At 45.7% G+C, this 72,089-nt stretch overlaps 1 long non-coding RNA gene across 2 annotated transcripts; it reads right to left on the bottom strand.

Moving 5' to 3' along the window:
* Positions 1-30,650: 30,650 nt before the first annotated feature.
* LOC137517844 (uncharacterized) lies at positions 30,651-52,696 on the bottom strand. 2 transcript variants are annotated; one of them, XR_011020689.1, is made up of 3 exons: positions 52,637-52,696; positions 38,528-38,604; positions 30,651-30,719 (listed from the first exon to the last, which is right to left on the bottom strand). It is a non-coding gene; the product is annotated as an uncharacterized lncRNA (long non-coding RNA). The 2 variants fall into 2 exon arrangements; XR_011020690.1 differs by having other exon boundaries at positions 30,655-30,719; positions 38,524-38,604.
* Between the last annotated feature and the right edge of the window lie 19,393 nt (positions 52,697-72,089).

The following is a 72,089-nucleotide window of genomic DNA, read 5'->3' as shown; positions in this document are numbered from 1 at the left end:
TTGTGCTTTGGCTTAGCAAGTGCTCTATTGTGTTCATTTACCTAGCGTTTTTGCTCACCTACACCTGCCATATACACCTGTATTGTTGTTATTTAGATAGACATTGTATTTTAGTTAGTAGCTTGTGTGTTACATTAGAGACAGGCAGCTGCTGCAAGCTTACAGGTTTAGGCCTCAGGGGGGCCTTGCCTCTGTGGGCAGCTGTCCTCTGTTTATTTCTCTCATCATCTATACCAGTATTTCTGCTGTCCTTTACTAATAGTATTGTAGTTATACTGTACTAGGAGTAGGACACTCACTGACTGTCACTGTTTATAGGCTACTAGCTAGCTCCTGCGTGTGTGCACTCACTCACTGTCTGTGTGTACACACACTCTATTTCCTTCTGATTACTGATTGATTATTGTTAGTTGTACTTACTTACTACTTACTCTTACTGTACCCGTAGGGACACTCACTGTCACTGTTCATATAGGCTACTAGCTCCTGCGTGTGCGCACTCACTGTCTGAGTGTACACACACAACACACACTCTATTTCCTTCTGATCGCTGATTGATTATTGTAATTAGTTAGTTCTACTTACTGTTACTACTTACTCTTACTGTACTAGGAGTCTAGGACACTCAGTCACTGTGTTCATAGGCTACTAGCTCCTGCGTGCGTGCACTCACTGTCTGAGTGTACACACACCCACACTCCATTTCCTTCTGATCGCTGATTGATTATTGTTATTAGTTAGTTCTACTTACTGTTACTACTTACTTACTCTTACTGTACTAGGAGTCTAGGACACTCAGTCACTGTGTCCATAGGCTACTAGCTCCTGCGTGCGTGCACTCACTGTCTGAGTGTACACACACCACCCACACTCCATTTCCTTCTGATCGCTGATTGATTATTGTTATTAGTTAGTTCTACTACTTACTGTTACTACTTACTGTACTAGGAGTCTAGGACACTCAGTCACTGTGTCCATAGGCTACTAGCTCCTGCGTGCGTGCACTCACTGTCTGAGTGTACACACACCACCCACACTCCATTTCCTTCTGATCGCTGATTGATTATTGTTATTAGTTAGTTCTACTACTTACTGTTACTACTTACTTACTCTTACTGTACTAGGAGTCTAGGACACCCAGTCACTGTGTCCATAGGCTACTAGCTCCTGCGTGCGTGCACTCACTGTCTGAGTGTACACACACCACCCACACTCCATTTCCTTCTGATCGCTGATTGATTATTGTTATTAGTTAGTTCTACTTACTGTTACTACTTACTCTTACTGTACTAGGAGTCTAGGACACTCAGTCACTGTGTCCATAGGCTACTAGCTCCTGCGTGCGTGCACTCACTGTCTGAGTGTACACACACCACCCACACTCCATTTCCTTCTGATCGCTGATTGATTATTGTTATTAGTTAGTTCTACTACTTACTGTTACTACTTACTGTACTAGGAGTCTAGGACACTCAGTCACTGTGTCCATAGGCTACTAGCTCCTGCGTGCGTGCACTCACTGTCTGAGTGTACACACACCACCCACACTCCATTTCCTTCTGATCGCTGATTGATTATTGTTATTAGTTAGTTCTACTACTTACTGTTACTACTTACTTACTCTTACTGTACTAGGAGTCTAGGACACCCAGTCACTGTGTCCATAGGCTACTAGCTCCTGCGTGCGTGCACTCACTGTCTGAGTGTACACACACCACCCACACTCCATTTCCTTCTGATCGCTGATTGATTATTGTTATTAGTTAGTTCTACTTACTGTTACTACTTACTTACTCTTACTGTACTAGGAGTCTAGGACACTCAGTCACTGTGTCCATAGGCTACTAGCTCCTGCGTGCGTGCACTCACTGTCTGAGTGTACACACACCACCCACACTCCATTTCCTTCTGATCGCTGATTGATTATTGTTATTAGTTAGTTCTACTACTTACTGTTACTACTTACTGTACTAGGAGTCTAGGACACTCAGTCACTGTGTCCATAGGCTACTAGCTCCTGCGTGCGTGCACTCACTGTCTGAGTGTACACACACCACCCACACTCCATTTCCTTCTGATCGCTGATTGATTATTGTTATTAGTTAGTTCTACTACTTACTGTTACTACTTACTTACTCTTACTGTACTAGGAGTCTAGGACACCCAGTCACTGTGTCCATAGGCTACTAGCTCCTGCGTGCGTGCACTCACTGTCTGAGTGTACACACACCACCCACACTCCATTTCCTTCTGATCGCTGATTGATTATTGTTATTAGTTAGTTCTACTTACTGTTACTACTTACTTACTCTTACTGTACTAGGAGTCTAGGACACTCAGTCACTGTGTCCATAGGCTACTAGCTCCTGCGTGCGTGCACTCACTGTCTGAGTGTACACACACACCACCCACACTCCATTTCCTTCTGATCGCTGATTGATTATTGTTATTAGTTAGTTCTACTTACTGTTACTACTTACTTACTCTTACCGTACTAGGAGTCTAGGACACTCAGTCACTGTGTCCATAGGCTACTAGCTCCTGCGTGCGTGCACTCACTGTCTGAGTGTACACACACTAAATTTACTTGTGATTACTACTACTGATTATTGTAACTGCTAGTTGTACTTCCTGACTGTTAATACTTACTTACTGTACTAGGGGACACTCACTCAGTCACCTCACCAACCAACCCACTCCATTAAAGTACCCCACTTTTCACCCGCCCTTTTACAAAACTTTTGTCTATACGCCCAAAACATTGAAGATGTCTGGAAGTGGCAGCCAGCGCGGTTTGGGCAAGGGGAAGGGCAGCAAGGGAATCAGGAAGAGAGGGAGCAGCATTGTGGCAAGCCGCGGCCGCGGGCGCGCCACCATGCACAGTTCCGCAGCAGCAGCAGCAGCGTCAGTGGCTAACATTCCTCCCATAGCCACTGGCCGTGGACGCCTTGGGCGCCGCCCAGGAGGAGCATCTGCAACTCACGCTGCAGAGACACAGCAGCAGCAGCGTGTAGCACCTGCTCCCATTTTCCTCCAGCCGGGTCGGAAACGTCCCATTGAGGAAAAGGATGCAGACACTGTGGTGCAACTCATGACGGAGGATGAGCAGCCCGCCATCAGCTCTGCATCCGAGGCCTCCACCCTCACCACCACCACCACCACCACCCCTGTTCGCAGCAGCCGCCCAGCAGGGTCTGGGGAGGAGGCCAGTTCACCGTCAGTCGCCGACCTCTCATTCAGCACTCTTTTGACCCCAGGCATGATGAGTCAATTGAATGCTGTTGTTGGCGATTTGGAGGAGGAGATGCTGATGGGCACTTTGGGGGAGGAGGGATTGGACAGCAAGACTGTGGCGACAGTCAAGCGTCCCATCCATGCATCAGCAGAGGAGTTTGGGGGGTCATCATCAGAGCAGGACATGTTTCAGGAGGGGCATGATGATGATGACCCGGTGACAGACAGAGACTGGGTGCCAACACATCCAGAGGATGTCGTCCTCAGCAGCTCTGAGGAGGAGGAGGAGGATGCGGTTGTGGGCCTTGCAAGGAGGCGCATCATTGCAAGCATTGGCAGCGTCCCACAGCCTGCTGGTGTCTCAGGCTCAGCAGCAGCAGCAGCAGCATCAGCCAGTACCACCACCAGCCGCACCCAAGACCCCCCCCCCCCCCCAACCACCACAGGGAAACAGGCAGCAGCGCTTCCATGCCGTAGGGGGATGTTTTTGTCACCAATCTGGCGGTTTTTCACCATGCCCACAGTGTACAGCAAGTACGCCACTTGCAACCACTGTCAGCGGAAGTTGAGCAGAGGTGCAGACCCCTTGAAGTTCAGCACCAGCTCGCTGATCAACCACCTTTCTGCGAAACACTTCCACCAGCATGAGGAGTTCCAGAGGCTGAAGGCATCTGGTGCTGGCAGTGGCACCAATCCCATCACTGCACAGCCTTCAGCAGCAGCAGCAGCAACAGCAGCCACCCGCCCTCCTGCTCCTCCAGCAGCACCAGCAGGAGTGCGGAAACGCCCTGCTCCTCCCCCCTCTGCAACTCCTGCCGCCGACACTGAGGCCTGTTCTGGCAGCCAGTCCTCAGTGGCCTCCTCTGCTCCGTCTGCTGATTCCCGTGCCAGCAAAAAGGCACGCCAGAGCCTTTTGAGCGAGTCCTTCCAGGGGGTGGTTAGGGCTCTGCCTCCCAGCAGCCGTCGCGTGCGGCAGCTGAACGGCTTGCTGGCACGGGCCATGTGCTCCCAACTCCTGCCGTACACGCTCGTGCAGGAGGGGAGCGACATGCGGGCGCTGCTTGCTTGTGCAGCCCCAGACTGGCAGCTCCCCAGCAGACACTTCTTCGCCCGCAAGGCCATTCCTGCACTGCACCGCTTTGTGATGGCCAATGTGGAGCGAGGGCTGGAGCACGCGGTTGGTGAAAGGGTCCACGTCACCATGGACTCCTGGAGCAGCCGCTTCGGGACAGGCCGCTACCTGTCCTTCACTGTCCACTGGGTCAGCTTGGTGGAAGGGGGTGAGGATGGGAGAGCAGCAGCGGGCACAGCAGCAGCAGCAACACAGTGGGTGGTGCCACCCCGCAGGGTCAGGGGAACTGCAGCGGGTTCCTCCGATCCTCTGCCATCCTCCGCCACACCTGGCCAAACCCCCCGCCTCAGCAGCAGTGTGAAGGCCCGCCACTGCCAAGCGCTGCTGCACTTGGTCAGCCTTGGCAAGACCAAGCTGACGGCAGCCCACGTGTTGGCCAAACTCCAGGAGCAGGAGCGGATTTGGCTGACCCCCAGAGGCCTCAGAGTCGGAGAGGTGGTGTCCGACAATGGGGCCAATCTGGTTGCTGCCATAGACAGGGGAAACCTGACCCACATCCCCTGTCTTGCCCACGTGCTGAACCTGGTGGTGCAGAAGTTCCTGCGCACCTACCAGGGGATGGACGAGCTGCTGGAAACGGCAAGGAACGTTGTGCGTCACTTCCGGCGCTCGGCTGCAGCCTGTGCGAGCCTGGAAGACGTGCAAAAGGAGCTGGATCTGCCACGCCATCGGCTGATCATTGACGTTCCGACTCGCTGGAACTCCACCCTGGCGATGTTGGAGCGTCTGGTTGAACAGAAGCACGCTGTCAACCACTACCTTGCCCTGGCCACTGTTTCCGCAGCTCAGAGAAGGGACAAGACCAGCAACATCCCGTCCATCGTCCCCGATGATGACTGGAGGCACATGCAGCAGGTGTGCTTAGTGCTGGCTCCCTTCCTGCAGGCCACAAACATGGTGAGCAGGGACCATGCTATGGTCTGCGAGTGGGTGCCCCTGGTTTCTCTGCTGAACAGGGCACTCGATGCTTTGCTGGCACAGGGAGCGGCAGCCTTGGACCAGCAGGAGCGGCAAGCAGCTGCACAGTCCACCTCTGAGGGGGAGGAGGAGGAGGACTTGGTGGAGGTCCCTGACCTGGCTGCTGATGAGGGGGATCAGCGCAGTGCAGCTGAGTTGGTGCGGGGGTGGAGAGAGGATGAGGCAGCAGAGGAGGAGGATGAGGAGGACAGCACTGACGTCGATGTGCCAGCAGACGTGGCCCGCCTCTTCCCAATGGCAGCGCACATGCTGACGTGCCTGCGCAGGGACCCCAGGGTGATCCAGATGAAGCAGAGGGAGGACATCTGGATCAGCATGATGTTGGACCCACGCCTCAAGGGGAAGTTGAGCCAGTTCCTGCCGCCTGCAGGAGGAGACCCAGCGCAACAAATAAGGAGCTTGCAGCAGGCCCTTGTTGAGCGCTTGGAGGAAGCCTTCCCCCAGCCTTCCACCCCCACTGTCCAGCAGCCAGCACAGAGGCAGCAGCAGGTGCCTGCATCCAGCAGCAGCAAGCGCCCCACAGACCTGCTGTCTCTCAGCCACGAGCTCTACAGGACTGTAGAGGCTCCGGCAGCAGTGACTAGAGAGGAGATGCATGCAGCAGCATCCTCCTCCGGTCACAGCCAGCGCCTGACCCGCATGGTGGCTGACTACATGGGGTCCTACAGCGGGCTTGACAGCGATGCCCCTGTTGATCCCATGGAGTATTGGGTCAAGCGCATGGAGATCTGGAGCGAGCTGGCGCAGTACGCCCTGGAAGTGCTGTCCTGCCCCCCTTCCAGCGTGCTGTCCGAGCGCTGCTTCAGTGCAGCTGGTGGCGTGGTCACCGAGAAACGCTCACGTCTGTCTCACAAGTCTGTGGACAGACTGACGTTTCTCAAGATGAACCAGGCGTGGGTGGAAGGCGAGTTCCTGGCCCCTGTTGTCGGCGAGAGGGGGACATGAACTGGCTGCCGGAACTTAGTACCATCGTTAATGTGCCTTACCACCCTTTACCACCTCCTGGCTCCTGCTCACTAAGCCAGCCTGGTTCACTTTGACTATTACGTCGCCTGCAGCCACACATTTCACACCTACAGTGGGCTGCTGCTGTGTACTGCCCTTCTGCTGTCTGTCTGTGTTTCCCACTGCCAGGGTACACAGAATTACCGTCTGCTGCCACTCTGCCACCAGCTATTACGTCACAACAATAGCTGCTCACACTGCTCCTCCATTCCTCCTGCTGCTGCTGTCTGTCTGTGTTTCCCACTGCCAGGGTACACAGAATTACCTTCTGCTGCCACTCTGCCACCAGCTATTACGTCAAAACAATAGCTATATTGGTTGTAAAACCAAAACCAAAAAAAACCAATTAAAAAAAAAAAAGGTTTAATTTTTCTGAGGTGCCCGGGTTGAAAACTGTGTTGTCCCAGTTGTGTATTGGACACAATGTGGGCTGCACGACCGCTGTCTGGGACCTCCTGTTGTGTTTATTTACAGCCCTGGTATCACCGCTAGGTACCAGGGCTATTATGTCACGCTGCCTACCTGCTGCCACACTCACACTGCTCCTCCATTCCTCCTGCTGCTGCTGTCTGTCTGTGTTTCCCACTGCCAGGGTACACAGAATTACCGTCTGCTGCCACTCTGCCACCAGCTATTACGTCACAACAATAGCTGCTCACACTGCTCCTCCATTCCTCCTGCTGCTGCTGTCTGTCTGTGTTTCCCACTGCCAGGGTACACAGAATTACCTTCTGCTGCCACTCTGCCACCAGCTATTACGTCAAAACAATAGCTATATTGGTTGTAAAACCAAAACCAAAAAAAACCAATAAAAAAAAAAAAAGGTTTAATTTTTCTGAGGTGCCCGGGTTGAAAACTGTGTTGTCCCAGTTGTGTATTGGACACAATGTGGGCTGCACGACCGCTGTCTGGGACCTCCTGTTGTGTTTATTTACAGCCCTGGTATCACCGCTAGGTACCAGGGCTATTATGTCACGCTGCCTACCTGCTGCCACACTCACACTGCTCCTCCATTCCTCCTGCTGCTGCTGTCTGTCTGTGTTTCCCACTGCCAGGGTACACAGAATTACCGTCTGCTGCCACTCTGCCACCAGCTATTACGTCACAACAATAGCTGCTCACACTGCTCCTCCATTCCTCCTGCTGCTGCTGTCTGTCTGTGTTTCCCACTGCCAGGGTACACAGAATTACCTTCTGCTGCCACTCTGCCACCAGCTATTACGTCAAAACAATAGCTATATTGGTTGTAAAACCAAAACCAAAAAAAACCAATAAAAAAAAAAAAAGGTTTAATTTTTCTGAGGTGCCCGGGTTGAAAACTGTGTTGTCCCAGTTGTGTATTGGACACAATGTGGGCTGCACGACCGCTGTCTGGGACCTCCTGTTGTGTTTATTTACAGCCCTGGTATCACCGCTAGGTACCAGGGCTATTATGTCACGCTGCCTACCTGCTGCCACACTCACACTGCTCCTCCATTCCTCCTGCTGCTGCTGTCTGTCTGTGTTTCCCACTGCCAGGGTACACAGAATTACCGTCTGCTGCCACTCTGCCACCAGCTATTACGTCACAACAATAGCTGCTCACACTGCTCCTCCATTCCTCCTGCTGCTGCTGTCTGTCTGTGTTTCCCACTGCCAGGGTACACAGAATTACCTTCTGCTGCCACTCTGCCACCAGCTATTACGTCAAAACAATAGCTATATTGGTTGTAAAACCAAAACCAAAAAAAACCAATAAAAAAAAAAAAAGGTTTAATTTTTCTGAGGTGCCCGGGTTGAAAACTGTGTTGTCCCAGTTGTGTATTGGACACAATGTGGGCTGCACGACCGCTGTCTGGGACCTCCTGTTGTGTTTATTTACAGCCCTGGTATCACCGCTAGGTACCAGGGCTATTATGTCACGGCGAGCTGCCTGCCTCATTGACTGCCTGCTGCCACACACTCATCCTCCTCCTCCTGCTGCTGAATTTACCTCCTGCTGTCTTTGTGTTTCCACTGCCAGGGAGCACATACAATGGCGCTTCCAACATGCGTGCGCCCACCAGCTATTTGTTACGCTCAAAAATAGCTGCATTTCTTTAAAAAAAAATTTGAAAAGAGAAATACGTGAAGAAGAAGAAGAAGACGATATTGAAAAAGAAGGAGAAGGAGAAGATGAAGAAGAAGATGAAGAAGAAGATGAAGAAGAAGAAGATGAAGATGAAGAAGATGAAGATGAAGAAGAAGAAGAAGATGAAGAAGAAGAAGATGAAGAAGAAGATGAAGAAGATGAAGATGAAGAAGAAGAAGAAGATGATGAAGAAGATGAAGAAGAAGAAGAAGAAGATGAAGAAGAAGAAGATGAAGAAGAAGAAGATGAAGAAGAAGAAGATGAAGAAGAAGATGAAGAAGATGAAGAAGAAGATGAAGAAGATGAAGATGAAGAAGAAGAAGAAGATGATGAAGAAGATGAAGAAGAAGAAGAAGAAGATGAAGAAGATGAAGAAGAAGAAGAAGAAGATGAAGAAGAAGAAGAAGAAGATGAAGAAGATGAAGAAGATGAAGAAGATGAAGAAGAAGATGAAGATGAAGAAGATGAAGATGAAGAAGATGAAGATGAAGAAGATGAAGAAGATGAAGAAGAAGAAGAAGATGAAGAAGAAGAAGAAGAAGATGAAGAAGAAGATGAAGAAGATGAAGATGAAGAAGAAGAAGAAGATGATGAAGAAGAAGAAGAAGAAGAAGAAGAAGATCTAGAAGAAGATTAAGAAAGATAAAGAAGAAGAAGAACAAGTATATACAGTAACACTACACTACTGAACCAAATTAAGGACACAACTTCTCTTTCCACATTTTTTTTTAAAGGAACATCCCCACATAATCACTTGCTGTTGTTACTTGGAAAAAAAGATGTTTCTTGCATCATTCACCCTCAAAACAAGTGTTGGAAGCTATTTTGGGCCAATTCGAATAGTCAGCTCGAATAGTGAGCTCGAATACCGACTCGAATAGTGAGCTCGAAGTCCGAGGTCGAATCGAATAGTAAAAAATATTCGACTCGAATATTCGACTGACCTCGAATAATTTACTATTCGAATTCGACCAAATTCGAATTTTTAAAAGGGGTATTTGAGCATCACTGGAGACCGATATATGGAGGCTACCATACGTATTTCTTTTTAAACAATACCAGTTCCTTGGCTGTCCTGCTGATCCTCTGGCATCATTATTGTCTGAATTCCACACCTGAAACAAGCATGCAGCTAATCTTGTCAAATTTTTGTCAGAATCATCTGATCTGCATGCATGTTCAGGGTCTACGGCTACAATCATTAGGCCCCGTTCACACATGAGATTGCAAGACGCTAGCGATTAGCGCTAGCGTTTTGTGCCGGTGATTTTTACTCAATAAGTGTACATCTTTCACTAGACATTTTTGCGTTTTTGAGTGATCAGGATTCGCGATTGAAATACATTGCAACTCAATTACTCAAAAACCGCCAAAAAATGCTGCATGTAGGGCGTTAACGTTTTGCGCTAATTGCAAATCCCCGGTGATTGCAGCAGTGAGATCACTGCCATATATATTACATTGCTCTAGTGCTTTAAAAAGCTATAGCGTTCGCCGGAGATTAGCAGTAAACTTCCGCTAATCCAGTGCTGGGCCGAAATTACGCATAAGCGTAATTACGCATCGTAATTCAATGTAAATTTACGCGTAAGCGCTACGCGTAAATTACGGTCTTACGCGTAATTATTTACGCGTAAGCAGTAAAGTGGTATCGTAATTACACTGTCTACCGTAATTGCTAGGCATGCGTAATTTTACGAACACTTACGCGTAATTTTACGCGTAATTACTAACGTAAAAACTCACCTTTTCTAAGAGTAGCCAATCAGTCAACATCCTAAGCAACCAATAGTATCTTCTCCCGCCCTTCAGTATAAGCGTACAATTTGACGCATACGAATGATATGTACGCAATAACTGTCATATTGACGGCTATTGCGTACATATCGTCGGTGTGCGTCAAAAAATACGCATTAATGGGTATTACGGCACTACGCGTAACATCGTAGTGTAAGCGCCTACATTACGGTATCCTTACGCGTAACTGCGTAAGTTTACGCGTAATTACAGTGATGTACCGTAGATAATTTCCTACGCCGTAACCGTAATTGCGTAATGCGTAATAGCGTAAAATTACGCGTAATGATCCGTAAGCGTAGATTTTTCCATTACGACCAGCACTGCGCTAATCGCCCAAATGTGAATAGAAGCAGAGCATCAGCAGGGCAGCCCGGTAATTTGCATTGTTTAAAAAGACTCTGAAGTCTTATTTTTTACCAGTTTTTTAAATTGAATCTTGTTTAGCATTATAGCCTAAGTTGAATCGCCGCAATCCCACCACAAAACGAGTCTTTTTTTCCTAGAGAAAAAGCCCTGCAAAGTTCCTGGCCTCGCAGGGCTTTACTGCCTTGAAGAAGCAGAGCTTTGTGCTGTAGCTCTGCCTCTCCGCAGTCAATCTCTGCCGATTGCCGCCTCCTCCCGCCCCTCTAAGTCTTCTTTCACTGAGAGAGGTGGGGAGGAGGCAGAGTTCGGCAAAGATTGATTGCGGAGAGGCAGAGCTACAGCACAAAGCTCTGCCTCCCCCGGGCAGCACGATTTGCGACCTGCAAAGTCGTGGAACTTTGCAGGTCGTTTTCTCAATGAAAACGCACTCGTTTTGTGGCGGGATTGCGGCGATTCAATTTATGCTATAATGCTAAACAAGATTAAATAAAAAAAAAACTGGTACAAAATGAGACTTCAGAGTCTCTTTAAAGAACAAGCGACACCCATGCTAACCTAGTAATAAAAAACACATACCAGTATATAAGTAGATAAATACTACTCCTACTTACATAACAGATGTATTGTGCTATCCACATAATGATTCCTGTGAATTTTATACAGGAAAAGCAGAAAATCCTATTCTAGGCAGTGGCCATCTTGCCAAGCTGCTGACATCATATCCTCCCTGACTCTTGTTTCCCCCCCTCCCTTCTCTTGCTCATTGTGTATCCATTAGCTGCCCTCCTCCCAGAGTCTTCAGACACTCCCACTAAGGTGTATACTAACAACTGCGCTGTCTTTTTTTATTTACACATCCAATCACTGAGTCACCTCAGCCTTGCTTGTAAACACAAGTGATCAGAGGGTGTTTCTGATAAGCAGCTAGGCAGAGAAATAAATGGAAGAGGAGGAATTTATTATAGATAAAAATAACTCCCAGCATTCAACTCTTTGGCACTGTTTGGCACTAGGGCCAGTGCTCCTAAAGTATGTGATAACTACAAACCATAACAGCAGAAACAGTTTTGCAAGTTTGAATGCAGGATTAGCATCTTTATCACTTAATACACCAGTTGCTGTTGAAATTTGATTTTTATGGTGACTATACCGCTTTAAAGGGCAACTGAAGCTAGAGGGATATGGAGGCTGCCATATTTATTTCCTTTTTATCAATACCGGTTGTCTGGCAGCCCTGCTGATCCTCTGTCTCTAATACTTTTAGCCACAGACCCTGATCAAGCATGCAGCAGATCAGGTGTTTCTGACATTATTGTCAGATCTGACAAGATTAGCTGCATGCTTGTTTCTGGTGTTATTCAGAGACTTCAGCAGTTAAATAGATCAACAGGGCTGCCAGGCAATGTGTATTGTTTAAAAGAAAATAAATATGGCAGCCTCCATATTCTTCTCACTTCAGTTACCCTTTAAGAGAAAATAAAAATGTCAGACTCCATATGTCTCCCACTTGGGCTCCCTTTAACTGATCTGATCAATATATGCCAAAAGTATAATTGACTTTATGCCATACTATGACTAAACATTTTTGTAGCAGTTTATGTAAGTACTTTACCTCTTTTATTACCAACAGGTATATAGACCTCTTCTGTAGATGCAGCAGAAGTCGTGACACTGATCCATTCTCGGAGGAGCCGCAGATCTTCTCTGTGTTTTAGTGAACTGACATCCTCCACACACTGTACAATTCTTCTATAAGTGGAGCATGTTGGCAGGTTCAGCTAATGCACATGAAGATGTGATGAAGCGGTGGCAGCTTGCAGGTATTCTGAGTCATTGTCTCCAGTGAATTCCTCCCAGGGAGAAGGAGGGAAGGAGGATGCTGTTCTGACAGGGAAAAGAATCATGAATACTGTTTTGCTTCAGCAAACAGCAGACAGTCTACAAGGGAAAAGCCGCTCCGAGCACCAGCAGAAAAAGGCAAATTTCTACACGTTTTTATGGCTTAAAGGACAACTGACCCGAACGAATGCAATAAAAATAAACATATTATCACAATACTTACCCTCTAAAAACCGGAAAATTGTATACTTACTAGTGATGCTCGGATGTGTCTCATCCACGAATTCGGAAATCCGCGTGGTTGAAAAAAAAAATCCGCATTCGGCCCCGCCGCATGCGGATTTGCGGTCGCGTCCACGCAACCACGCGGATTTTTTTCCGTGAATGGCGTAATCACGCGTGGATTCACGCCCGGAGGCGGATTTTCTTTTAACGTTAATAACAAAGCCCCTATACATGCTACAGTCCCCCAAATAGCATGGATTATTATTTACATAAAAAATTCCCCAAAATTTTTTTTTTCTAGAGAAAATGGATTTTAAAGTGAAATCAACACTTTAAATGGGGCTATTAATTGGTAATAAGTGGTTTTAAAAAGGGATATACGCGTTAAGCAGTCAAAGAGGTGAAGGCGAGTTCCAATGGCACTTGGCGGCGAAGGTACCGCTGGAGGAGGATGAGTGGCTGATGGCAAAAAGGCTCCAGAGAGGTTTTTGTAATTTTTTTTTTTGTTTTTTTTGCAGCAATTAGCAATGACATCGCAGCAGAGTTGTCAGTGGACACGGGCAGTGTGAACGCAGAGTGCAGTGGTGGTAACGACTGAGTCAGGAGAAGGACTATGCGGGCGGTCAGTTCAGCAGCACAGAAGGACCACGGCAACATACTGGTGGTAGAAGTAGCAGCACAGCGTCATAGTGCTGGCCAAAAAATTAAATGCACCCGGTGACCCGGGCAATGTGAACGCAGAGTGTAGTAGCGACTGAGTCAGGAGGACAAAGCGGGCGGTCAGTTCAGCAGCAGCAGCACAGTAGTAGTAGCACAGCATCATAGTGCTGGCCAAAAAATTAAATGCACCCGGTGACCCGGGCAGTGTGAACGCAGAGTGTAGTAGCGACTGAGTCAGGAGGACAAAGCGGGCGGTCAGTTCAGCAGCAGCAGCACAGCAGTAGTAGCACAGCGTCATAGTGCTGGCCCAAAAATTAAATGCACCCGGCGACCCGAGCAGTGTGAACGCAGAGTGTAGTAGCGACTGAGTCAGGAGGACAAAGCGGGCGGTCAGTTCAGCAGCAGCAGCACAGTAGTAGTAGCACAGCGTCATAGTGCTGGCCAAAAAATTAAATGCACCCGGTGACCCGGGCAGTGTGAACGCAGAGTGTAGTAGCGACTGAGTCAGGAGGACAAAGCGGGCGGTCACTTCAGCAGCTCAGAAGGAGGACCATGGCAACTTACTGGTAGTAGTACCATAACACCAAAAAATTAACCAAGGTAGGCACTAGGCAGGTAGTAAATGTCTTTATAAAGGCAGGCATAGTTAACAACAGCACATGCAGCAGCCACTTCATGTCCCCCTGTGTCCGACAATAGGGGCCAGGAACTCACCTTCCACCCAAGCCTGGTTGATTTTCAGGAAGGTGAGTTTGTCCACAGAGGCGTGGGAGAGCCGAGAGTGCTTCTCTGTGACCACGCCACCGGCCGCACTAAAGCATCTCTCTGAGAGGACACTGGAAGGAGGGCAGGATAGGAGTTCCAGGGCGTACTTGGAAAGCTCGCTCCAGATGTCCAGTCTCTTGACCCAGTACTCCAAGGGGTCCACGGGGCTGTCGGTGTCATTGAGCCCGCTGGATGACCCCATATAGTCAGACACCATGGTGGTCAGTCGTTGCTTGTGCTGGTTGGTGGTGGATGCTGTGGCGGGCACCTCTGTTCTGGGCTGCTGCACTGCATACAGGCTCTTGCATAGGCTCTTCAGGTCTCCGGGGCGCCAGTTGCTGATGCTGCTGCTGTTGGTTGTTGTTGTGCTGCTAGTGGCAATGGCAGGCACCTCTTGCTGGCTTGGCAGAGCAGTTACAGTGGGGGTGGAAGGCTGGGGGAATGCTTCCAGTAGTCTGCGCACAAGGGCCTCCTTCAACTCCCTTGTGCGTTGCTCGGTGGTGGATGGCGTCATTAAGTCTCCCAGCTTCCCCTTCAGACGGGGATCAAGCATCAAGATAATCCAGATGTCCTCCCTTGAACGCAGTGGGCACAGTACAAGGTCACTGAAGGATGCAGTGGGCACAGCAGTGGGCACTGGATATAAACTAGGTCACTGAAGGATGCAGTGGCCACAGTACAAGGTCACTGAAGGATGCACTGGGCACAGCAGTGGGCACTGGATATACAACTAGGTCACTGAAGGATGCAGTGGGCACAGTACAAGGTCACTGAAGGATGCAGTGGGCACAGTACAAGGTCACTGAAGGATGCAGTGGGCACAGCAGTGGGCACTGGATATACAACTAGGTCACTGAAGGATGCAGTGGGCACACAAGGATGTCACACTGTGTAATGAGATGCTCATATGCCAGCGAGCGAGCAGTGGGCACTGGGCACGGCACAAGGTCACTGACAGAATGAATGAACAGCGCTGGCAGAGAGTGGCGGCGCCGGCGGTGTGACTGGCTGCCTGCAAATAGTACAAGTGTATAACTGTCACTGGAATATACAAGTGAACACTGCAGCTGCACTAACCTGCCTGCCTGCACTCTACACACAGATAATCCCCACTCCCACTACACTGCAGCACTGAACCTGCCTGCACAGCACTACACACAGTTAAATAATCACTAGACTCCCACACTCCCACTACACTACACTGACTACAACTAACTACAGCAATCACTCACTGACTAGCTAACTGTGTACAGTATAAGAGCAGTGTTAGCAAAAAAACCGCTTTGTTTTTAACACAATAAATGCACTTGCTCAAACAACAATGGCCTGGAGATAAACCTCTCAGCACCACAGTCTAGCAAGGACAGAGCTTTTCCATCATGGCCGCCGCTTTATATTCAGGAGGGGAGGGCATAGCTCCCCTCCTGTGATTGGTTGCTAGGGCCTGGCTGGGGCACTCTGATTGGCCTGCAATGTGTCACTTCCGCATAGTTTGACGCATTTCCGCAAACCACGACTTCAGCACCGGGTTTCACGAGCGTGAATGCGGATTTCTGTCCGCATTCACGCGAAGCCGAAGTAGATTTTCGTGGTTGAAAATCTATTCACGGATTTTCGTGTCCGAGGCGGAATGCGTCAAAATGGTCGTGAATCCACGCGTAAGCGTGATCACGACCTGGCGGTGAGCACCACTGATACTTACCTTCCGTAATTTTTCTTTTTCTGGAACAGACAATGGCGGCATACTCATGGGTTCATCTCCACCCCTTGAACCCCATTGGACAGATCTCTGTATAAATTAAAAGAACCCGCCCCCCCCTGCCATTCTCGTGAATATCAGTCCTCAAATGGACAAGAGGGAGGGATTCGTATGCCGCCATTGTCTGTTCCAGGAAAGGAAAATTACGGAAGGTAAGTATACAATTTTCCGGTTTCCTGGACAGAAATGGCGGCATACTCATGGGACATAACAAATCAGCCATAGAGGGAGGGAAAGTGCAATCACACAAAATTTATTTACTAGTAGCCGACAATACAGCCTTTCCAATCTAATAATTGACACGTCCACCACCGGAGCTGACTCCATCACCTTTGCGTCTTCTGTACTTAATGGATACAGTTTTGTGAATCTGTTCGTTAAGGATGTTTTCTGATCTACTTTGCTCCACTCCTTTGTAAATATATCCTTTATTACTGCCATCAGGGGAAAATTATTAGGTTGCTTGTTCAAATGAGGGTAATACTTGTCAGGCTGATGTGTTGACTGCTCATCTTCTTCCCACCCTATTGCCGCTTTTATGGCTGCTACGAAGGTGGGCACTAATGCGAATTCGAATCCCAAGGAAGGCCCCGCTTCCTGTGAGGATGCCTCTTCCACATTTAATACTGCTGCAGCCGACGTCTGTGATGTCGTCATTTTGGAAAATGTCTCCTGTACTGCTTGCTGAATAAAGGAGAGGACTTGCTGGTTGTCCATCTCTTTGTCCCTCCCCAATTCAGTAAAGCAGGCCTCGCATACCATCTTATCTGGTAATGCAGGCTGGGCACAAGACCAACATAAAGCTTTTCCTGGCTGCTCATATCTCCTATGCTCTTCATGTGGTCTACTGGGGCCTGGGGAAGGCTGTCTCTCTGACCTAGTGACCTGTACCTTCTATCCGGTGAATAATATCTATCATAGGATCTTTCCCTGGAATAATATCTCCTCCTAGGGGACCTGCTTCTGTAAGATCTATAATAATAGTCCCGTTTTTCAGGAGATCTTCTTTTCCTCTCAGGAGAATGTCTCTTTGATTTTCCCGACTTCTTATGTTTTGATGAATCCCTTCTTGATGATCTTGTATCATGCGAGGAGGAACCATCCTTTGACTTGTCTCTTGACCTTGAGTGAGATCTCACAGTCTTGTTTGAGGCTTTGCGTCCTTTAGACCCAGCCTTCTTAACTTCTATCTCTTGCGGACTGTGGAGACATAAAGAAAAATATTCATGTTCCACCAAAAAATCCGCTCCCATAAAAAAGAGGAGAGATAGAAAGCACTCTTTTTGCCTACTACACCGTGCAAAATAGATAAGAAAGTATCCCTTCAAAACACCACGTGTGCCCTTTAAGATAAAAAAAAAATTGATGTCCTTTGGACATCTTTACCTTTCCCTTTCCTCCACTACTTCTACATCCTGTGCTGGGCCTGACATCCTTTAAGAAAATATATCAAGGAACTGTAATTAATCATCTGCTGCAGCTATGCTGGTAATGCTGGCATTACTGTGACAAATCATCCATAGAAACATTGCGACTCTTCATTCCTTACTGCTTCCACGACTTGCTCGTTCGTCTAGGGGAAGTATCCGCTCCCTCCTGATGCGGGGTGCACCTCCGGAATCGCCACAGGCCAGGATGACCCAAAACGCCAGAGCGGTTCCGATCAGCGTGTAGCTGTCACCGCGCTCTCGGCGCATTTGAAGAGAAGCCGCTTATGCGGAAGTGACGTCAGCGCCGGCTCCTCCGGCTGACCCATCTGCAAAATCTCGCTCCGTCTCGCGAGAGTTCAGTAGTGGAGGAGAAAATGCACGGACATAGAGGCTGGGGATATTTTTTACCTAGAAAAGGTAATTCCCCGCATTTATAGCTGCCATTTAGGTAGCGCAATGCCGCGTTGAGCGGGAGAGGCTGAACCCGCTATGAGATGAGGGAAAAACTCCCCAAAAAAAAGAAAGAGGGGAAAAAAGAGAAAAGGAAAAAAAAACTAATCAAAAAAGAAAAGAAAAAATAGAGACCTTGTCCAATCGAGGACAGAAAAGGAGAGAATGGCAGCGGGGGGCGGGTTCTTTTAATTTATACAGAGATCTGTCCAATGGGTTTCAAGGGGTGGAGATGAACCCATGAGTATGCCGCCATTTCTGTCCAGGAAAGTCTTTTCACCATCTTCTTGCCTTCCTGTGTTGTCCCTTTTGATCGTGGCTCCGCTATGAAAACACGACCCTCCATCGCCAATATGGCGCTGACCTGGGTCAACGCTTCTACTGCCGAATGTGGATGCGCAGGAATCAGATTAAAGATGGGAGGTAACTTAGTGTGGCAGCAAAGGGGTAGTCAGAGGGCGTGAACAAGGCAGTCAAGGGACTGGAAAGGAGGAACTAAGGTTGCAAGCTTGCCTCTTCCTCTTTCAAAGTTTGACTTTCTCTGAAAGTCAAACCTTTCTGTTGGTAATTATGGAGACCATGAGGAGCATGGGAGACGACGGACAGTGCACAGAGGTATCGACTACCCTTACAAACATACCTCTGTGCTTAGTTTATATTATGATGCTCGGGTCAGGTATCCTTCAACATAGGAGTAAAGTCAAAGAAAGAAATCATGAGCCAATTTAAACCACGATCCTGGCACCAACAGCATCCACAGGCACTCTTAGTGTCAGACATTCTCTGTAAAGACACTTTATGAACTTTATGAAGCCAGCTGTGACCCACGAAACGCATAGTTTTTAGTTGCCTACTTATAACAGAAGGTATTTGCGATAATTCAGTTGGAGTGAGCATATATATCGCCCACAATGCACTACTGCTGAATGTGCAAATCATCCTTTGTCCTTGTCCCTGTAAGCTAACCACACCTCCAGAACTGCTGGAATGCAATGATGTGTCAGCTTGTTAATTGTACAGAGCCGCAATAATCCAACAAGCATACAGCATACATTTGGATTGGTTGATCCTCATCAGTGCATGGCATGGATTAATGTGGCTCTATGGAGTAGGACTTCAAATACCCAGAGTTACAGATTTCCCAGCAAGCTTAAAGAGGAACTCCAGTGAAAATAATGTAATAAAAAAGTGCTTAAAGGGAAGGTTCAAGCAAAAAAAAAAAAATGAGTTTCACTTACCTGGGGCTTCTACCAGCCCCATGCAGCCATCCTGTGCCCTCGTAGTCACTCACTGCTGCTCCAGTCCCCCGCTGGCAGCTTTCTGACCTCGGAGGTCAGGGCCGAATTGCGTACATTTTTACACATTCCCGCTAGTGCAGGAACATTAACGCATACATTTTTACGCGTTAGTGGTGCAACGCGTAAATTTTTGTTCCTGCACTAGCTGGAATGCGTAAAAATGTATGCAATGTGGCCCTGACCTCCGAGGTCAGAAAGCTGCCAGCGGGGGACTGGAGCAGCAGTGAGTGACTACAAGGGCACAGGATGGCTACATGGGGCTGGTAGAAGCCCCAGGTAAGTAAAACTCATTTTTTTTTTTTGCTTGGACCTTCCCTTTAATGTTTACAATAATGATGTATAAATAAATGAGTCAGTGTTTGGCCATTGTAAAATCTTTTAAATCCCTAATTTACATTCTGACATTTATTACATGGTGACATTTTTACTGTTGGCAGGTGATGTAGCTGCTGCATGCTTTTTTGGCAGTTGGAAACAGCTGTAAACAGCTATTTCCTACAATGCAACGAGGTTCACAGACAGGAAACTGCCAGCAGTACCACGGTCCTCAGAGTTTCTTGTGGGATGGGTTTCACCACAATATCAGTCATACAGCACCCCCTGATGGTCTGTTTGGGAAAAGAAATAGATTTCTCATGTAAAAGGGGGTATCAGCTACTGATTGGGATAAAGTTCAATTCTTGGTCGGAGTTTCTCTTTAAGGTGATCCAGTGCTCAAATAAAGAACATTTATCTTTTTCAGTGGTTTACTGTCTGAGGTAAGCCTTTATTTAATCTATACACATTGTGTAGCCTATTAAGTAATCCTCTTTGATGTGCCTCTAACATCCTAGTGTATATCCCCACTCCCCAAGCTTGGCTTGTGAGGACTTTAAGATTAGAGTCATTTCTGAACTCCTCTCAATAAGTTGTACAAGGGAGTGATTCATCTACGATAGAGGATCCCAAAGACCTGAGTGAGGACGGGTTTTTCTCACCTGCTCGATACTGTAGTTGCTGGTAGTGCAACCCATAGTGAGTAGTTTTCTACCTTTCTACCTTATACATCTGGCATAACAAACAACTACACAATAAGGGGCTCCTGTGTCTCTCCTGCGTATTTGTCTTCGGGAAGGTTCTGGAACCATAACAGATATCTCCTCCAAAGAAAGAAATCATCCCAGCAATGGCATTGAACAAACTTTATTTAAAGTTATAAAATAACAAGGTCTTGTGGATATTTATTTTTATAGTCCGACGTTCAATGACCTTTTCTTGAGGTCCAGAATTGTGGTCTTTGATGTACCATCCTCTAGAGTTGTTTTACTAAAGTTCTCAACTGGAAAGTGTTGGAGAACATAAGTGATACTGAAAACCTGGACTGAAGTAGGTAAGAATTGTCCTTCATTTTTTTTTTAAAGTCAAATTTTATTGAATTTTTAGTTAATTTGACAACAAAGCCAGAACAATTGGCCTAAAACAAAACAATACAAAAGACACATATCTGCTGCAGCAGAACAAAGTACCCCCCCATTATAGGATTATGACAAGGAGTCTTGACTTGGTTAATTTTAGATCAGAAAAAAGAGTAATGCTGGATACACACCATGCGTTTCCGCGTCAAATGCGTCCGTCGATACGCGTCGATTCGATTATTTCTGAGCATTTCCGAACGCATTTCGATAATTTTTATGTCGATTGCCATGTAAAGTATGGCAAATCCACCTAACGATCCATCGAAGCTTGAATCGGACATGTCGGAAATAATCAAATCGATGCGTATCGACGGACGCATCGAACGCGGAAACGCATGGTGTGTATCCAGCATTAGTCCCTTAGCAGAGGGTAATCTCATTGGCGTCTAACCAACGGAACCAGATTTTCTCAAATTTTTTATTAGCTCCACGTTTTTCATATACCTCTCTGAGGATGAGAAGTTCTTTGTTAACATATGAGTGCCAATCAGATACTGAGGGCGGTTTTGGGTGATTCCAATGGAGAGTGATAATCTTTTTAGCATAGAAGAGGAGGCTACGAAAAAGAATTTGCTTGGGTGCAGCCTTAATTTGGTCGTTTATTACTCCCAATATATAATGTTTCGGATTAGGGGGGATGGAGGCTCTTGGAAATAATTTTTGGATCCACTGCCCCATCTCACACCAAAAGTGTGAAAGACTGGGGCAGGACCAAAGTACATGCATGTAGCCAGCGTTCAGTTGTCCGCATCTGGCACAGGAGGAAGGAGCTTGGGCATTATAATAATGGAGTTTGGCAAGTATTGTCTTTAATTAGTTGGCAACTCATATTGGAACACAATGGGGGGTTAGTGACTCCATTTTTTTTTCTACATTGAGGGAGACTGAAATGACATGTGACAAGATGAGATAAGGTGCATTCATGTATTTAGGTATGCGCTGAATCACACACAGAATTTTGGAGTTCTGGTACAGATTTATTTTTTTTTATTTTTTTTTATGGTATACTTTTTTTAAAACAAGAAATGGAATAGTTATAAATACAGTTGCCCCGGGATGTGATATAAAGCATAACGTTCTATAAATCCTCCTAGCATTAGGAGAAATCTCACACCTATTATGCAGCAACAACAGACAACCTGGATAGGTATTGTAAGAATAAGCGGAGTTCTGCTCCCACCATTGGAATATTCATTAAATTCTCCGAACGTCATCGTGTTCAAACAAGGCTAAAATAAGAACAAATACCTTTTCAGCCCTTTTCGAAGTGTTGCTGCTGCAGGATAATGTGAACCGCTGAGCGGAGATCTGTGCAACTAAGTCAGAACAACTAAGATTTACATGCCTGTTTAGTGAATTAAAAAGAAACTGCTGTGTGTTTTCATTGAATTAAACCCGTGTAAACAAATGCCTAGAATGGTAAAAAAAAAAAAAAATTGTTCTACGGAGTTACTTGGAAGACCTATTGTAACCTGTTATTTTTAGCTTTATTTAGGCTTGTAAGCTGGGAAATGTGACACACGGCTTCTGGAACTGTGAGAATGAAAAGAAATAAAGAAAATAAAACAGACTAAAATTATCAAGGGTACCAATCTCATAAACAATGAAGAAGGAGGTCGCAGCCAGAGACAAGACATGCTTCTGCTTTCTGTGGCCTAATACTGAAGTCAAAGATTTTAGGCTCAATTCATGTTTAAAGCGGAATATAACCCTGCATTTCAACTTTGCTCTAAAACATTATTTACAGCATATTATATGCAACCAGCATTTTTTTTTTACTAGACCAGCATTGGAAGGGTTACACAGAGCTTTAAAGTTCCGTGGAGAAACATGCTGCCGCAGTCGAAGTTTAGATACATTTAAGTAAACACAATGTAACAAGTGAGGAATGTGACTCACACTCTCTGACTGTGCAGGAGCTGGAGGACAGCCAGAGAGTGTGTAACATTCACCACTTGTTACATTGTGTTTACTTAAATGTATCTAAACTTCGGCTGCGGCAGCATGTCTCTCCAGGAACTTTAAAGCTCTGTGTGTAACCCTTCCAACGCTGGTCTAGTAAAAAAAAAATGCTGGTTGCATATAATATGCTGTAAATAATGTTTTAGAGCAAAGTTGAAATGCAGGGTTATATTCCGCTTTAGAAAAACAGGCACTTTTTGACCATGACTGGATAATGGACATGTTGAGGGATCCTATCCTAATGTCATTTTGCAAAGGATCCATTGTGCTTATTGGAACACAAAGTCTTGAACAGCATGATTTTCCAGGCAAGTAGATGAGGTTCCTATACAAGCATATGGAAAGAACGCATGCATGCACATTTCCATGGGTTTGAAACCCAAGTAACCAATCACAGTGGCTGCTGGTTAATTAATCAGCTGCCAGCTAAATGATCGGCATCAGGAAGGAATCAAATCTCAGCTGTTGTGGAACATTCCAGCTTTCACCTAACTCCTCTTTTCCATGTCCACGGACTGTTGAGCTGTGTGTTCAGCAAGCAATTACCAGGCAGCAGTGAGCAGTTATCAGGCAGGAGCGAGCAGTTGTGAGAGTTTGAGAGGGTTTCCACTGCCTATCAACTGCTCATGGAAAAGAGGACTAAGGTGCATACACACATCAGACTATAGTCTTTGGAAAATGAAAGATCACAGACCAATCTTACCACCCTTCATGTAGTATGATAGCCATACCTACACAGTCTATGGTACTTATCCGTTAGCCGGGCGCATCCGGCAGGTGGCGCTAATTACTATTCCCCCTCCAGGCCGACATGGATAGTAGGGAAAGATGTAACTCTGGTGGAGTTTTGTCGCCACCTGCTGGATGCACCCGGCTAACGGATAAGTACCCAGTCTATTCTATGGAGCTGAACTCCCCATCAGAAAAAAAATCGGTACTTATCCGTTAGGCGGGCGCATCCGGCAGGTGGTGCTGTTGTATCGAATTTCAATGCGCTGGGTTGTATCTAATTCCATTCATACTTAGTTAATGTAGCACTGTGTGAATGGAAGCGCTGCAGGTGGCGCTAATTACATTGATACGTTGATAACAATACAGTGTTAATGGCAAGGAATACATTGTATTTGAAGTGGCCGCCACTGGCACTTAATGGCATTCAAATGAAGGCGGCGGCAATGTAACAGATGAAGCCGCCGCCTTCATCTGTTCTTCTTCTCCCCCTTTGCCCTCTCTCAACTATACAACCATGCCAGCTGGGGGGGGGGGGGGGGGGACACGCCTGTCCTCCCCCACAGTCGTTCGTCACAAGGAAACAAGCAGGATTCCCTGCCGCGACGAACGACTCTGGGGGGAGACGCATGTCCCCACAGGCTGCCAGCATTGTAGAAGCGAGAGGAGGGCAAAGGGGGAGAAGAAGAAGAACAGACGAAGGCGGCGGCTTCATCTGTTACATTGCCGCCGCCTTCATTTGAATTCCATGTAAAAGTGCCAGCCACTTCAAATACAATGTATTCCATGCCATTAACACTGTATTGTTATCAACGTATCAATGTAATTAGCGCCACCTGCGGCGCTTCCATTCACACAGTACTACGTTGAAGTATGAATGGAATTAGATACAACCCAGCGCATCGAAATTCGCTACAACAGCGCCACCTGCCGGATGCGCCCGGCTAACGGATAAGTACCAAAAAATCTTTGCAAGATGCTGCACACAAACATGCTGCACACACTCAAAAGATCTGTAGCTGCAAAAGATGTGTTCCTGCCAAAAATCTATTCCTGCAAATTGCAATGATAGTCTATGAGATCTGCAGATCATCATACACACATGATTTAACTGACATTCATCTGCAGATCAGATCCACCAGGATGGATTTTCAGATCTGCAGATGATTGCTTGATCTGCAGATGAATGTCAGTTAAATCATGTGTGTATGATGATCTGCAGATCTCATAGACTATCATTGCAATTTGCAGGAATGGATTTTTGGCAGGAACAGATCTTTTGCAGATACTGATCTTTTGTGTCTGTACAGCATCTGTGTGTGCAGCATCTTGCAAAGATTTTTTTCTGATGTGGAGTTCAGCTCCATAGAAAAGACTGTGTAGAGTATGGCTCTCATACTACATGAAGGGTGGTAAGATTGGTCTGTGATCTTTCATTTTCCAAAGACTATAGTCTGATGTGTGTATGAGCCTTAAGGCCTCTTTTCAACGAGCAGTTGATAGGCAGTGAAATGCCTCTCAAACTCTCACAACTACTTGCTGCTGCCTGGCAACTGCTCACTGCTGCCTCAATGTTCCTAAGGCCTCTTTTCCATGGACAGTTGAACTGTGTGCTCAGCAAGCAGTTACCAGGCAGGCTGCCTGGTAACTGCTTGCTGAGCACACAGTTCAACTGTCTGTGGAAAAGAGGCCTTAGGAACATTGCAATGATTAAGCACCCCATACCGCCAGCATATCTTCCAACAGTAGATCATCATGCCTCCATCACATCAAGGCTGGACTACTGCAATGTTCTCTTCACAGGCCTTCCAAACAAAGACCTGCACTGCCTGCAATTAGTACAGAATGCTGCTGCAAGGCTGTTAACAAGCCAACCCTGCCATTGCCACATAACATGAGCCCTTCGCTTACTCCACTGGCTGCCAATAAAATTAAGAATTCTGTTGAAGATTGGCTCCTTGACAATCAAATCCTTGCACAATCTGGGCAATGGATACCTGATGGATTTGTTGCATCTGCATCACTCCCCCCCCCCCCCCATAATCTTAGATCAAAAGGATCTAATGACTTGGTCACCCCCAGAGCCCCCTTCAAAACCTTTTAAAACAGAGCCTTCTGTCATGCTACCCCTACGCCTGGGAACTCCCTGCCACACCCAATCAGGACATCTCCATCCCTGGAAACATTTAAGTCCAAACTGAAAAGCCATTTGTTTAGGGCTCATTCACACTGTAGGCGTTTTCGGGTTGTTTTTTTTACACGCGAGTGATTTTTAAAATCGCCCACCAAACGCTTGTGCAATGAATGTGCATGAGAAGGTTCATATTAGGGCGGGTCGTGCACTGTTCGTTCAGTAAAGCGGTGCGTGGACCATTTTTGAGGCAATTCCGCCTCACTGGAAAGTAGTCATTGCGTTTGTGTTTTTTAAGAATAAATACATTGTATTTATTATTTTCCGGGTCATAGAGTTCACTTCCTGACTTGTGTCACGGAGTGAATTACAAAACCGCTCGGAAAAAATGATTCGAGAACCACTAAGCACCAAAGTCCCGGGAATTGGAAAAAAAAGACGCCTCAAAAACAGCCCAACGCGGACGGACACGTGAACTAAACGCAATGTGAACAAGGCCTTAGTCTGGCATTTATGAACACCTGACTATTTCCTCTGTAACACAGTCCAGCCTGCAACCCTGTACTGCTCTGAGATGTATTAGTGCGCTTTGATTCCTATGGGAGAAAAGCGCTGTACAGATGTTATTGTTTATTATTTTTATTACTGGGTTTTATTAGCTAAGTTCCAAATCCAGTAAAATGTAGATACAACTTTGCCTTTTGAGTGGAGCTGTAGATGGGATGCGCTGCATGAATGTGCAGGCCTTGTATGTTGTAGCTGGAAGCGTGACCCCGGTGACTGGGCCGGTGACATCTTGTATCTAATACACAATACCATGGAAGGTGTGGGAGGAAAATCCCTGCAAGCGTGGTCGTGATATTAAAGACATCATTGCTGTGACAAGAAGGTTTCCCATACAAGGCAGCGAGTGACACATATTTCCTGCGAGGAGTGACACGATGTCTGGCTCAGCCACAGGTGGCTCATTAAAGATATATAAAGGTACGCTAGAAAAGAAACTGCAGGAAGCGGTGCCCGAGGTGTTAATCAAACCAAAGGCATCCTTTCCTAAAGAGACGCGATTTCCGGAGCGGCGACGTCTGCCTGACTTCACCGAATCCTGCAGAAATACGTCGGCTCATCAGGTTTGTCTTTTTACAGATAACATTCTAAAGCATTTCAAATATATTGCTTTTTAGAGGTAAACGACTGAAATTCATCCTCTCAGGCGACCTTCACAGTGAGACGTTACATTGGACAATATGATCGCATTGCTAACACTATGCAATTACGTATATCATAATGGTACATCTGCGCATTTAGGGCTCATTTCCACAGACAGTTGATCTGTGTGCTCAGCAAGTGGTTACCAGGCAGCAGTGAGCAGTTACCAGGTGGCAGCGAGTAGTTACCAGGCATCAGAAAGCAGTTGCCAGGCGGCAGCAAGCAGTTACCAGGCATCAGCAAGCAGTTGCCAGGCAGCAGCAAGCAGTTACCAGGCAGCAGCAAGCAGTTACCAGGCATCAGCAAGCAGTTGCTAGGCAGCAGCAAGTAGTTGTGAGAGTTTGAAAGGCTTTTCACTGCCTATCAACTGGCCTAAGGGCCCTTTCACACGAGCAGTTGATAGGCAGTGAAAAGACTGTTGAACTCTCAAAAATGCTTGCTGCTGCCTGGCAACTGCTTGCTGCTGCTTGATAACTCACTGAGCACACAGTTCAGCTGCCCATGGAAATGGCCCCTTAGGGCCCCTTTCTATGAGCATCTGATAGGCAGTGAAAAGACTCTCGAACTGCCACAACTGCTGGCTGCTTGTAAGGAAGATAAAACAGAGAAACCGAGAGCCCAATATAGTGTAGTATGTATTGGATCAGGGAGAATTAGTGTGGAGTAAGTATTATACTTACAAACATGGGTTACCGTTTAGGCAACCACTATATAGGCAGGTGGGGAGATTAGACCTGTCCCTACTCAGGATTAAGATGTCGCTCTCTGAAGAAGGAAAGGAGGGTTTGTCACCCTTCCAACCACCAAGGGTGGATATCTTGACAAGTAGATGTACAGAGGCGCCAAAAAGATAAAATATGCTAAAATGTTTAAAATATTCGGGTGGTGGCGGTGGACCGGCCACTCAGAAATAGACTCGATGCTGTCGCTTAAGATAAAGACAATTTATTCACATACTCCATGAACATGCTTGCTGCTGCCTGGTAACTGCTCGCTACTGCCTGGTAACGGCTCGCTGCTGCCTGGCAACTGCTTGCTGAGCGCTCAGTTCAGCCATCTGTGTTAGGCCTCTTTTTCACGGACTGTTGAGCTGTGTGCTCATCAAGCAGTTACCAGGCAGCAGTGAGCAGTTACCAGGCAGCAACAATCAGTTACCAGGCAGCAGTTAGCAGTTGTGAGAGTTTGAGAGGCATTTCACTGCCTATCAACAGTCCGTGGAAAGGAGGCCTTAAAGGGCCCTTAATGTAGGCACTATGATGGGGGTACAGTGCAAGCTGATGCTGTCCCACGATTATTACAGAGTGCACAATTTATTTGTTATTTATTGTATTTATAAAGCGCCAACATATTACGCAGCGCTGAGTGGAGTGTAATCTCACCTATCCAGCAGACAAGGCTCCTCTGTCCTCAGGCCTCGTTGTGCACTCTGCATGATTGGGAAAGGGGGACAAAGGCAGCCCTAATACTCTTATATGAAAGGAGAGTGGCAAAGACAAATATAATATAGGGAGGGGGGTCAAAGGCTATCCTAATACTGTCATATGGCAGTGGGCAAAGGCTACCTTAAAACTATTGCATAGGAGGTAGGGGAGGGGACAAAGACTACCATAATGCGGCTCCAGGAAATTTTTTTTAGGGGGTGCTATGCAGGTGCTGGACCAATTTCCGGGGGAGCTGACGACCCATGGGTGTCGCTACAACCTGCGGCTCGCGAAGCGCGCCGCGGCGAAAAAATGGGCGTGGTCATGACCGGATGAGGGCGGGGCTAACTGTAATTTAAAGTGAACCCAGGGTGAGAGTGATATGGTGGCTGCCATATTTATTTCCTTTTAAACAATACTAGTTGCCTGGCAGCCCTGCTGATCTATTTGGCTGTAGTAGTGAACTGAATTACACCAGAAACAAGCCATGCAGCTAATCTTGTCAGTTCTGACAATATTGTCAGAAACCCCTGACCTGCTGCATGCTTGTTCAGGGTCTATGGTTGAAAGAATAAGAGGCAGAGGACCAGCACGGCAGCCAGGCAACTGGTATTGCTTAAAGGGAGATAAATATGGCAGCCTCAATATTATTCTCACCTCGGGTTCCCTTTTAAAGTGCAACGCAAAGACAGAGGGCCCAAGTTTTGGTGACCCTTTTCCCAGAAAATTCACATAATTGTGCAGGTTTTCTCAAGAAAATACACGTAATGTGAGCAGATTTTAACAAAAAACACGTCCAATGACCCCAATATGCACAATCGTTATCAGATATGGCTCCAATATGCACAATCGTTATCAGATATGGCTCCAATATGCACAATCGTTATCAGATATGACCCCAATATGCACAATCGGTGGCAGATATGGCCCCAATATGCACAATCGGTGGCAGATATGGCCCCAATATGCACAATCGGTGGCAGATATGGCCCCAATATGCACAATCGGTGGCAGATATGGCCCCAATATGCACAATCGGTGGCAGATATGGCCCCAATATGCACAATCGGTGGCAGATATGGCCCCAATATGCACAATCGGTGGCAGATATGGCCCCAATATGCACAATCGGTGGCAGATATGGCCCCAATATGCACAATCGGTGGCAGATATGGCCCCAATATGCACAATCGGTGGCAGATATGGCCCCAATATGCACAATCGGTGGCAGATATGGCCCCAATATGCACAATCGGTGGCAGATATGGTCCCAATATGCACAATCGGTGGCAGATATGACCCCAATATGCACAATCGGTAGCAGATATGACCCCAATATGCACAATCGGTAGCAGATATGACCCCAATATGCACAATCGGTAGCAGAAATGACCCCAATATGCACAATCGGTAGCAGAAACGACCCCAATATGCACAATCGGTAGCAGAAACGACCCCAATATGCACAATCCGTAGCAGATACGACCCCAATATGCACAATCCGTAGCAGATACGACCCCAATATGCACAATCCGTAGCAGATACGACCCCAATATGCACAATCCGTAGCAGATACGACCCCAATATGCACAATCGGTAGCAGAAATGACCCCAATATGCACAATCCGTAGCAGATATGACCCCAATATGCACAATCAGCATCAACTGAAAAAGAAAAGAAAAACCCATTTACTCACCTACAGCCAGAAGACCTTCTTTCCCGACCTCCTGTCCCGAGTCCCGACCTCCTTGTGGCGCGCAGCGCCCGCGCGCCCGCGATCCTCTTCCTTCCCGACGTCACGACGAGACTTCCTGCCTGCAGAGAGCAGGGCTACGGGAAAATGGCCGCCCGAAGCCATGCACTGCAGACTCGAAGTCTGCAGAACAGGGCTCCGGGCGGCCATCTTACCGTAGCCCTGCTGCTGCTCCGTGCTGCCGCTGTGTGAACTGACTTGGCGTCTTTTAGACGCCTGAAGTCAGTTCACTCCAGGGGGTGCTTTGGGGGTGCTTGGACAATTCTAGGGGGTGCTCGAGCACCCCCAAGCACCCCCCTGGCGCCGCCCCTGGGAGGGGACAAAGACTACCATAATACTGCTGGGTAAGGGGGAACAAGGCTACACTACTATTGCTATATAGGAGGATGGAGGGACAAAGGTTACCCTAGTAATGTCATGTGGGGGGACTAAGGAATAAGCAATACTGCTACCGGTATGTAGGGAGTTGGGGGGCAAAGGCCACCTATTACCGATAAATGGGGAAGGGGCTAAAAACCACCTAATGCTGCTACCTGGGAAGGTGGGAGCAAGGCTACCTAGTACCACTATATTGGGGGGGGGGGGGGGGGCAGGGGGTACCATGTTAACATTTGTCCAGTCCCCATTTCCCTTAAGACTGGCTCTGGCACCAATTAAACCTTGATTTACATTCCAAGTCTTCTCTACTCTACAAGACACTGTTTTTTTGTGTTGCGGTCCCTATTGAGAAGATCTTTTATAACAGGAAGTGAAGGATCATCTTCCAGTTGTGGGACACAGATAGCAAGAAAAACTCCATAAAATTGTATTTCCTCTCCATAATATCCGAAAACAAAAATAATCATTTTGCGGAGGTTGAACTTTACATTTTAGAGAGCTGTAATCAGATAATAATGAGCTGCGTCTCTCAAGCTTCACTAACACTCATTAGCTATTTTAAAGGGAGCTCGTTAAGAGGTCTCTTCCCATGTAAATGACTTGTTATTTTCTTCTCCCGAGCCCAAACATCTGGTTCTAGAAGTTAAAAAAAGGAGATGTTAAAAAGTGTCATTTAATTGAGTTGTACTATAATCTCAGCGGAAAATTACAAATGACTCCATTAGAATGCTGAGCATTGCTAAGTGCCTCTAATACCAGTTTCAGTTCCTGCCCCCGCTGCGTGCCGACCTCCAGCATGGAGACATTAAGCGGGAGCTGCTATTAGAATCTTGCCTTGTCCCAGATTCCCAAGAGAGAACGGAATCAGGGCAACTGTCACCGGGCTGCCACTACAACATCGTACTTCCTTCATTGCTCCTCGATTTCTTCAAGCATACCCGACCTAAACTTTCCTCTACTTCACCCTTCCTTGCCTATGTCTGCATACCTAAGTAACATGGGTTCATAGACAGCACTAGGAAACAACCAACTTAAAAAGGCCCATACTCACGGGGGACGGCCGTCGCCGCAACCGCGTGGCACGCGCGTGTTGCGGCGACAGTTCCCCCGTGTGTATGATGCGCGCGCCCCGAACCGTCGCCCGTCGGAGCTGTCGCCAGGCGATTGACATGTTCAATCGCCGGCTACAGTCGTCGCCGCAACCTCGCCGGAACTGTCGCTAGCCCCGCATGTGTATGCGGGCTAGCGACAGCTACCCACACACACCACACGGAGCTTCCGGCGGGGGGGAGGAAACTCGGCGACAGCTTCCGCCGCATCGCTAATCCCTCTGCTGCCGTGTGGATGCAGAGGGATTTGGCGACGAGCTGTCGCCGAACTGCCGCCGAACTGTCGCGCACACGCTCCCGTGTGCGGCGACAGCTACAATTGTACCCCCGTGGGTACTTAGCTAAAGGAACCCGAGGCAAGAGACATATGGAGGCTGCCATATTTATTTCCTTTTAAACAATACCAGTTGCCTGGCAGTCCTGCTGATCTTTCTGGTCAGTAGGGTCTAAATCACACACCTAAAACAAGCATGCAGCTCATCTTGTTAGATTTGTCATAGACATCTGATCTGCATGCATGTGTTGGGTCTATGGCTTAAAGCATTAGAGGCAGAGGATCAGCAGGACAGCCAGGCAATGTGCATTATTTAAAAGGAAATAAACATGTCAGTCTCCATATCCCTCTCGCCTTGGGTTCCATTTAACTATAACTTAAAGTGAAACTTAAGTGAAAATAAGCAATTGTGTCTAACCTCCTACTCCTAAAAATTACTTGTAGATACCCCACAGTTTTATGTTATGTTTAGAAAATTAAAAATGTAGATTTATTGTTTTGTCTCAGCTCAAAGGCACAGTCCGTTTCATGTCTCAGAGGGATAAAATATATGAACTATTGACCTTTTTTAATCTATCCCCTGCGCTCAGAAGCCCAGTTCTCTGCCAGGAAAGTATTTTATGGCTGTAATTCAGGGATGTGTGCCGAAAGCTGTGAGAAAAGGAGGCCGGCATAGAAACCGCCTTGCAGTGTGTTGATGTTGCCGCACTTTCTGTGCTTCTGGTTGTCTCCTTTCCGCACGGCTTCCAGAACCGATCTGTATACTTATAATGGCCCACTGGGACAGTTTTGTAATTTTAGTATTAGTTAAAGAGGACTTAACCTATTGTGGGAGCAATGGTTTTCAAAAGCTACCGCAAGACAGATTTGAATATATAACCCTAGTGTCACTATACCAGCAGCCTTGATATGAAATTAAGCAGAAAATACAGATTTTGATAGATTTAGTGCTTTTTATTCATGTTTATGTATTACAAACAGTGTTTTTGCAATGTAATATGATTATGAAGTCCCTGTATTATTATGGTTAACTTTCTATCAGATGACATGATAACAGGATGGTGTACGTTAAAAAAGGGCTCCGGGAAAAAAGGGCGCAGGGTTTTAAACGATAAGCATGAATAACGTTTAAAAAAAAATGGTGCTATATTTCGTTTAAAAATAATGTTTTATAAAGTTATAAATCATTAAATAGTGTATGAAATCGGCAATTGTAAAAACGTTAATCTTCCCTGTTTAAAAAGTGAAATGTATAATAACGTTCTATAAAAGTTTAATAAGAATTTTACTAAAACTATACCTAACCTTACTCTCACACAGAACCCTCCCTGTACCTACCCCTAACCCCTAGACCCCCCTGGTAGTGCCTAAACCTAAGACCCCCCTGGTGGTGCCTAAACCTAAGACCCCCCTGGTGGTGATTAAACCTAAGACCCCCCTGATGGTGCCTAAACCTAAGACTCCCCTGATGGTGCCTAAACCTAAGACCCCCCTGGTGGTGCCTAAACCTAAGACCCCCCTGGTGGTGCCTAAACCTAAGACCCCCCTGGTGGTGCCTAAACCTAAGACCCCCCTGTGATAAGCATTAATAACGCTTTAAAAAAAATATTGTGCTGTTTTTCGTTTAACAATAATCTTTTAAAACAATATTGTACTGTACAATAATGTTTAAAAAATTATAAATCATTAAAGGACTTACAAGCCCAAACTGTCTAAAAAAGCAAAGTACCTGAAAGCTGTTTAAATGCACGGAGGACGCCGTCCGCGCCCTCCGTGCAGTTCCGCCGGGTCCCCTTCCTGAGATCGCCCCCCGCGCCGACCCCGACCCCCCAGGCCGGGTCGGGCTCTCGTGCCGCTCTCAATATGGCCGCTTCCATTGGCCGCGGCTGCGCAGTCCGCCTGGCCGCGAGTGCGGCTGCGCAGCTCTACGGCCAACCCCCCGAACCAGGCACTGTAGCGTGGATCAGAGGGGTTGGCCGTAGAGCTGCGCAGCCGCACTCGCGGCCAGGCGGACTGCGCAGCCGCGGCCAATGGAAGCGGCCATATTGAGAGCGGCACGAGAGCCCGACCCGGCCTGGGGGGTCGGGGTCGGCGCGGACGGCGATCTCAGGAAGGGGACCCGGCGGAACTGCACGGAGGGCGCGGACGGCGTCCTCCGTGCATTTAAACAGCTTACAGGTACTTTGCTTTTTTAGACAGTTTGGGCTCGTAAGTCCTTTAAATAATGTGTAATCATGAGAAGCAGTTATAAAACATTAAAAGTCTCCGGGCGCCGCTTGTAAAACGTTATTTTTCTCCGGTGCCCTTTTTTCCCGGTGGGCGCCCGTCAAAAGATAATTAATATGGCAGTCAATGGCGGCGCCCTTTTTGTCCACTTGCCTCAGGCGCCCGAATTTACTGTTTCCAACAGGATGTACTCTTAGCATACTGTTTGTTTGCTTCCTAGTTGCTCACTTCTCTGCGTGAGGAAGTGGGCTAATTGCCTGCGAAACACGTCACAATCATTGAGGAGTTTTCAATAAAATCCTTGTCTGAATCAAGGCATTGCGTGTCTTCATTGGGGAGGTAAGTCCACCACTACCTCCTCTTTTATACTGTTTTAGTGTATTTTTATTCTTTTTAGTGCCTCTGTTTGCTCAATTATTGTGCAGGGTGGAGGATGAGACCCTTTTTACTATCTATTCCTGTCTACAGAGAGCCACTTCCTAACCCGAGTGGGGTCCTGCTTAATCAGTGGCTACCTTAGTGGCGAACCTACCTTTGTGAGTATCGTTCCCCATTTAAAGCTATTGTATCTACCTTGATTCTAACATACAGCAAAGTCACTAGTATCTGGCACCGGCGGGGATCGCCCGATGCCAGATACATGTGCCAAAAAGCACAAACCATTCCCCCCCATGTAGGATAAAATACTCACCGAGCTTCTAGTGTTCTTTTCTAGCCTTCCTGAAGCTCCTAGTGGCTTTCCAACATCCGCCGTGTACGGCTCCCTTAGTGTCACCTGACCCGCATTGAGTCATGTGACACGCCAGGAGCTGTGCATGGATACCGTGAAGCTGATAGGAAGCCGCTTGGATCAACAGAAAGGCTAGAAGACGTCGCTGGAGGCTCAGTGAGTATTTGATGGCCTGCAACCTACACAAAAAAAACCACTTAAGAACTTAAGATATATGTTTAAAACGATATTTATCGTTTTAAAGGTTAAAATAGTGCAGACCTTTTGAACGAAATTTATCGTTTTAAAACTTTTTTTTTGTCCTGCCTGAACAATATTTATCGTTTTAACCCCTGCTTTGCTGCCATTTGGAAAATATCTACCCGCCGGCTTTAATGTTTAATAGCGAAGCCCCCTTAAAAGCTAAAAACACCAAATTTGCAGGTAATGTTAAGAAGAAAAGATCTTATAGTTTTTGAGAAAATCGATTTTGAATATTCTTCTTCTGACTGTGGGAAAATTAAACGCCCGCCGACTTTAGCGGTTAATAGCAAAGCCCCTTTAAATGTCAGAAACACCAAATGTGTAGGGAATGTTAAGAAGAATAGTGGGAACACGAAGAAAAAAAATTGTTCAAAAAGACCTTATAGTTTTTGAGAAAATCGATTTTAAATCTTCAAAGAGGAAAATGTATCTATTTAAATCGCGCAATGAAATTTCTTTGGAAACAATTCCCGCCGACTTTAGCAGTTAATAGCAAAGTCCCCTTAAATCCTAGCAACACCAAATTTGCAGGATATGTTAAAAAGATACTGGGAAACATTATTTTTTATAAAAAATTAAAAAATTTTATTTATTTATTTTTTTATTTAAATTTTTGGGATATGTTAAGAGTGTGGGAAATTTTTTGAAAAAAATGACGTGGGGTTCCCCTCCCGAGCCTCTGTAACCCCTTGTCCTGGGATAGCCAGTATGCGGAGCCCTGGCCGACTGGGGCTTCGCACCCTGAGCTATACCAGCCTGCATGGGCCAAGCCTTCCCCTCCCCCCCGGAGCCCTTGTCCAATCCATGGAAAAGGGGCTCTTCCCCACCTCCGGTGCCCCAGGAGGAGGTGGGGGCGACGACTCCCTGGGGGGGGTTCATGGTGGCATCTGGGAGTCCCCTTTAAGAAGGGGAACCCAGATGCCTGCCCCCCTCCCAGGAGAAATGAGTATAGGGGTGCAAAGTACCCCTTACCCATTTCCATAAAGGGTTAAATGAAATAAAAACGCAACAACGAGAAAAGTCCTTTAATGTTCTAAATTAACCAGAAATACTTCCCTGTACCTTTAAGAAAAAATTGCCATGCCAATATATCCTCGGAAATGATCCAACGAATAACAATATCCTCTTATCTTGCGATCTTCAATTAACTTGATTGAAGATCTCCCACGCCAATTAGAATACTATACCTTACAATGCGTTCTACGTAGGGATGCATAGCACGGCTCCCGCTGTCCTCCCCGCCTCCTCACCTGTCACCCTCACCTAGCCTGGCACCTGGTGCACCCATGGGTGCACCGGGTGCCACCCTAGGTGAGGGTGACAGGTGCAGGCAGGTGGGGAGAGATTGCGGAGCCGGCAGCTATACGTCCGCACAGGACGCATCCTAAGGTATAGTAACCGGCTCATAAATGAGCCGGTTCTTTTTGTATTGAATCAAATGAATTGATTCAATCTCTCCCCACCTGCCTACACCTGTCACCCTCACCTAGGGTGGCACCCGGTGCACCCATGAGTGCACCAGGTGCCAGGCTAGGTGAGGGTGACAGGTGAGGAGGCGGGGAGGACAGCGGGAGCCGTGCTATGCGTCCCTACGCAGGACGCATTGTAAGGTATAGTATTCTAATTGGCGTGGGAGATCTTCAATCAAGTTAATTGAAGATTGCAAGATAAGAGGATATTGTTATTCGTTGGATCATTTCCGAGGATATATTGGCGTGGGAACATTTTTTTAAAGGTACAGGTAAGTATTTGTGGTTAATTAAGATCATTAAAATACTTTTCTCGTGGTTGTGTTTTTATTTCATTTAACCCTTTGTGATAATGGGTAAGGGGTACTTTGTACCCCTATACTCATTTCTCCTGGGAGGGGGGTGGGCATCTGGGGGTCCCCTTCTTAACCTCCTTAGCGGTAACCCCGTGTGTGACACGGGGTAAGCCGCCGGAGGGTGCCGCTCAGGCCCTGCTGGGCCGATTTACATAATTTTTTTTTTTTGCTGGACGCAGCTAGCACTTTGCTAGCTGCGCCAGCACACTAATCGCCGACGCCCTGCGCCCGATCGCCGCTATCTGTTGCGGCGCGCGCCCCCCCACCCTAGACCCCGTGCGCTGCCTGGCCAATCAGTGCCAGGCAGCGCCGAGGAGTGGATCGGGACTCCCAATGACGTCGCTGACGTCATCCCGCCCCGTCGCCATGGCGACGGTGGAAGCCCTCCAGGAAATCCTGTTCTTTGAACGGGATTTCCTGATCGGAGATCGCCGCTATCATGTAGCGAGCCCTGGGCTCGCTACATGATTTAAAAAAACAAAAAAAACTGCTGTGCTGCCAGCTGGCGGAATGTTTCATACCGCCAGGAGGGTTAAAGGGGACTCCCAGATGCCACCATGAACCCCCCCCCCCAGGGAGTCGTCGCCCCCACCTCCTCCTGGGGCACCGGAGGTGGGAAGAGCCCCTTGTCCATGGATTGGACAAGGGTTCCGGGGGGGAGGGGAAGGCTTGGCCGCCCCTCCCCCCAGAAGCCCCCCCATACCATGGACCATGCGGGCTGGTATAGCTCAGGGTGCAAAGCCCCAGTCGGCCGAGCTCCGCATTCTGGCTATCCCAGCCTGCATGGTGGACAAGGGGTTACAGAGGCTCGGGAGGGGGGACCCCACGTCATTTTTTTCAAAAAATTTCCCACACTCTGAACATATCCCAAAAATTTAAATTTTTTAAAAAAATTAATGAAATTTTTCACATTTTTTTTAAATAATGTTTCCCAGTATCTTTTTATCATATCCTGCAAATTTGGTGTTGCTAGGATTTAAGGGGACTTTGCTATTAACTGCTAAAGTCGGCGGGAATTGTTTCCACGGAAATGTCATTGCACGATTTAAATATATACATTTTCCTCTTTGAAGATTTAAAATTGATTTTCTCAAAAACTATAAGGTCTTTTTTGAACAATTTTTTTTCTTCGTGTCCCCACTATTCTTCTTAACATTCCCTACACATTTGGTGTTTCTGGCATTTAAAGGGGCTTTGCTATTAACCGCTACAGTTGGCAGGCTTTTAATTTTCCCACGGTCAGAAGAAGAATATTCAAAATCGATTTTCTCAAAAACTATAAGGTCTTTTTGAAAAAAAATGTTTTCCTCTTGTTCACAATTTTCTTCTTAACATTCCCTGCAAATTTGGTGTTTTTAGCTTTTAAGGGGGCTTTGCTATTAAACATTAAAGCCGGCGGGCAGATATTTTCCAAACGGCAGCAAAGCAGGGGTTAAAACAATAAATATCGTTCAGGCAGGACAAAAAAAAAAGTTTTAAAACGATAAATTTCGTTCAAAAGGTCAGCGCCATTTTTTAACATTTTAAAATGATCAATATCGTTTGATAATGTAAGTGAATGGGGCGCCATTTTTATCTAACGGTGCTGGGCGCCATTTTTCACTGACCCGCCGTTATCCCTTCAGGCATACTGGTTAGTTGAGACTTCCGATTGCTCGAGTTCCGAATAACGGGGACTTTGCTGGGCTAGTGTGAGCTCTCAATTTTCCATCTTTGTTTTTTGTTCTTATCCAGTACACACAAACAGCAGGACGGGAATGAACAGGTTTAGAACACCATAGATAGATCCCATGCAATCATGCAGTATAACAGCAGTATATCACAGTGCTATCTACATGTCCACAACTATAAGCACCTCAGTAGCGGTGCATAGTTACAGTGTAGGTCATGGCAGGGCATAGCTAGCATCTTTTCAGAAAGATCTCCAGCTTTCTGCTGCCTCTATGAAGATACACCTTCAGAGTGAGCACAAGAGGACCATCGCTTCTGTATGCAGAGAACCCTGGTGAGATAGACTGGAAGAAATGACTCACTCACAACTTGAAATAACTCTGCAGACTTCTCGCATGGCTTCCTTAACACCGCAGGTTTCCTTTTGTGCAGCTTCATTAATTCTGTAAAAAAAGACGAAAAAGTTCCAGCCTGGTCAGAGATGCTGAGAATGAAGCCGGGGTTATTTCTCCGGTTATCAAAAGCTAAAGACATACAGCTTCCTAGCACATTTTAATGCATGCTAGGAAGTTGAAGGTTTAAACTTATTTATACTTGGGCATTAGCTGAGGTTTCACTATGTGTTTGAGCACCTGGTACCTATTGTTACATATTTCTCTAGTTACATTCTATTAGGTTTTTTTTGCTGGGGGCTCGTAGATGATTTTCAGACCTTAGCACAATTACCTTCCCACTAAAGGCAGTGGTGAAGAAACCGGGGATTCAAGTGCTCGCAATTACAACCAGGTCTGTGCTCTGCCTCCTATAGGGGCCTATCTCCATATTCCTGAATTATTCCTGGAAGGGTCTGTCTAGTTTCCTCAACTTACTACCAAAAAAAGCCAAAAGGTAACTGCACTCCAATGGGTAATTGTTCAGGGGATCGCAGCTATACAAGAGTCACTCTACTCCCAAATAAATACAAATCCGCAAACAGCCGCGCTTCTTAATCCACTTCTCCTAAAGGCAGAGAGAGATATGCCCTGAAATGCAAGTTGAGAGAACGCACATGGTGCCAAGTATTGTCGTAAACAGTATACACTCTGCCCCCCATGCTGCACTCCTGGGGGATGAGCCACCACCACTGAGGGATCAGATCTGCACTCCCCCTTTGTGAATCACTCACTGGAAAGTTGCATATAAGATATCCACAATGAAGGTCCCGCCTGGTGGATTGAATCCTTCTTCGTTTTATTAAAAGTTAATGGCAAACAGTTTCTGTACAGTCCGCTTGCCCTGGCCGCGGTACACAGGGCAGTACGCCCACAGCAGTTTGCTTCCTAGAAACGTCAGCGCACCTCTGACTCCGCCCTATGCGTTTCGTCACAGCATGCGCCCCTCACAGTGCAACAGAGGACCTTTTCTTAGACAGAAGTGATGCCATACAAACAAAATAAATGTGCAGAACCATTTTTGTGAAGAAAGCTTAAAATAACTTTTATGTGCATGGAGTTCAGTTATACACCTTAATAGTCTGAATTATGGAATCCAGACAGGTGTTTTGACCAGGGGTGGGCAAACTATGGCCATATTTGTCCTGCTTGGCTATTTGATCTGGCCTGCCGATGCAGGGCCGGATTCAATGCCGCAGATCTTGCCCCCCGCAGGTGAACTGGCGTGGCAGCGTCTGACGGCTGCAGCTCACCTCCAGGCTGCGGGCAGAGCAGGGACAAGGTCCTCCAGCACCCAAGGCTGAGACACCAAAGTGCGCCCCTCCATCCCTCCTACCCCAGCTGTCACACACTGATTGCTATTAGACTAAGAGGGCCACAGGGCCCACAACCTCCCCAACACCTTAATATCTAGTTATCTGGCTTGCAGTCACTGCTATGTATCCCCTTTTCTTATTTATTTCTGCTTCATACACAATTAGGAATGACAGCTGAATGAATTGTGCGCCCCCTCCTACACTGCGCCCTGAGGCTGGAGCCTCTCCAGCCTATGCCTCGGCCAGGCCCTGGCTGCGGGAGTCTGTGGGTTTGGGCAGAGCAGGGCTACGGGAAAATGGCATCCACAGCCCAGCACTGGAGTCTATTTGTGTCTCCAATGCAGGACTTTGGGCACCATTTCTCTGTAACCCAACTCTGCCTGTCAGTGCAGAAGATACGAAGATTGGGGAGCGACGCTGGAGGCTGAGGCCGAGAGTCACCTGCTAATTGAGTAGATTGCTTTTATTTTCAGGTATTTGGACATTAGGGCACACTATCTTGGGTGAGGGGGGGGGGGGGGGGACAGATGGAGGAGACACACATAAATAACAATATTAAAGGGGAACACTGCCTAATGTGTTTTTTTAAGGGGGGAAATGCTGCCTCATTTAACTTATGGGGATTTGCACTTTAGGGACTAACACTGCGTGTCTTTTTTAAGATTATTAATAAATTGGTTTATACCTTTGCAAAAATGGGGTTTTCTATTCCTTTTCATTTGTTTACTGGTGTGCTATGCACACATTGTGCTCTATTTTTGATAAATGCTGCCTCATGTTTTTATGTGTATTTTTTAGTGGGAAATTAGGCCAAATGTATGTATTTTGTGGAAACTTTGCTGCATTACCTGTATTTTGTTGGAAACACTTCCGCATTACGTGTATTTTGTGGGAACATTGCCGCTTTACTTGTATTTTGCGGGAACATTGCCGCATTACAAGTATTTTGTGGGAAACGCTGCCGCACAATGTGGGTTAACGATGCCACAAAATGTGTATTTCGAGGAAAAATGACACATATTTTGGAGGAAATGCTGCCACATTTGTGTATTTTGGGGGACAAGCTTCTAAAATATGTGTCTTGCTGTTTGAGGGGGTCTGCCTGCTGTCTCTGGGCCTGTGTTGTTTGGTGCACACTAACAACACAAAACTAACACAGTTGGAATGTAGTTACTGTATCTACCTGGGGGCAGAGCCGTCGGCAGGGCAGGACTACCGGTAGTACAGTTTGGGGCCCACAGTGACTGGGCCCTTCCCCCTCCCTGCTGAGTAACATACATTTAACTGTTTACAGGCTCCAGCAGTGTGCACTGAACAGGAAAAACAACTACAGAGTTAAGGAATTCTACACTGCGGCACACAAATAATGTGCATTTTTTTTCAGTCACAGAGCTGAATTCCTCTGCCCAGTAAGTTTGCACGGTATGGGGCCTACAAATTTCTGAGAACGGCCTGGCCGTCATTATTATGATTGGTATTGAAATCCAAGAGTGCTATAAGCAGACAGCTCTAGATGAATTTCTTGCCTCATATAAGCAAAAAGGAGTTATTATTTCCAGCCAAGAGATCTCATCTCAGATTTATTCAGGAATGAAGTAATAGATTGTATTTGCATTATTGATTAGGATTCTATTTGAGGTTGATTCTGCATATATGCATACCTCACATGTGATTTAACTGCAAAAGAGGAACGACTTTTAGTGGAAAAATATATAGGCAAACGGTACCCTACAATACTTCAAATAATGAGGACCATGAACAAAAGTCAATTTTTCCAACCTCCAGAGAACAGCCATAGTCAGTCACATGACAAAATTAGACAAACACACCAAGTCCACATTCAGCCATCCAGGTAACAACTTACCACAAATAGCCGCATAGCTGTGCACTGCAGCCATGAATTTATAAATCAGATTTAATATGTACATGAGCTGAAACTCGGGTCAAAAAAAAAAAAAAAAACTTACCTAAGAAGAAGAAAGCCTCTAAATCCAGTAGAAGGCTCCCACGGCGTACCCAGGTCCCCTGTTGCCACTTATGGACTCTCCCATAGACTTCCGACAGGGCTCTTTGCTACTGCGCAGGTGTGGCCGTGCTTGCGCGCCATTCTTCTTTCAAATGTTATTAGGCATCAACTCACCTGCAACCGGCCTGAAGAGAGCAGCCGACCATGGGCTTCACACTGACATGTGGCGCATGCTCCACCCACTGTTTACTATATCCAGAGTCAGCATCACATAGGGTCCAAAAAACATGTTTACTATAACAGAAGTTTGATTATATCAGAGTTTACTATACCAGGCGTTGCTCCCGTAGACTTATAATAAAGATTGGCCGGGACCTGGAGAGGTAGATTACTATACCAGGATGTTTACTATATCAGAGTTTATTTTAAGAGATTATACTGTACTATTTTTTGGCATAGTTCCTCTTTAGCTGTCCTCTAGCTAGGTGGATTTTCCCATTGCAAGGGGGTGTGATATATAAACACAGCTCCACCCCTTTTTCTATTTAAAAGATTTTATTGAAAACAAGGAACATCAGCCATACAACATTGTTCAATTAACTACGAACAGTAGGTACAGTCCACAACCAGACATTTCATATTCGTGTCAATCCACTAAATAACATGGTACATAAAAAGAAACATATAGTCAATCATGGTGCATTGTACTTGAAGTATTATAAATAACCACAGTTCTGATGAACCTGACAGGTATATGGCCCCAGTCAGTAGAACAGGAAGTGGGGACACGGGACAACCAGTACAGGTACTTTAAGACTTTGCAACACATGACACTTGGTTGCAAAAAGGAATTAATCATTTGTAGTTTGTATGTAAAAAGATATGTGACCTTGACCTTTAACCACTTCAGCTTTCAGTGTTGTTTCACCTATCACCTTATGCATCCGAGCAATTTTCACCTCCCATTCATTCGCCAATAACTTTATCACTACTTATCACAATGAAATGATCTATATCTTGTTTTTTCCGCCACCAATTAGGCTTTCTTTGGGTGGTATATTTTTGGGTGGAATTATATTTTTCTAAATAAATTTTAACGGGAATATTAAGAAAAGAAAAGAAAGACAATATTTCTCAGTTTTCGGTCATTATAGATTTAAAATAATACATGCTACCATAATTAAAACCCACGTATTTTATTTGCCCATTTTTACCAGTTATTACACCATTTAAATAATGTCCCTATCACAATGTATGGCGCCAATATTTTATTTGGAAATAAAGGTACATTTTTTTCAGTTTTGCGTCCATCACTATTTACAAGCTTATAATTTTAAAAAAATAATAGTAATATACCCTCTTGACATGCATATTACAAAAGTTCAGATCTTTAGGTAGCTATTTAGGGTTTTTTTTCATTGTATTTTTTTTTATTAAAAATTGTATTTATTTATTTTTTTGTAGAGTGTGGGAGATAAACAGTTCATTTATAAATGTAATTGAATGTCTGTTTATTTAAAAATTGTATGTAGATGTAGTTTTACTGTTTGGCCACAAGATGGCCTCAGTAATTTTTTTTTCCATCCTGTAAGCGAGTGATCACGCTTACAGGAAGTGAAGGGAGGACGTGAAATGTATTTTTTCTTCAGAAAGATCAAGGCTTCTCATAGAAGCCGTCTGTCTTTCTAGGGGACTAAAGCCCCATCTACACCATACAAATTTTTGTCCGATTCGATTCATTGATTTGATTCAATCCGACATGTCTGATCAGGATTTGATTTGCTTTGCAATGGCAAATTGAATCGAATCAAATCGAATCAGACAAAAAATTGTATGGTGTAGATGGGGCTTTAGATCAATGAATGGGAACTGCGTTTCCATTCATTGATCTCCGGGCTAACGGGCAGAGGCACAGGAGAGCGGGTGCATGCTCGATCGGCCAACGGAGCGCACAGCAGCGCGGAAGCAGCCTTTTGGACATAGCAGCTATGTCCAAAAGGCTTAATTGGTTAAAGAGGAACGTAACTGAATATATTATAATTAATAGAATAGCTTATTTTTTACAATATTGCTTTAGAAATGATCTAGTCAGTTTTTGCCCAATGTAAAATATTTCCTCACCCTGATTTACATTCTGAAATGTATCACATCTTTTCTGCTGGCAGGTGCATCACTGCAAAATTTTTGTTTGTAGTGTCCAGAAGTGAGCAGAAACAACACCTGGTCTCGTGACATCATGACATCATAGCCTAGGCTGTGAAATCACTGGGAGGGCGAGATTACATATCAATATACACCAATATATAGATATAGGAAGTGATGCTGAAATCAGGAAAATTAACGTAAAATTGTGTATCCTGAATAATTTACTACATTCCTACATGTGTCATTGCTGAGCCTTTTTAAATTAAAGCATGTGATAATTTGAGAGGTTGCATTGAACATATGAACACTTGCAGTAGTTAAATAATGCATATATCCAGGGCCATTTCTTGGGCAGTGCGGACAGAGCGACCGCCCTGGGCACAAACCGGCAAGTAGAAGAAGGGGGCGCAGGCAGAAGGACATAACCGCTAGGGGAGCTGGTGACACGCGGTGCAGCCAAATGGAAGAAGAAAGAAGATTACCAGCGCGATCACCTTCCTTGACTCCTCCTAGGCTGCCTGCGTCCAGCGTCAGGGGCAAACGCAGGATTTTTAAGGGGGGGGGGGGTTCCTGAAAGGTCCAGAAGCACGTATGTCCCCGAGTGCTTCCGAATACAGGTGGCTCCATACTGCCCATGCACAAAAGTGCGCTGGCGTATTACGGAGCTGCCTATCTTTGGAAGTACTCAAGGACACAAGTGTTTCTGAGGGCTTCTGGTAGCAGCAAATGTGAACGAGGTACAGCGCTGGAACAACTCCCCAAGAGAGGAACAGGAGATAGACTTAGTTTGGACAATTCAGTGGAATATGCTACATAGTGTCACATAGCGCAAGCGATACCCATATGATGCAGGGATATATGCATCTGCGGAAGATGGCGGCGCTATATAAATACTAAATAATAATATTTTGCCTCACCAGGATTGCACTTTTATTTAGCTTTCCTGTATGACAAGAACACACAGCCAGCTCTAGGGGAAGAGGGAAACAAAGGTGAATGAAGGAGGCTGGTGCACACCAAGAGTGCTTCTGAGCGTTTTTCAAATCAACAGTGATTTGAAAAGCGCTTGACTAATGTTACCCTATGTGGGTGTTCCCACAGCAGCGTTGTGATTTTTTCAAAATCGCAGGTATACTGCATGTAGCATGTTTTTGAGCAATTCATTAAAAAAATCGCTCTGAAAATCACTTCACAAAATCACACTCACAAATTGCTAGCGATTGCTATTGTCATTTTGGCGTGCACTAGCCCAGAGAGAGGAGTGGAGAAATTGAGAATAGCCTGAGATGGAGCAGAGAACTTATCTGTATTGTAGTCCCACATCACACAGGCTACTTGCCTGTAATCGGACTCCTGTCCCTGTCAGTCTCTCACACAAGTCAGAAAGAAGCCCTCCTGGAGTCTAGGGACTGTCAAAAACTTTTCAGCTTGTTAAACACCTTACCCACACATGCAGTCATTATAACAATGGGGAGAGACCAGACAGATGTTTGCCCACGGACCCTGAGTCCAGGCAAGCTCTGCATCATGCTGTGCATATTTACCAGCTTGCCTGTACTCTAATTTCATCATGTCAGACACTTCTGTGCTGTGGAGAGTCCAGGACTCCATAATCAACATTCTCTCACTGCAGGCTGCATCTTCTTGTGAGGGAAGCTGTGCTGCCTCTCTCATTCTATTAGCTGGAGGGAAGCACCAGAAGTAAGAAGGGAGGGAGAATGAGGCTGTTTATATTATGCGGGCTTCCCTGGCTGAATACACAGCTCAGTGCAGGGGGGAGGTTCCAGACACCCGGAATAGCCCCCTGAGTTCGCCAGTGAGCGTCAAGTCATCTACACGTCACCACCACCTGATGACACCTGGGGCTTGATTCACAAAACGGTGCTAACTGTTAACACGGCTGTTAGCACGGCTTTTCACGCGTTTTCATGTGAAAAACGGGTTTTGCGAGAAAAATTGCAAAAATTCGCATTAGAGTGTTAACGGCATTTTTTTGCGTGTTAACGGTCCCATTTGCGGGATAACGCAAATTTATCCCATGAAAGGGACCGTTAATGTGCAAAAAAATTGCGTTAATGCACAAAAGCGATTTTTTTTCGCATGATAACCGTTATCACGCGAAATTTCACACAAAGCATTTTCACAGCGTGCTAACAGCACCGTTTTATGAATCAAGCCCCTGCTGATGTCCTGTAGCAGTACTGTGCAGGCTGTCAGTGCGCGGCACCCATGGAGGAGTAGGCTTTCCGGGCTCTCTTCGCCTGTGTATTTCCTTGGACCCTGCTTCCTCCTGGATGAGCGGCTGGTCACTAGTAAGTAGTCATATCTACTTGTGACCTGTGGCTGTATGTCTGTCCCTAAAGAGTAAGGGTTCACGAGTCCACGGGGGTGGAGGGAAGGGGGCACAATTTTTACACCCTCGCCCTGGGTGCAACTTAGCTTAGAAACTGCCCTGCATATATCTAGACGTACTATATATGTCAACCCTGAACACCTGAGGAACAAAGAGGGACAGCAGCATTTGGTTCACAAGCAGAGACTTCCGCTCCACTAGAGAGACATTTGGGATGTTTATGTTACACCTTCGCTAATCCTTTAAGAAAATCCGAGTTTACAGAGTTCTCCTACTTTTAGATGAATGTTTAATCTTTCCTGGTGGAGACTTGTGAAGTTATTAGATCTGTTAGCTAACTATAACAAAGGCTTGCCTTGCCGGGCCTCGCTGAAGAATATTTGGCATTCAAATATTTTGGAGAAATTGAAAATCCTGCATAACAAGCAAGACCTTTCTCCAAAGAATAATCTGAATTTTTCACTCGCTCCACGATTTGAATGAAGCCGGCATAAACATCTTCATGCGATTGTGAAGAGTGCCAAGTGTTATAGAAGACAATCTACAAGAAGTGATATATTAAGTTTAACCTTCCAAAAAATATATCAACTTGTGGAAGATTTAAGAGCCTTTTCAGATGGTGAGCAGCAATAGCAAAAGAATATCTGAAGACCAAATTATTAAGAACTTCTATCATTAAAATGAATTCATATTTGCATTCATTTCTTAAAGCCGCTCAGTTGCAGAGAAAGAGAAGGGGATGCTGGGAGACTGAGATGGAGGACATTTATGTAAGTTTATCTCCAAAAACTTCCATCAGTAATTCCACCTGCATATGAGGAACTTATATGGGCAATAAGCAAGGTTTTTTTTTTTATACTTTTTGTGCCCCTAGGCTAAGTACCTTTTTTTTTGTTTGAAATATAAGACGCACCTTCTCTTCCCTAAAACTGGGGGGGGGGGGGGAGTCTTATATTCCAAAGGTACGGTTTTGGGTCCTGGAATATACTTACCTGATCCTGCCGCTGCGATCCTGTCCCCCGTCTGCGGTAATTCAAGGTTGCCCTATCAGGTCTTCTGTATCACGAGGCGGCCCACTCATCAAGAATCCAGCTCTTCAGCGTCCCATCCGCCGCGCTCCTCATCATTGCAGTCTCGGTATGTAGACTGCAGCCTTCCAGTGTACACGTGCGTTTGCCGATACCCTTCCTAGTTACAGCGTCATGGTACTTCCTGGTTACAGTGCCTCTTCTGTGTGACCCACAGCGCACGTGCACCTGACATCACGTGCCATGATGCTGTAACTAGGTAGGGTATCGGCAGAGACATGCATACACCGGAAGGTTGCAGTCTATATACCGAGATTGCAGTGATTAGATGGGATACTGAAGAGCAGGCACGTGCAGAGGTGGGGGGGGGGACTCTCGGTGCCGAAGCACCCCGCTTTTAAAATACCCATAAAAATGCTCCTTTGGCAGTGAAAAATAAGCCCTGCCCATGGCCACGATAAGCTCCGCACACCGCACACAGGAAGCCCTGCACACCACCCACAGGAAGCTCCTCCCCATCTGGGACACTTTGGAGAAAAAACGTCCCATACCAAATTCTAGTGTAACCATCCCTGCAGCTGTGTGGGAGCAGGTAAGATGGTGTCTCCTTGACAGCAGTGACCCCTCCCTCCCCAGCATTCATAGTGATCTCTCTCTTAACCCTGCACCCGCAGTGACCTCTCCCTTCACCTAGGACCCATAGTGACCTCTCCATCCCCAGCATTAGCACTGTAGTGATCCTGCCTCTCCCAGCACCCACAGTGACCTCTCCCTCACCCAATGACACCCTTCTTGTCCCCAGCAGCACCTATTTTGACCTCCCTCAGCACCTAAACTGATCTCTCTCTCCCCCAGCACCCCCAATTACTTCTCCTTCCTGCAGCACCCACACTGACCACTACTGACCTTTACTTCTCCCAACATCCACCCACACACCTATCCCCCATAGTTGGCACCCAGTACCCACACTCACATGACACCGATACCTGCACCCAGGCCTGACATTGCACCCAGTACTTACACCTGCACACAGCCTCAATATGGCACCTGCTATCTGCACCAAGAACACACTTAACCAGTACCTGCATCCAAGTCCCTGCATTTAGACAGGCATGGCACCAAATATTTGCATCCATGTCACACCCAGAAACTGCACCCACATGACATCCAGTACACGCACCCAGATCTCACATGGCATTAAGTACCTGCAATCAACACCCGCATGACACTCTATACCCACCCGTAGCCACAACCTACATGACACCCTGTAACCCACCCAGAACCCACATGGCACCCAGCATCTGCATTCAGCACCCGCATGACAAACAGTACCCCCCTAGCCAGAAACGAGGAAGGGGGAACGTGCGACCACTGGTGACAGGTCCGACTGACTCCACACCATTGAATGCAGCCAGCGCTTCTGTGACTAAATGTATGTGTCAAGAGGAGGGGCTCAGGGGTATGGTTTGGGACAGTTGGGACAATTAGAGAGCCAGGGGGATGAAGGTCACATATCACAGCAGAGCAAGGGGGCTGGAGAGGAGATCCCCCACCACTTGTAGGTACTACTGTGCATTTCGTGTGTGTGTGTGTGTGGGGGGGGGGGGGGGGCGAGGCCCCTTTTTTTACATTTGAGCACCCCCCACTTAAGGACCCTCTGCACAGCTCTGCTGAAGATTCTTGATGAGTGGGCAGCCTCGTGATACAGAAGACCTCAATCTGTATGATCGGACAGCCTCAGATTACCGCAGATGGAGGACAGAAGCACGGCGGCAGGATCAGGTGAGATGCAGCAAGGGTTAGTTAGTGAAGTGTAGTGTAGTTGTTGGGGACAGCAGAGGTTAGTTAGTGAAGTGTAGTGTAGTGTAGTGTAGTATAGTGTAGTTGGTGGGGGCAGCAGAGATTCGTTAGTGACGTGTAGTGTAGTATAGTGTAGTTTGTGGGGGGCAGCAGAGGTTCGTTAGTGACGTGTAGTGTAATGTAGTATAGTGTAGTTGGTGGGGGCAGCAGAGGTTCGTTAGTGTAGTGTAGTGTAGAATACTGTAGTTGGTGGGGGCAGCAGAGGTTCGTTAGTGTAGTGTAGTGTAGAATACTGTAGTTGGTGGGGGTAGCAGAGGTTCGTTAATGTAGTGTAGAATAGTGTAGTTGGTGGGGGCAGCAGAGGTTCGTTAGTGACGTGTAGTGTAGTGTAGTATAGTGTAGTTGCTGGGGGCAGCAGAGGTTCGTTAGTGTAGTGTAGTGTACAATAGTGTAGTTGGTGGGGGCAGCAGAGGTTGGTTAGTGACATGTAGTGTAGTATAGTGTAGTTGGTGGGGGCAGCAGAGGTTCGTTAGTGACGAGTAGTGTAGTATAGTGTAGTTGGTGGGGGGCAGCAGAGGTTCGTTAGTGTAGTGTAGTGTACAATAGTGTAGTTGGTGGGGGCAGCAGAGGTTGGTTAGTGACATGTAGTGTAGTATAGTGTAGTTGGTGGGGGCAGCAGAGGTTCGTTAGTGACGAGTAGTGTAGTATAGTGTAGTTGGTGGGGGGCAGCAGAGGTTCGTTAGTGACGTGTAGTATAGTATAGTGTAGTTGGTGGGGGCAGCAGAGATTTGTTTGTGACGTGTAGTGTAGTGTAGTGTAGTGTACTAGTGTAGTTGGTGGGGGCAGCAGAGGTTCGTTAGTGACGTGTAGTGTAGTGTAGTGTAGTGTAGTATAGTCTAGTTGGTGGGGGCAGCAGAGGTTCGTTAGTGTAGTGTAGTGCAGAATAGTGTAGTCTCCCTTCCCAGATCCTGGTTTCAGGACTGGCAACGGCTCTTTCAGGATTTTATTTGGGCTACGAGTAGACGTAGAATTAATTATAAAACGATCTCAAAAGATAAAAAGAGAGGGGGTATAGCCGCACCAGATATACTTACTTACTACCAAAGTATACACTTGCTAAGAGTTATCGAGCGGAGAATTAACTCCCCTCCGGGAGCCCATACTAAAATCTGGCCTATATTTGAAAATGCAGAAGTAAATTTTGACATCTTTTCATGGCACCTCAAAACAATTAAAAACTGTATTACTAGTTCGTCACATTGCCTAATAAAACCCACTTTAATGACGTTATATAATTTAATTACATCATGGCATAATAAGACAGGACTGTCCCCTATGACGTCCTTGAGAAGTAATCCGAACTTTCTCCCTGCATCTGCCCTAACTTGGTTCTCTACAGCTAATATAGATCAAGATGTTCGTATAATAAATTTTGTTGGTAACCGAAAATTGGGTATTGTAAACAAATTAGATGAACGCAATAGCAAAAAAACTTGGTGGAAATTCCAAGTGAACAGCTATCTTAACAAAAACACCCCAATTAGGATAGAACCTAATATAATTGAAAAAATTATGCTTACTAATCAAAGACCTCCTCATACAGTCTCAACCATGTATGATTTCTTGCTGACCTCAAACCAGGGTACCCTTCCAACTTACTGTAAAAAATGGGATCAGCTGATGAACGCTACGATGGTAGACATGTGGCCACAGATTTGGGAATATATATGGAAAATCCCCGACTGCAATCTTCAACTTATGCAATACAAAATAATATCAAGATGGTATCTTACCCCGGTACTTTACAATAAGTACTCTGCATCAGTTAATAACAGATGTTGGAAATGTAGGGAGATGGGAGGCAATGAAGTGCATATGTGGTGGGGCTGTCAGCTGGTACAAAAACTATGGGGAGGTTACATTGAATTCTGCCAATCTAGGACCGAGAAAGGCTTTGCTATTTCTCCGTTTACCGCTAATTTTGGTGTCAACACTCAACCAGGAACCCCGGACACTATAGAAAAGAAGTAGGCTCTCTAATTATTCGTCAAATAATAGTAAGACATTGGAAGGAATCGACACCTATAAACTTTGCAGAGTGGGTAAAAGGGATAGATGATTTATGTGAGATAAATATAGAAAACATGGTGGAAGGATCATCAAACACAATTCATTGTTGGAAGGAGAAATGGGGGAAATTGCGGAATATATGAGCTTAGAAATTTTGAGGGAGTGGCCGTTTGGGTGGTTTCTGTTGGAGTAAATGAATGTAAAGCTGTGTAGGGTATGTTTTGTTTGGGTTGAAAAGAGGGGCATATGTATAATAGTATGAATGAGACATATTCATGTATAAGTAGGTAATTTCAATTCAGCCTACTTCTAGTAAGCCGTTTTTCTTTGTTTTCTAGACATAATTTTTTGCAATTATATTTAACCAGATATAACTAAAAACATCTCTGTAAAGATGAGTTTGAGAAAGTAAGAATACACAATCTTTCTTTTTTTTTTTTTTATCCTTATTAGCATATGAAAAATGTTTTCTCAAACTATGATGCTAACACTCCTGACGCAAGGCCTCGAGGGCAAAAATAAGAATGGAGAGAGGCTGGTGAAAAAGTCGGGTAACGCCCTGGATGCTTAATCTGAGTTTGAATAAAAAAAAAAAGAATAGTGTAGTTGGTGGGGGCAGCAGAGGTTCGTTAGTGAAGTGTAGTGTAGTGAAGTGTAGTGTAGTTGGGGGGGCAGAAGGGGTTAGTTAGTGAAGTGGAGTGTAGCCGGCCAGTGTAGCTTAGATAGAGACACTTTAGAGGGGAATGGGTTCATAAGACGACCCTGCACCTAGGTTTGGTTCATTTTTTTTCTCCTGATTTTTGTGCTCTAAAAGTAGCACCTACTTTTAGAGCACAAAAATCAGGAGAAAAAAAATAGCCGGAGCATCTTATATTTTTAAAAATATAGTAAAAATATAGTATGTTGTGACTTCCCTTTCTTGTGCAGCAGCTCCCATTCCATGTGCAGCCCCCTCTTCTATGTGTATCATCCATGTACAGCAGCCCCTTTCTTTCATGAACAGCTCCCTTGAGCATCTGTTTTCTTTTTCATTAATTGTTCCCCATCATCACCCTCCTCTTTCATATGTAGCAACCCCTCTTTCATGTCAGGGTGCCCCTTGGCCTTCAACCACCCAATGCCCGGGCCTTTGTGGTCTTTCAAGAAATCTGGCCCTGGCTATAAGGGAGCACCTCTAAGTCATAACATTTCGCAACAACATACTAAATCCAATTTCAGGAGGCAGATCTATAAAAAAAAATTGGTCAGATAGATGAGAAATTAAAATGTGATATGTCGTTTATAGCTGAATTATGGGTATGATGAACTTCTCCTTTCTCCTTACACTGAAGATGTACCTTGCATGCACCAAGCACCCCATACTTACCTGTGGGAGCCCTCTTGTTGTGGAGTCACATGACTTCTCCATCCAATGGGAAAACCTTGGCCCATCCTGCCAGAGCACTGCCATTGAGTTGTCCTCATGCCACACTGTCTCCAAGCAAAACCTGTTTTCCACAGGAAACAAAGGGAGCAAGTTTATTAGAAGGATGATCTTTCTCCCATAATCCCAATTACGTTACCAAGGAGCCCCTGCATGGATTCCCTTAAAGCCACGCCCTCTGCCCTGTTACTCTATCTTATGCTGGGAATACATGGTTAGATCCGGCGGCCCGATTAGCCGCCGGATCGACTCCCGCCGCGTCCCCGCAGGCGCCCGGATCGATTCCCGCTTGTCCCCGCGGGCGCTTCCTTATCTTCCGCTCGATTTCCGCTATTGTCTGCCCGCGGGTATCGAGCGGGGAATCGATCCGCGCGGTGATCGGACCTGTTGGAAATTATCAATCGAGCCATCAGCGGCTCGATTGATAACAAACTATCTAACCGTGTATTCTCTGCATTAGACATACGCATTGATAGGTGTCAGAATAAGAGGGATAGGTTAGTGGCCTGTAACAGCCACAATGCTCGCTCAACCTGGAACAGAAAAGGAAACACTCTGTGACATGCTGTAACTATATAAATAACAAAATAATGATAGGTAAGGCTTGCACAAGCACTGAGGACACGCTAAGATCAGGTGGTCATGTTCATCATATTATAATTGCACATAAACAAAGTATGATAACTCCAGTTGCCATAATCTGAAATACTGTATTAACCTCTTCCATATTTTGCTTATTAAAATCTACGCTTGGGTGCTGCCATGCCGGCCAGAGTTTAGATTTCAATCAGCGTACAGTCTTGCTGTGCCCGCCATTTGCGCCGATGTTCCATCACAGTGACAGCAGAGCTTCAGTATCACGGTCAGAAGCTGATTTCATTGGTTCCTGACCTTGTGATCTTGTATTTATACAGGTAAAGAACGGTTCTGGTCCTTAAGGGGCCAGAACTGTCCGGTCCCAAAGTGGTTAAAGAGTAACTCCAATAAGAAAAGACAAAGCCTGGCTCCGTCTTAATGACGAAAGGGAGTCAGGATTAAAATCGTAACTGTTCAGATGCCATCTTAGGCAGGGGATCGCACTGCCCCCTCGATATTGCGGCTATGGCAATTTGTTTTCAAATTTTCCACCGAGGCTCTGGCCACACCCATCTGTGTTGCTGTGGTTTGCCCCTAGCTCAGCAGCCGCAGCCTAATTAGGGGCTTCCAAGCTGAGGGCAAGCCCCGACAACGCCGGCGGAGGTTTCTGAAGAGCTTTGGAAACATGGGTGTGACTACATTGCCAAGGTGGGGGGCGAAGCATCACCTGTGACCAAATGACGTTGGATCAGAAGTGAGTATTTAAGCCTGAGACTCCCCCAATCCCTCAGGACATTGCTGTCTTTTTTTTACCGGAGGTACTCTTTAGAATGGATCAATGCACAGTCATAATGAAAAATGTGTAAAATTAAATGAGTGTATCCCTTTTTGAAGTTCCAAAGCCACACTGTAGTCTTCCAGTTCTAAGTATTTTTAAGAAGTAATAATTTCACTGGAAGATAACAGTAGAGAAGGAGTCGGAACACTCCCAGCATTGTCCAAGTCCCCAACATGGCTTCTGAGTTCCATTTAAATGTAAAACAGCCAAGTTCCTACAAGAGAAGTGAGAAGATCCGCTGTGCAAAGGTAGCAGCTGTCTCACGGCTTCTTTCAATAAGCAAAGGAAATGGAAAAAAAGGCTCTTATCTGTTATGAGAGGAAAACAGCGTGCGGCAAATCGAGCCTCCAGCCCCTCCACAACATTCCTATTGCTTAAGAAAAACGTAATCGACGTATTAAGGGGTTCTGAGCGGAAAATGAGTTCCAGCCACTTCATTCATCGCAGCTCCCTCGGCTGATTATGACAAGGTCTGGAGCCCTGCGGTGTGAAAACGTTCCCCTGCTCACCGTCTATTCTGGGAACTTTTTACACTGCATTCGCTTAGATCCAATAACCTGCAAATTAAGGTACTACCACCATAATGACGCAGCTAAAGGATTTCTGAGCTTTATTTAGATGCCTGTACAGACCAAGCAGCCATTAATATATATTGTGGGTACTGTCCTTTAAAACTTAACCACTTCAGGACTCAGCCTTTACCTCCCCTTAACTAAGGACCAGCGCTGATTTAGAAGATCTGTGCTGGGTGGGCTCTACAGCCCCCAGCACAGATCAAACAACAGGCAGAGCGACCAGATCGCCCCCCTTTTTTCCCCACTAGGGGGATGATGTGCTGGGGGGGTCTGATCGCCCCTGCCTGCGTGTGGCTGGCGGGGGGGCACCTCAAAGCCCCCTCCACCGCAGGATTCCCCCTCTCCCTCTCCTCCCTCCCTGCCCCGGAGATCGGAGGCTGCACAGGAACGGATCTGTCCTGTGCAGCCTCTAACAGGCTCCTGCCTGTCATGTGACAGCGATCCCCGGCCGCTGATTGGCCGGGGATCGCTGATCTAGTACAACGCTGCTACTGTTAGCAGCGTTGTAAAAATGTAAACAAAGCGGATTATTTCCGCTTGTGTTTACATTTAGCCTGCGAGCCGCGATCGGCAGCCCGCAGACTATTCACGGAGCCCCCCGCCGTGAATTGACAGGAAGCAGCCGCTTGCGTTTCCTGATTAATTAGCCTGCAACCGGCGACGCAGATGTGTGTGCGGTCGGCAAGTGGTTAAAGGCAAAAAAGTACAGTCCATGTAGCGGGTTTTCCACTATATCCATATAAACTATGTTGCAATAAGTACTGGACTTTATGTAATATATTAAAAAAAATGCGCAAAAATGCAGTGTCTCAAAGATAGTACAAAAACGTTATTGATACAAAACACACCTAGCTGCCTCCTCTATGTAGTGCCAGTGAATTTGCACATTGTGTACCTGCTAGGCTCAGGTGCCTTTCTCCGTGCTTTACTCTCTTGGCTCCTTACGCTGGCTGGCGCCTCACAGAAATTGTAAATTCGCTTATTTGGCCTGACGAAGGGCATATTCACCCCGAAATGGACTAGTGTCGTTGCCAATTCAACCATTATGTCAATTCTACTAATATGGTCCTTTTTTCTGCCAGCCAAACAATTTGAACAAGCCTTTATTGAGCCTCTTTATTCAGGTTACACAGATTTTTTTCATGTCAAGTTGTGTGTTTTGTATCAATAAAGTTTTTGTCCCATCTTTGAGACACTGCATTTTTGCGCATTTTTTTTTTATATATTGCTTAAAGTCCAGTACTTATTGCAACACAGACCAAGCAGCCAGCAGAGTGATCACAAAGGGGCCATTTTTAGGCATAGACAAACCAGGCAAAAGCCTGGAGGTACAGCTGCAGGAAGGGCGCCACAGAGCTATTGTTAGCATGCTTTGTTTTAGGAAATGTAAAGATCACTGAGAGTTTGATTAAGACAGGGATAAGTGATGATTTTAACACCTAAATAAGTACTAAAGATTAGCATAACAACAGAGATCAGAATAGCATAACAATCAAATTGAAGTAATATTAATCATCTAAGCTGCAATTGTCTTAGATTTATTTTGTATTGATTGTTGCAGATAGTTCGTCTTTCCAGTGCAATATTTTGACCTTTAACCACTTGACCACTACAGGTGGTGATACAGTGGACAAGAAGGCCCTCCACATTTCACAATGCTGCCCCCTTCAAGAGGATTTCAAGTCTACATTGGCTCCCTGGTTGATGAAGGTCTGATGAGATGCCCAAACACCCCTGCCATCAATAAACTGTCCGTAATTAATTCAAAGTTGACTGACTGTGATTGCTGGAGGCAATGGATCACTGGCAAATTAATAAAAGTGATCAACCTAACAGAAAAATAGAAAAATCGGCTCCCATAGAGCCAACCAACCATATACTGTAATTATAAAGGTCCAGGGTCCTCCTCCCTTCCTGTGTCATACTTTGTTCGTTTGTAGCTGACGAATCATTATAATAAAATAGTCAAACTTGCATAACTCAAATAAACCTACTACAGTACTGACTAATATTCTGATCCCAATCCCATCATGTAACAGAGATATATGGAATTACAATATAATGAATATAAACCATACTTTATGTAAACACCATAAAATAATCATAGAATCGCACAGGCCTAGGATTTCCTCACATTTATGGCTCTTTGTTAATAATATAGATTAACAACCAGCTCAGGGGACACATTGACATTACAAAACAATATCAGGCTCTGCAGGGTGCTATGATGATAAGCGATATTACTGAGATATTGGATGACAATAGCATTTGCAGCAATCATATCTCATAGGGGCCATTCACACTTTATATAGCGCCAACATCTTCTGCAGCGCTGTACAGAGTATATATTGTCTTATCACTTATCTGTCCCTTGGAAGAGCTCACAATTTAACCCCTACCATAGTCCTATGTCTATGTAGGTATCGTGTAATGCATGTATCATATAGTCTAGGGACAATTAAGAGGGAACCCAATGAGCTTATCTGTATGTTTTTGGGATGTGGGAGGAAATCAGAGTGCCAGGAGGAAACCCACACAGACATTGGGAGAAACTACAAACTCTGTGCAGATAGTACCCTGGCTGGGATTCGGATCGGGGACCCAGCACTGCAAGTCGAAACTGCTAACCACTGTGCCACTGTGCTGCCCTGCATGCATGGATCTTGGTTGGTTTTGGGGTATTTCCGTATGATTTTTCCTTTGCGATTTTTTTTTTTTTTTCCTTGTGCGTTTTTCTTTGAATTTTCAGATTGCAATTTTCCCCTGCATGCCACTAAAGTTAATTTAAACGAAAAAGTATCTAATAAAACGTCAAAATCGCATGTGATTTTGCAGCGTTGCCATTGACTTGTATTGAATCAATCTGCACATCATACATGGAAAAAGCAGACCTGCAGCACAAATTAAAGGATACCCGAAGTGACATGTGACATGATGAGATAGACATGTGGTGTATGTACAGTGCCTAGCACACAAATAACTAGGCTGTGTTCTTTTTATTCTTTCCCTGCCTTAAAGAGTTAAATATCAGGTATGTAAGTGGCTGACTCAGTCCTGACTCAGACAGGAAGTGACTACAGTATGACCCTCACTGATAAGAAATTCCAACTATAAAACACTTTCCTAGCAGAAACATGGCTTCTGAGAGCAAGAAAGAGGTAAAAAAGGGAATTTCTTATCAGTGAGGGTCACACTATAGTCACTTCCTGTCTGAGTCAGGACTGAGTCAGCCACTTACATACCTGATATTTAACTCTTTCAGGCAGGGAAAGAAAAAAAGGAACACAGCCTAGTTATTTGTGTGCTAGGCACTGTATATACACCACATGTCTATCTCATCATGTCACATGTCACTTCGGGTATCCTTTAAAAACACAGAGCAAAATGCAAAAAAAGAAAAAGAAAAGTGTGATGCCATTGAAGCGCATTAGCTTTGTGAAGAACGTGATTTCGTAAAAATGCAAAACGTGTGCAAATTCTATTAGGTGTGAACCTATTGCACTGCAGATGTGAACGTAGTGCATGTTCTGTTCCCCTGCGACAGATTCATTGGGCCAGATCCATCAAATGCCGGCAATACTGGGGTGCACACATAACGCGTGGCCATATTACCGTCACTTCCGCATGCAGCAACGCGAGTTACGGCAGTAGCGCTGCCCGCAGTACTAGAGTAGCGGGACTGTTGATACGGTAACACGCGTTACTATCAATAACGCTCGTTCGTAATGCATATTACCGTAGCAACGGCCGCACTACTCTAGTACCGCGAGTCGCACTACTGGCGTAACTCACGGCGTTGCATGCAAAAGTGACAGTAAGTAATTTGTACAGCGCCACCGAATATGTTGGCACTTTACAAATCAATAATAATAATACTGTTGTGCACTATGCGTGCAACGCAGTATTACCGGCATTTGATGAATCTACCCCATTGACTGCTAAACCTCAATCCCTGTATAATAAAGTCCTAAAATACACATACTGGTGATAATTCAAGTGTAAAGCAGTATAGAAAGGTTAATTATGGATAACTCAAGTAAAGCCTACTAAACACTGTCATAGTAATGACTAGGACTGGCATAAAACATACCCTAGCGAAAGCACCCAAATCAGTATAAGAAAAGGCTCATCTATGATGTGGAATTTACTGTTTAATTTGCGCATTGTTGCCGCCTTCTCCCTCTCCGCCGCTACGCGCTGCTGTTATTTCCTGAATTGATTGTAGTAATTACATCTTGGCAAGTTTACTGCCTGGGTTTCAGGAGATATCACTTTTTTTTCCCAGAGCGGCTGCCAAGACTGATTACTGGCAATACGCAGGTTGAATAGATTTTCTTATTACATTGTCAAATTGCCGGGGACTTTCTGGTAGAAACGGATATTTCCTCCATGTCCGAGGTGCTCCGGCTTCCTCCGGTGAATTAGTGAGATGTTCTATTTGACATTTAATATTTGTCACAGGCAGGAATACTCAGAGCGCAGCAGAAGGAAAGAGACATGTAAAATAAACAAACTCAGAAAGTGTGAAGAGGCCGTTTAGGGGGGGAGAGGGATGCCAGATGTGTCACAGAACAAATCAATTCTGTATTCAATGTAATATAATACTGGGCACAGCTAGAAATGATGGCCCCTCCTTCCGATGTTACCATCACCCACTCTGTCATAAAGCTAGTGCAGCAATCATTGCCCCCCCCCCCCCCCCCGCTCCCTCGTATAACAAGTGTGCCTAATACAGAAAACATTACCCCCCTCCCACCCATAACAAGTGTGCCTACCTCAGTCCTGCCTTTCTCATACAGGTGAGACCACTATTCTGCTCCTCCATAACAGTTGTGGCCACACTGCTCCCCACTAAAAAAAGGACTGTATTTTTTGGACTATAAGACTCACTTTTTCTCCCTCAAAAGTGGGGGAAAAAAGTCACTGCGTCTTAAATGCAGGGAGCTCCTGACTTGTGAACGTCTGCCATTATAAACCTCCAACCCACCGCAATGTCGGGGAATCCCTGTACTGTACCCATGCAGAGGAGGACACAGAGGGCAAACGGAGGACATAGGGGGACACCAAGGAGCATAGAGGAGGACACAAGGGGGGGCACCAAGGGGCATAGAGGAGGACACAAGGGGGGCACCAAGGGGCATAGAGGAGGACACAAGGGGGGGCACCAAGGGGCATAGAGGAGGACACAAGGGGTGACACAAAGGGGCATAGAGGAGGACACAAGGGGGGACACAAGGGGGGACACCAAGGGGCATAGAGGAGGACACAGGGAGACACAAAAGGTACAAGGGGGCATTAGGTACAAAGAGGGCATCATCCACAAGATGCCCCTTCACCATGAATGCACCAAGTTTAGTATATTTATTTTTCTCCTGGTTTTTGTCCTTTAAACCTAGTTGCGTCTTATGGTCAGGAGCGTCTTATAGTACAAAAAATACGGTAAGTACAGCCACCATTCTCCACCCTCAGTAACAAATGTGGTCAGCATAACTCCTCCATCCATAACAAGTAATGTGGCCAGCATAACTCCCCTCCCTCCTCCTAACCTTAGCCTACACCTCTCCACTCCTAGCATTAACCTTCCCCCTCACCACTCCTAACACTAACCTCCCCTCTCCTAACACTAACCCCCCTCTCCTAACACTAACCTCCCTCTCTCCACTCCTAGCATTAACCTCCCCTCTCCTCTCCTAACACTAACCTCCCTCTCCTAACACTAACCTTCCTCTCTCCACTCCTAGCATTAACCTCCCCTCTCCTCTCCTAACACTAACCTCCCTCTCCTCTCCTAACACTAACCTCCCCCCTCCCTAACACTAACCTCCCCCTCTTCCTAACACTAACCTCCCCTATCCTAACACTAACCTCCCTCTCCTCTCCTAACACTAACCTCCCCCTCTCCCTAACACTAACCTCCCCTTTCCTAACACTAACCTCCTCCTCTTACTCCTAACACTAACCACCCCTCTCCTCTCCTAACACTAATCTCTCACTCTCCACTCCAAACACTAATCCCCCCCTCTCTTCTCCTAACACTAACCTCCCCCTCTCCTCTCCTAACACTAACCTCCCCCCTCTCTTCTCCTAACACTATTCTCTCACTCTCCACTCCAAAACACTAATCTCCCACATCTCCTCTCCAAACACTAACCCCCCCTCTCCTAAATTACACACTATTTCAGGGTATAACTGCCACCACCTCTGTTATCATGGAACAGAGGCACCCACTGACTGGCTGAGTCTAGACCTGCAAATAAAAACGGTTAAACACACTCTATTCTGTCTAGCTAGCAACAATAGTAGCGACTCTTCAGTCAGGGTTCAGTTTGTGAATAGCAGGGTAGCTGAATAAACAAATGCCGTTAGCGTTGTTTATTAAAACGCAATATAAATAATTAAAATATACAGAAAATCATTAAAATCAACAATTATAGAAACATTAATAGACAGTATGAAAATAAAAGGGAGAAAATACTTAGAGTTCGTGGAAATATGTCCTTCTGGGAAAACTCATAAAGTTCTTGGTTTCAGTTCAGTTCAGTTCAGTAGCAAAGTCCAAACAAGCCAGATACCAGCATGTCCTCAAGCTGGCGAGGATGTAATCCGGATGATGTTTCAAAATGGAGGACATTAATTTTGGGTCCTCTGCCATTCTTACACCCCTGATCCAGTAGAAGGGAGTGAGGGCGGGAACCACACACCCCCTTAGAACATGAGATGAGTCCTCCCCCTTCCCCTGGGGACCAAAAATCTTATCTAACCATATATGGGCTCTATCTCACAGAACCGTACAGGTCAGGGCAGATTAACTAACATTTTCAGGTCTGTCTCGATTTACCCAGCAGCCTGATACCAAACATTAGGGGTAGGACCCCTGTGGTATCATCAGGGCACTTACTGGCAGCCCTTTCCTCAGAATGTTCTGAAACGTTCTCAGTACCAGCGCCAGGCAAAGCCCAGCATGCTCTGTGAGTTTGGAGGGCCTGCCAGCCTGGCAACACAGGAAATATGACAAATATAGCAGTTTATGGATTATTATATACATCTAGGAGTTACAGCAGGTCAGGTCTAGGTGAAGGCTCTTTGAGGCTAGGACAGCAGGCCTACGTGTCGGCTTCCCTGCAGTGATCGGGGCCGGGGAGTCCCACTCTCTCTCCTCTAAATTGGTTCTGTCAGGCTACTTATCTGACTTCATCTGATGGATGGGCCCTTAGCACAGCTGGGTGCCTGGGACACTCTGCTGAAGGCTTCCTGCCATTTGGTGAGGAAAAAAAAACCTGTCTTTTAAAAGAAGGAATGTCATTCTGTTTGCTGCAATGACTGCAAAAATCTAACCAGGAAGCGATCAGAAAATGGACTGCGCGAATCTTCCCGATTCGCCTGCGTTTCTCACGGCTGTTCCGTGACACCTCGTCTCTCCTCTCCTAACAATAACCTTCCCCCTCTCCTCTCCTTACACTAACCTCCCCCTCTTCTCTCCTAACACTAACTCCCCCCCTTCTCTTAACACTAATCTCCCTCTCTCCACTCCTAACACTAACTTTCCCCATCTCCTCTCCTAACAATAACCTCCCTACTCTCCTCTCTTAACACTAACCTCCCCACTCTCCACTCCTAACACTAACCTTCCCTCTCCTAATACTAACCTCCCCCCTCTCCACTCCTAACACTAGCCTTCCCCTCCCGCTTCTCAAGCCCTTTCCCACTCTGTCAGTCCCTTCACTGGCTGACAGTTACACAAAGGATACAATTTAAAATCCTGATGCTCTCCTACAAAGCACTATACAACCTAGCTCTTTCTTTTCTAAATAAAATTATTTTCAGATACCATCCTATATGCAATGTCTACTCTACTAACAATATTCTCCTGTCTTCCTCTTGTCACCTCTTCTCACTCCCACTTACAGGACTTCTCTCAATCCTCGCCCGTCCTGTGCAATTCCTTCCATCAACACATCGACCACTCGCTCACACTTACCTTTTTTAGGCACAACCTGAAAATTCCCCTTTTCAGGCAAGCATACTCTCCTACTTAGGACACTTCGGTCTCTGACCACTATTTTTTACAATCTCATATACAGCCAGAGGCGCTCATTACGAGCTTGTGATCGCGAGTAACTCGTGATTAAAAACTCGCCAACTTTAGCGGTCTATAGCAAAGCCCCCGTACATGCTGGAAACACTACATTTGCCAGATATGTTAAAAAGAACAGTGGGAACAAGAGGAAAATGTTTTTTCAAAAAGACCTTATGGTTTTTGAGAAAATCGATTTTAAAATTTCAAAGGAAAAAAGTATACATTGAAATGCGGTAAATGACAGTTAATGTATTTATAGCCTTTAAATGTATACTTTTTTTCCTTTAAAACTTTAAAATTGATTTTCTCAAAAACTATAAGGTCTTTTTGAAAAAAAAATTCCCCTCTCTTGTTCCCACTGTTCTTCTTAAGAGGCGGGTTTTTAATCATGAATACTGACTCCTGATTCGTGATTACATGCGGTTATTTGACTCAAAACCGCACTTGAGTCAGATATCCCTTTCTACGAGTCAATTTGTAAGTGGGCGGAGTCGAAATCATGATCACTCGAATTTGCGATTGCGGAGCACCACTGTATACAGCTTCCCTTCACCCACTGTCCTATGATTATCCCTTAAAGAGGAACTCCAGCCTAAACAAACATACTGTCATTAAGTTACATTAGTTATGTTAATTAAAATAGATAGGTAATATAATCTCTTACCCACCCTGTTTTAAAAGAACAGGCAAATGTTTGATTTCATGATGGCAGCCATCTTTTTGGTTGAAAGGAGGTGACAGGGAGCCTGAGACACAGTTCCAACTGTCCTGTGTCCTGAGCACCTCTCCCAGTTGCTAGGCAACGTGAATAACAAAATAGGAAATCCCATCATGCTCTGCACAGCATCAGGGAAAAAAAGCCCCGACTTTTTTTCTTTGATGGGTGGAGCTTAGATCTGATGCTGTGAAACTGTTAAAGGAACACCAAGCCTTTACAGTTCTGCTGAGTAGATTTTTAGTCTGGAGGTTCACTTTAAACCTTTAGACTGTAAGGTCTTTTGGTCAGGGCTCTCTTTCCCTGTCTGTCTCTCAATGCTTTGTATTATGCCCACGTATCTTCCACCCCTGTGTAAAAATCTGTAGTAGATTTATTCATTGCATCAGCTATAATCCACCCTTGTCTTGTATTGTTTATTTTGTACTGTTGAACCCTGTATACCATGGAAGATGCTGGTGCACTGCTATATAAATCAATAATAATCAATAATAATAGAGCAGCCCTTTGCTCAGGGGCGTAGCAATAGGGGTTGCAGAGGTAACGACTGCATCGGGGCCCTTGGGCCTGAGGGGCCCCGAAGGGCCCTCCCTCAACTGCAGTATTAGCTCTCTATTGGTCCTGTGTTATAATAACTTCTATAGATACTTTGATTAGTGGTAATCATTAACAAGCTGCTCCCCATCCCCTTCTTGCACCTCTGACACTGTAGTTGCCATTGGCAGGTTTTGGTGCGCCGTATCAATTGTTATGTATAGAGTGCTTGGGGGGCCCCATGTTAAACTTGCATCGGGGCCCACAGATCCTTAGCTACGCCACTGCCTTTGCTGTCCTTTCCTTTTTCCTTTCCTTTTTTTTTTGTATAGCGCCTTTCTCCTGTCGGACTCAAATCGCTTGCGAGGCAGCCACTAGAGTGCACTCAGTAGACAGCAGCGTTAGGGAGTCTCGCCCAAAGAACTCCTTACTGAATAGGTGCTTGCTTACTGAACAGGCAGAGCCGAGATTCGAACCCAGGTCTCCTGTGTCAGAGGCGGAGCCCTTAACCATTACACTGTCCAGCTCCATTCTGCAGCTGCTCCCCTCTTCCATGTGCTGCTTCCTCTTTTTTCCATTCACTGCCTCCTCTTCCATATGCAGCAGCTGCTCTTTCATGTCCAGCCACTCCTTACACAGCAGCCAGCCAAGGCCCGGGCCACTTTGGCCTTTTCAGTAATCTGCCCTTGGGTCTAAGGAGTACAACCAATTATAACCTTCACAAGAAAACCCTCCATCTGCCTTCTATTTCAAGCCTATATCTATAGCTCTAGAAATAGCTTCTATTTGTCTTGAACACGCAATTATGTACTCTCTCATTCGGTTTTGATTGCCCAGGTTTGCTGATGTGCACTGTCAGATTCTGAGAGACGTGGTTTGAACATCTCCAGTTGGAACAATCCTGGACACTGTTTTTCTCCTGTGTGAAAGCATTATTTCTGCTGAGCGAGATCGGGGGTCATGGCTCCTCGAGGTAATTGGCAGGTCGGTAACTGGGAAAGAGATATTAAGTTGACATCTTTTTGTCAGCAAAGACCCCGAGCTTGTTTCCATGTTTCCTCTGATCTGACACCTTCCTACACACTCCTGTCAGCACTTCGGCAAAAGGCCTTGTTTTTCCACTTTGAACATAAACCATTGATGTAAAGTGCAAACTCTTGGCATGCTCTACCCAAGTAAGCATGGGATTTTGTCACATAAAGCCACTATTACTCCTAGCATGGATGAAACTAAGAGTTCTGCTCCTTAACCCTTTCGCGTTCCATGGTTTTTACAACTTAAAGTTCCTGGCGTTTTTGACACTTTAGCTGTGTCGTTTTGATACAGCAGTAACTTTTTAATTATCTATGCCAGCTTAGTGATACATATCTTGTTTTTTTCAGTACAGGCTTTTTTTGGGGTAATATTTTTCTCCCAAAACTATTTTTTATAGTCCATTTATGGGGATAAATTAGGGGTAAATGCAAAAAACAAACTTTTTTTTCATTATTTTTCCCCCTCCCTAATTTTGACATCTCACGTCCCACAGTTATAAAACATTTACAAACAAATTATTTGGCCCTTCCCGATTAAAATGATACCCCATATGCCATATTTTACTTCTAGCTGAGCATGTATCGGACTGTTATCCCCAGTCTGAGCGTCTGTGGCGATCGAATGCGTTCGCTAGGGCGACAGTTCAGGGAGCGTATAGCTGTACAGATTCAGCACTAGGCAATGGCAGAGCGTTGGGGCCTGAAACTTTCACCCTAGCTATTGCATCCGATCGCCACTGGCGGCAGTCGTAAACGTTTATAAAACGTTTATAAAAAGGCATAGGTATCGCAGCCAAAGCCAATTTTATAGTGGCACGCATCTTGTTTGCGGAACATATTGCTTGCAATACATATTTCCCCCACAGGAAGTGAGCAGTAGAGAGCCTCATTTATGGTGTGTTTTGGTGGCAAGAATTACATTAATGCTCATTAACGCAGGTATCTACAAAGCTTGTTTTGCGTTGCGTTGTGGAGCACTAATCTAATCGCACCACAATAAAAACACTGGTTGCACATGTGAAACTGGCCTCACTAACATAACGATGTAGCAGTTGAAAAGAGAGCAAAGTCCGGAACTGCAGTGCAAATTGAGGTGTTTATTTCAGTGGTGACATTCGGTGCATGATGTACATACAATGCACCATTCAGTGGAGTAACAAATGTCCTACCATTACAAGTGAGAGTGCTGGGCACAAAAGAGTAGCCTGCTGGCCATTTCGCGCGACGGTGCTTCTTCCGAGGCTGACCGAGGTAGGTCAGGTTCGAAAGCAGTACCGTTGTGCAAATTGGCCATCAGTATTGTACATAATGATATACCCGCAGATACAGGTAGATCTGACCTCTCTCCACCCTCTTGATCTGCCAATTAACATAACAGTGTTGAGTAACATAACAGTTTGAGTACCCACCCTCAAATCTCCTCCATGCTCCCTTATGGGTGTCCTTCATGTTCAGGATCACATGATCCCATTCTCTGATCAGACAGCCTGAGTATGCCCATTTTGGGTATGCAATGTCTCACAACGTACTGTATTGCAGAAAGGAATCGCTGAGCTGACCACATTGGCGCACGCCAGGCCAAACCAACTAGTTTCGCCGAAGCTGCGTCAGGAACTTAGTCCACTTTTTTGCATCTTGTTATCCATCCCTAGTGCAATATAAATACATTATATTAAAAAGAACAATAATAATAATATAGTGGTTCCGGAGACCGAACACAGCGCACAGGGAGTAACTTCGGCGCCGTCAGAAGACGGAGCTGAAGTTACTTTTAAAACACAATAATTCGGCTTCCAGCAATTGCTGGAAGCCGAATTATTTCATTTTCCACCATCCATGGCGGCCTGGAGGGGGAATAGTATTTAACATGGCCGGGAACTTGTGCAGCAGCAGGATCAGCCATATACCGGCTGTATCCTGCGCCCAAGTCTCCCACGCCGATATCTCTCATATGCCTGGAGACATGCCTATTGTTTGCCAGGAAAAGTAATGTTACAGGGAACCTGTAGGGAAAAAATTGGCAAGTTTTGGTACTTCCACCACAGCCCGAGTAGGTCCATGTTACTAGGCATGCTTCCAGGGTTCCTGCTCACGAACGGCTTGGTGAAGGAAGATGGGTGAAGTCTCTTGAGGATCCAGAGGCTTCCCCCTCGCAAAGGTAAGTATTATTATTATGCTTTAGCATCTATATAGCACCAACATCTTCTGCAGCACTGTACAGAGCATATTGTTTTGTCGCTTAACTGTCCCTCAGAGGGGCTTACAATCTAAACAGGGCGGAGCCAGTACGCCTGACGCAGGTCACGTGAACGGTATGCGGAAGTCCGGGGAAGTGCGGGAGCCGGGAGAGAGAGGACGCCGCGAACGGCCATCGGAGATTCAGCGCATGTGGACCCGAGATACTTGCCGCTGTGACACGCTAATCCATCCAGTGGGATCTTGTAAGTTGCTGGAGTGCGCGAGAGGCGCAGTGTGTTTTTTATTTGGAGTTGACATATTGCGCAATGATATTTTATCTTTTTATTAAAGGCCATTTTATGATTTGAATTGGATATGATCACTGATGTTCGGAGTGATACATTTACAGTATACTTATGCGAGATTGCCAACTGTGTTATGGTGGTATACAGTACATCTGGTGAGCCTTTTTTTGAGCCTTAGGGCGGTGGGCATCACGTGTGAGCACAGTTGATCACCTGCACCCGCATTGTGGAGTGTGATGTACTACTGTCATAACAGTATTACACTATGTGAGGTTATTTCTATATAGGTCCGTCTGCTTGTGGATAGCGCGCAGTGGAGTGCATGGCACCTCACAATCTAAACCCTACCATAGTCATATGTCCATGTATGTGTCGTGTAGTGCATGTAACATAGTCTAGGGCCAATTTATAGTGGGAAGAGAATTAACTTATCTCTATGTTTGTTTGTTTTTGGGAGGGAGGAGGAGAAGGGAGGCAGGAAACTGGAGTGCCCCGAGGAAAACCCACACACAGACATGGGGAGAACATACAAACTCCATGCAGATAGTGCCCTGGTTGGGATTTTTACCGTGACCCAGCAATGCACGGGGAGAGAGTTAACCACTGCGCCACTGTGCTGCCCGTATTTGCTTTCTCCCTCCCGCAACTTCACAGATTTGCTTTAAATTTTTACTGATCTGTCCACAGCAAGCTGAAAGTGGGGTAAGCGTGACGCCACACTCTGCGACCCCTCATTGCTTTTCTAAACAACCTCTATAAAGCCTAATATGCACAATTCCGATGGTCAGACTCCATTTCCAGCTCCCCTTCCTAATTTACTTTCAGGCTTCATCAGTTTCATTATTTTCACAACACTTTCTTTTCTTCTTTGAAAGCAAGCTAAGGAAAGGGTCAGCGCCAGTAATTACCGCGGAACTGAGCCCAGCATCATTATGTAAATGTGAATCCAGGCCCGCCGTGATTAGTAGAATCCGTCTCTCTTCCAAGATGGTTTGACACGAATGCAGCTGCTGACGAATGCTTGTTATAGAAAAGTCAAGCTGGCTCATACGCGGAAATTTACAGCAAGACCAGATAAAAGGAACTGAGGACATCATGAGAAAAATACATGATGAGTTGAGAGATTGAGACTTAGGCTCACCAGCTTATTAAAGGGAACCAAGCACCACTTTTTTTCCTGGTTTGTAATAGCTACATGAGCTGACATGTTCCCCCTTCCCCTTCTAGCTGCCCATTATTTATCCAGGGGAAGGTGTGAAGATAGCATCTGTGACTTCTCTAAACTCTTTGAAGCATAGTGTCCTATGTCCCCACCCACCTGCTTATGAAAGCTTTTGTTTGCTCTCTGCTAATAAGTGCAATAAAAAAATTATGTCAGACCTTCTCTTCCTGAAATCTCTGCAGTCGGGAAAGCTTCAGAAGTAGGGTAAAAACCCTCTGCTAAACTTTTTAAATGTAAAAAGAAGAGGTAAAAATGTAAGGTTTTTTTTTAATAATGAACCACATTACTGGTATGCATTTTTAATGTGTTATTGAGATGCCCTGAGGGCTAAAAATGGTGCTTGGTTCATTTTAAGGGACCAACAGAGACATTTTCAAGACAACTATTACCGAAAGAGTCAAATGTGAGTTTATTCAGTAATCTGTCACTTGGCAACTACTAATCATTCTGACAAGTCGTTCTTATTTTTTTTATTTTTATATACCTGGACTCACATTTTCATGCACATTGTCCTGTCCATTCCTCTCCTGTCCCCATCACACAGCAGCACTCAGTGTGTGCCCCCATCTGCCCAATATAGCAGAGTCTGCTGTGTGTGACCCCACCCAACAACAACAGACCTCATTCCCCTTTCACAGCAGCACCTAAGGGCCAGTACACACTGCTGCGCTTGCACTGAGTTTTTAAAATCGCAAGGTCTTTTGAAAAATTATGAAAATCACGATGACCTGTACACACCGGTGCAATGCGATTTTTCTATTTTCATGAAGGCTTTGCAAATTTTAAAAACGCAGCGCAAACGCAGCAGTGTGTACAGGCCCTAATAAGTGAAACATCCCACCCCCCAGCAGCATCCAGTCCATGATCCTTTCTTCCCCCATTGGCAGGGGCCCACTGCTAGCAGTATCTGCATGACAATTATTGCTTCCTGTTGCTTAACAGTCCAAGGCCAATTTGGCAGGGTGGGGGGTTGGGGGACCAATCAACTTAACAGTAAGTTTTTACATACTGTCAACTACTGCCGCAACTTGCCGGGCCGGAAGTAGACTGATGGTGAATTGAACACTTCATGCTATCACTAGCTGCTATATTGTCCCGCCACCAGTGTGTGGCGCCTGTGCCTACTTTAAAGGAAACCAGAACCCTAGAAAAAAATGAGTTTCACTTACCTGGGGCTACTTACCTGCAGCCATCCTGTGCCCTCGACGTCACTCCTGAAATCTACGGTCCACCGCAGCCAGCTAGTTTCGTTTTTTGCCGACGGGCAGGCCGCCAAGCATATCATTACACGCGTTACCACGGTAACAGGACGTTATAGTGGGTGTACAAAAGATACGTGTTGACACCCGCTATAGCATCCTGTTACCGCGGTAACTCGTGTAATGATACACGTTGGCGGTCGGCAAAAACTAAACTAGCTGCTGGCGGGGGACCAGAGGATCCAGGAGTGATGTCGAGGGCACAGGGTGGCTGCATGGAGGTGGTAAAAGCCCCAGGTAAGTGAAACTCATTTTTTTCTAGGGTTTAGGTTTCCTTTAAGCTGTAGTGCAATGCACAGGAGCCCACTGTTGGCTGCATCCCTCCATTTGGCTTTTAACTCTCCTCGACCTAACTGTGAAAATCTCATTTTTGTCCTCATTGTGTCGCGGCATTTAGGTTTGTCTCCCATGTGTAAGAGGTCCAAAGTGGCACAGGCACTATTTAACCTGCAAACTCAGGAAGCAAAACCTCTTATTTTTCGTTACCAAGACAGATGCTTATAAACTCCATTTCTACTTTTTTGCTTTCAATTCTTGTTCCATCTAATAAGAGAACAAGGTTTCTGCCCAACGACAATGGGAAAATAATGAGTTTTTGGAGAGCAGACCTAATACCATTTGCTAAAATGATGCCAGCTGAGGTTCAAACTACCAGCAAAAAAACCCTGATTATGCAACTGATATTTCTCTAGAGATATTTAAATAAAAGAAAATACCTAAAAATAAATGAAAACATCTAAAAAACAAAAGGAGGGAGAAAACGAAGAGAAAAAAAATAGTTTGTCATCTAGAGGAAATTATGCGCTGCCAACATGAAGTACAACTGTTAAGAATCCCAGAACTGTCCTTAAAGGACCACTATCGGGAAAAATTGTAAAATTTTAAATACATGAAAACACATAAATAAAAAGTACATTTCGCCAGAGCAAAATGTGCTATAAATTACTTTTCTCCTGTGTTGCTGTCACATACAGTAGGTATTAGAAATCTGACCGAACTGACAGGTTTTGGAATAGTCCATCTCCTCATGAGGGATTCTCAGGGTTATTTTTATTTTCAAAAGTACTTAGTGATCGACATAGTGGCTTAGTGGTTTAACTGCCAGAATAGTGTGCAAACTGGTAGGGAGGATGGTTTGCATCTTTGTATAGATCCTCTTCAGGGAGTGCTTTTGTAAAGAATAAATTAAATACTGGGAATCCCCCCATGAGGAGGTGGACTAGTCATAAAGCTGTCAGTTCCCTCAGATTTTTACTAACAAATGTAAGTGACAGCAACATAGGAGAAAAGTAATTTATAGTCCATTTTACTCTGGAAGAAACATACTTCTTATTTGTATGTATGTAAAATTTTACAATTTTTCACAATAGTGGTCCTTTAAGGGCTGGAACCCACTAGGAATGGCTGCAGTGTTTTAAATCGAGCAAGAGCTGTGTGCAGCGATTCCTAGGGCTATTGCAATCGCGGTTTGCTCCAATTTGAATCGCTGTACAGTAAACTGGAATCCTAGTTAGGTGTGGTTATCTATACAGGACCAGTGATCTGCCTCATTGGACCATTCTCACCTGTCTGCTTTTTGTCTTTCTTTTGTTGTTCCAACAGTGTGGTGCCTTGCGCTTTTCCTTCCCCATCACCGTAGGTTAGAAGAGGCTGCTCGGTGGATAGATCTGTGTGGTGCCCCCTCCTACAGCTAACACCCCAGGCATCTGCATTGGTTGCCTATGCCTAAAAATAGCCCTGGTGTCTGTACAGCCATCATTTCTCAGCTGTCACCTGAAAAAAACACTTCCAATTGTTTTGGGTGGAAGGAACTTCCGTATGTAACTTTAAGGCACAGTGACGAGAGCACACCCCCGATGGGGTTTACCACATTTCTACAAAAAAAATAAAAAAAAACCCACAAAAAACAGCCTTACTATAATTTACTATTATAGGACCTTGGAAAAATTAGCCAGTTAAAATCTGACAGAACCGACAGGTTTTGGGCCAGTCCATCTCCTCATGGGGGATTCTCAGAGTTTTCAACAGCATTTCCTGAACAGCAGTTTAACTGCCAAAATAGTAAGATACCAGCCAGCCTCCC

This window comes from Hyperolius riggenbachi, chromosome 5 (genome assembly GCF_040937935.1).
Source record: "Hyperolius riggenbachi isolate aHypRig1 chromosome 5, aHypRig1.pri, whole genome shotgun sequence".
Lineage (NCBI taxonomy): Eukaryota > Metazoa > Chordata > Amphibia > Anura > Hyperoliidae > Hyperolius > Hyperolius riggenbachi.
Note: the sequence above shows the minus strand (reverse complement) of the source record. Positions and strands in the feature narration are given on the sequence as shown.